Genomic DNA, 72,089 nt, shown 5'->3' on the forward strand with positions numbered 1-72,089 from the left:
CTCCCTATGCAGACTGTGCTGCTTCATAATTAAGTCACCTGACTTCCTCCTATGCTACTGACAGACAGTCAGAAAGGGGCTTCTGTCTCTTGAACATGTTGTTTCTGGGCATTTTGCTGAAACAACTCACATTTCATTGAGACATTCTCATCAGGATAGTTTCATTAATAGAAGTTATACTGATTTTACAATACACTTTGAACAGCAACATGGTCCACAATAAAAAAAAAAGCGGACAGCTAGAGACATAAACATTTATAATATTTTATATATTTGTCTACAAACTACAGTGTTGAAGTGAAACACAAGCCAGTAATTGAATGGTGATAGCAGCACTGACAGCTCAGGAGTCTTATTTTAGTTCTGGAGAATGGTGATTCAGTACTAACTCAGAAGTGATCCTTCACCATCATCACAATATTTGCACATGGTATCTAGTTTCTCATTCTGTCTAATGTGTTCATATTATATTTTACCCAAGAAACACTGAATCTTGTATGTTAGGGAAAATGATATTGTCATATTCATTCTTGGATCAAAAACGTGATTTTTGCTTTCAAAAAAGGGTCAAACTGGTATCATCTTTGCAAAAATGAGTCAAGCTGTAATTTGATCTATGAGGTGCTGAAGTGTTTTCTAGCTGTGAACTGAACTGTAACAATGATACTTCATTTGTCTACTGCTCACCAGCAGATTATTACAGATCTTCACTACTCACCATGCATCCTTGTACTCTATGTACCTGACATAGTAATCTTTCATTATACCCCACTTACTTTGCATGCAGAATGAAATGATGAGGAGGGATTTGTGATCTGATATTTCATCTGAATTCCAACACTGCCTCTGACTCCAAAAATCAAGAGTAACAAATTATGATGTTGATAATTACTGTTATTAATATGACACAAGTTGAATAGGAGCGGCTGCTTCTATTCTGGGCGACAAAGGACAGAATGACATATCGTGAAAAGGCAGCATCATATGTGATTTGGTGTATACAGTGTGTGTTCTGCACACAGAGTGTGTGGAAAGCTATTTTAAACAGCCAGACAGCAGCAGGCCAAGAGATGTGCTGCTCTTCAGGTGCTCAATAATTAACTGCATGCGGCACACAGAGTGGTGTGGTGGAGGAAGTCAGGCAGAAGCTGGGTGTAGGGTGTGTGTACAGCATGAGCGCTCTGTGTGTGTGTGTGTGTGCGTGTGTGTGTGTGTGTTTGCATATGACAACTCAATACTTTTTCTCCCAATTTGGAACTGCCAATTCCTCCATGCACCCCTCATGCACCCCCTCACAAGTCCCTTATGTTCATCGCAATGTCCCTCTGATGAAGACTTAGGTTATATCCCCACCACATACACGATCATGATTTGCACCACCAAGCCCGGTAGCCTTCGTGTCAGCATTAAAGTTTCAGGTCGCATGGGCCTGTTTTACACGGTTGCTGATCCCCGACTGATGCTGAGCTGGAAAGGAGCCATGGGCAACAGCATGTCAGACATCAGACTACTAGTCTCTAGGTGCCATGGTGCCACAAACAAGTGTTGAATTAGACCCACTGGGACTTGAAGCTACATACGCTAACATCACCCTGATGCTGTTAAAATTGCTGTTGTACACCAGGACTCAAAGGTATGCACCACCAGTGCCCAAGACTGCTAATATGCTGCTGGAGGGAAATGTACACATGCATGTAGCTGCTGTTGGGAAAAACTAACCAGGGATGCAAATTGCACAGGACACATTGCTTTCATTAGTTATTGTAGTTAGGACAATGGAGTACAGATCATCAGTGAGGCGAATTCCAGAGAAAACATGCACAAAAACTCATGAGCAATAAAAGAGGCAGTACTTACGGGACCTAACTGCAGGCTTCTGGAGCAGAATTTCAGCCACTTTCAAAACACATTAGAGCAAAACATGTGAGAGCAGTGTCTCTTTAGATGGATAATACATTTGGACCAAAAGGCAGATGATTTACGTCTTTTAACGTCTCTTTTTTCTGGCTTCATTTTGAGGCAGGTTGAAAGCCTATAATGAACAGTACATCCCCCATTATCAACCTTTGTGATCACAGTCATTTCTAATTGTGGCTAAACAAAAATGACAGTGTGTACCTTTTCTTTTTTTCCCCCTTTTTTTAAATGATGATAATTCTAGGTAAAAGAATGCATGAAAAATTAAGAGGAGGACAATGTTGTTATTCATGTTCATCATTATTTAACTTCATCACTTAGATCTTTAATGAAGCTCTAGAATTTATGAAACAAGACAAACTGGTAATTTGTCATCATCTTGACTGAGACAATAAAGAGCAATTAGTGATAGTTGAACTGAAATTTGGATTCTCCTCTCCACAAATTACAATGGTACTGCAGCTATTGTCCACTCCTCAGAAGAAAGATAAAACTGTGCCGAGAGACGTCGACCATGCTCATGCCATATCACAATGTAAATTAGCATTTATGTCAAACTCTAGTCTTAATACCAACTGGGAAACTTTGATTCTGAAGACTGTCTCATGTCTGATGTGGCATTTAATAAGTTTCACATATGGCTGAAAACCAATCAAACGTGGACACCTCACATCAGCTAAAGTCCTGTCTTCAAGGTAATTAAACCCACATTTATGGGATGTGATGACATTTTGTCAATGCACTATATTTTAAACGTTCACACAACTACCTCCAACCAACCACAACTAGCTGTTTCAAGTTATCAGATAATGTGAACTCTTTTTTGTGATCAATTGTTTATTTTATTTTAAGGAAAAATACAAATCGCGAAAGAGAAGAAAAAACATTACAAAAACAAAGATAGATATATATGCCATACATACATTTACATAAGCATATATACACATACAGATAAATAAACCAACTAAAATAAAATAATAATAATAATAATAAATATCAGTTGTACAGCAGTCTGCGGGTTGGATCTGGGATGCCGTATGTTTGACACCCCTCATCTAAACCAGCAGACTGTCTCTTAGACCCCATGCCAACTAGGCTGCTTAAGGAAGTCTTAGCTTCAGCACTTCTTCCCGAGATATGATCAATCTGTCTTTAGTAACAGGATATGTACCACAGTCCTTTAAAGAAGCTGTAGCTCTTTTTAAAAAGCCTACTCTTGATTCAGGTGTCACCAATCAGTTGTGTGACTTTTTAGATAACAGTAGTTTATTTGAGGAATTTAAGTCAGAATTGAAAAGCACAGAGACAGTACTAGTGAAAGTTACAAATGACCTTCTAATTGCATCAGGTAAAGGACATCTCTCTGTACTTGTCCTGTTAGATCTTAGAGCTGCAATTGACAGTGTTGACCATCACATCAAATTAGACATATTGGAATATTTAATTGGCATTAAAGGAACTGCATTAAACTGGTTTTAGTCCTATTTATTAGACTGATTTCAGTTTGTATATGTTAATGATAAATCCCCCATGTACATAAAAGTTAAACACAGAATTACAACGTTTAGTGGTTGGGCCAATACTATTCACTTTATATCTGCTTCCTTTGGGTCATATTATTCGACAAAATGTTCACTGCTATGCAGACGATACTCAGTCATATCTATCAATAAAGCCACATAAATCCAATCAGTTAACTAAACTCCAAGCATGCCTTGAGGACATAAAGACCTGGATGACCTGCAACTTTCTGACACTGAACTTAGATTTTAAAAAAAAGGTTCTCTCTAAAAACAATGTATGTGTACTGACACAAACTAGAAAAGGGGATCATGTTTCTGGCAGACACTTTTACTATATTTAAGGGTAGGCTTAAAACTTTACTGTTTGATAAAACTTATAGTTAGAGATGGCCAGCCTTTCCTTGGAACAGCCCATAGTTATGCTGCCATAGGCCTAGACTGCCGGAGGACTTCCCATGATGCTCTGAGCTCCTCTCTCCTCCTCCCCCTCTCTATCTTTATATAGTTGTGTAGCATTAATGCATTTCATTATCTTACCTTCATCCCTGGAGTTTTTGTGCTGTCTTGTCTCTTGTTCCTGTGAATCCACCAGTGGGATGTTGGCTTCCATCAACTGTGGCTGCAGGGTCACTCGTAGTCCTGCTTGACACCCACGCTTGCTGCTTTTATTGTTATTTTTAGTCATACTTCTATCATTATTATCATTATTATGATTATTATTGTTGTACTTCTCTCTCTCTCTCCTTCCCTCTCTCTCTCCCTCTCTCTTTCCCTCCCTCATGCTCATTTGCTCTCTCTCCTTTCTTCCTCTTTCAACCCAACCAGTCAAGGCAAATGGCCACTTATCTAGAGCCTAGTTCTGCTTTAGGTTTTTTCCCATTAAAAGGGAGTTTTTCCTTGCCGCTGTTGCCAAGTGCTTGTTCCTGGGGGAATGTTGGGTCTCTTTAAATGAAAGTGAACGGTCTAAATTTGCTTTATGTAAAAAGTGCCTATTCCTGTTGTGATTTTGTGCTATATAAAAAAATGAAATTGAATAAATGTACATTGGGCAGAAAAATATATTAAAATGAAATATCTTCTCTCTAGAAATTTAAATTTTGACCCAATAAGTACACAAGGTAAAACAAAAATAGAAAGTATAAACTGTATATGCTGATTTGGCAAAGTGGGTGTCATTTTCAGTTCAACCAAGGTTAGGGGGAAAAAACTCTGGTCAGGCTTTAAAGAAACTAATACTGACTGTTGGTAGAAAAAAAAATGCTGTATCCTTTGTGAAAAGTTGTTCCTGACTTTCTTGGGGCCCTACACAACATTTTGGTAAGGGGCCCTCCTACCTGACCTACATGTAGTGAGCCATGTAAACCATTTGCCATTGCCACACAGTCACACCCCAGTGCTCCCAATACAATTCTCCCTCCTTTAAAAACCTCCTTTGCTCCATTTGTCTAAGAATAAGTAGACTTACATACAGAACAGAATAAGAACAGAATAAACTGGATGGTCAACTAGGTGCCTATAAGGAGTGCTGTCATACCCATATATTGTCTGGACTGGTCACCACAGATGTTGTTGCTGGTAAGTGCGAGTTTCATTTTGTGCATGTGCATATGAATACATGTTGCTGCAGTTTCTATTGTTATTATCATTATTATTAATTCATGTTATTATTAATAATTATAAATAGTTGTATTCGTCAAACGCAGCACTGAGATCCAACAGGACCAGAACTGACACCTTGTCTGAGTCAGTGTTTAACTTTATGTCGTTTAACACTCTAATAAGAGCTGTTTCTGTACTGTGGTGAGGTCGGAAGCCTGATTGAAATTTGTCAAAAATGAGAGAGTTGATTAAAAACCATTTTCTCAACGATCTTGGCTATAAAAGGAAGATTTGAGATAGGTCTGTAGTTGGTTAACATGGAAGCATCCAGCATTCTCTTTTTTAAGATTGGCTTAATGGCAGCTACTTTCAGGGGTTTAGGAAACATGCCTGATTGAAGTGAGCTATTTATTATTTGTTGCAAATCTATTTGGACAGAGTTCATAATAGTTTTTAAAAAGTCTGATGGCATTGTGTCAAGACAGCATGTTGATGCTTTTAGATGCTGAACTGTTTCCTTTATGGTTTTTTGGTCAACTGTATTAAATTCTGACATCGTAGTTGAGTTATTCCTGGGAAGTCTTAGGGATCATTTTATTGTTTTGTTGATTTGTGTTGATATGTAACCTTATGGACTGGATTTTGTCACTGAAAAAGCAAATTCATTGCATTTTTCTGTGGAAAGGAGTTCTGGAGCTGTCTGTTTAGGGGGGGTTGTAAGCTTATCAAACATAGCAAACAGAGTGCGAGTGTTGTTGATGTTCTTATTAATAATTTCAAGGTACTCTTTCTGACACACAAAACATTTTTAAACATTTAAAACAGTACCAGTGCCCTGGGAGGGTATTTGGACATTTGTTGTCATTAGATACCAAAGTCAGAGAGCTAATTTTCAATTTTTAGATGTTGATCTTTATTCTGCTACCTCTTTTAAATAATATATGGTGCATTCCATCTCTTAACAGTGTAATATACAGCATTATGATACAGACAAATTAATAATTACTAATATTAATATTCTTATTCTTTGTTCCAAAGGCACTTTTACCTTCTATTAAGAATCTAACTCTCAAAAGCATGTTGCATTAATGCTTATCTTGATGTTCTTTTATAATATAATTCAGCATTTCATTTCAAGTTCCTGCAAATTCCTTTTTGCAGGAAGGTTTTTTTCTTTTTTTGTGAATGGTGGTGAAATGAGTTCATAATGAGAGTCTAGGCAGCCTAAACCTCCATTAGCCTACTTTCAGTCTCTTTTGATTTGAACCACACATACACATACACATACACATACACACACACCCACACACACACACACACACACACACACACACACACACACACACACACACACACACACACACACACACACACACACACACACAGGAGCACACCCACACAAACACAAGTCTATACATTAATAGAGGAAATGATATCTCTTCATTAAAGAATCATCTTCCTGAATGGACAATCCTGGGCTTTGTGAATAGGTCTCCTCATGACCAAAACCACACCAATGCAATAAAAGAGGAAAAAATGAAACCTCCAAATTGCTACTTCAACCTCCAAGAGCTTTGAAGTGCTGTGTTCATCCCATTTTGACCAAAATAAATGTGTATTTTTATTATAGCATGTGTCGGGAGGTTGCTAATGGATTTGGAATAAAAGACAACATTTTGATTCAGCTGGGTGCTGGTGGCACAGAGACCCTTTTTACTTCAGCTCATTTTAAAGCCAGAGCGCTGCTGCTCGCCTATCATTGGTTGATCAAGTCAAAGATGACGACCCACTCAGTCTTAATGCTTGTCTGCGGTTAGACATGATCTCCATGAACCAAATCAAAAGCCTAGTTCCCCACTGACAAGACATCTTGCTTTGCTGCCTTCAGTTAGGGATCACCGTAACACGTCCATGTGAAAGGCTGAGGGCAGCCGGCCAAGGCTGCGTTCTCCTATCAGGAGTTACTGAGGACACCTTTTTCACAAGCTGAGACAAGTCAAAGCTGCTGAACAAAGCTGAAGAGCCACTATTAGCTGTAATATGTTCTACACTAATTCTGCTAAAATGTGATCATGTTTTATGATAGCTTGAAATAAAATTGTAATCTGTTAAAATCAAAAATGAAAAGATAACCTATTAATTAAACCGGAAAAAGTGATGAACCCCCACACACTATCTGCACTTGCAACTTTAATGCATTTTAATTGTTATAAACTATCTTGATAAAATACAGTCAAAACAGTGGCGAATACAGATTGTGGCTAATGACTGGGCCTGGAAAGTTCTAGATGGGCCGATATTCAGAGAAAAAAAGCTGGTGGACTGGTATTGAATTTTAGTATGCCTAGTAATGAGCCAGTCAGATAAATGTCGTCTATACAGGAAACAACACAATAATAATTAGTTTAAAAGTGCATAACACTTGTTCTAACAGTAGCTACAAACACAAACTGAACAACAAATATGTTACAATTCCTCACAGAAACTGCAATCAGAAGATGTCACAACAGGCCAGAATGAAAAAAACACGTGAGCTCACCTGTGGCTACTGTGCCTACACAAGGCAGAGTCTTCTGGGATTTGAGTTGAAAAGGTTGACTATGTTATTGTATGGCAAAGTGTTAATAAGTACTCTTTGAAAAGACAAAAGCACCAAGTTGTTCAGGTGTGGAGCCCACATGGATGTTGGATCTGGTTTGTTGGGCAGAAAGGTCTTTGACCATATAGCAGGGACTTCTCTTCAGACATGGCCTGGTCCAAACATGCTTCATCCACTAGGTGTGTTTTTTAAAGAGGCTCAAAGGTAACTGTTTAGCCATAGTCCAACATTCATCTAGCTGCTAGCAACATGAAACCGCCTTCTGATGAAGTGCAACGTCAGTCACTTAAGAGAGGGTGCAAGCTGTGAGTCAGTCTTGGTGACTGACAGATTGACAGCTTGCTCACCCTTTTAGATTAATGAAAACTTGCTTTTACGTCACTGAGTTTTCATGAATCTGATTGGACAAGATGTCAATCTGGGTGGGCCTGCACACATCCAGGCTCATCAGTATATCTGCTTCTGAGTCAGAACAAAACACATTCGTTTTAATTAATGTGGAAGTCTTGACTTAAAAGCAAACAGAGAGTAGGGGAGAGCATCAATTTAACATTTTTCACTTTATACCCTTTTACTCATTTTTTTTTTTAGTTTTTATTTATATATGTAATATGTTCAGGCACATGACCTACATGTGTCTGCTATCATGAACCACTTTAAGTTTTTCAAGAGAGAAAAGAAATCATGAGAAGTGGACACTGTCCAGTTACAACCGAAGCACACTGTAACAGTATTAGCTATGGTTGTAACACAGTTAAATAAAACAGCATTAAACACGTTTTTTAATAAATAAAAAATAAAGTTTTAATGACAAATCAACAATGTTTCAGTCAAACAACTGTTTTATGTTGATTTCACACCAACATCGTAATCAGCTTATGTAGAAAACATAATAATATTATTAAAACTTACCGAATGTACCTGTTGGTGCATTCATGCCCCGCCTTGATGGGAAGTACATTGATTAGAGCTACATTTGAGTGGTTAACAGGTCAATTCAACTCACAAAATATTGACTTCTTCCTGTTTAGTTGCAAATTATTTGAAAATGCATATATTTAGTACAAAAGCTCTACTGCACTATGCACTAGCAGGTTATCTGTTTGTTTTGTTGTTTAAAAAAATAAATATATATATAATACCTCCTTAGAAGCCCTGTAAATAATGATATGAATAACTGATGTAAATAGTGTAAAATCCCTCAGACGTTGCTATTCTTTTCTTATGTTTCCAGTGTGCACGTACCATTGCCTGTATAAATGGCAATTAAGTCTCTTGAATATTTAATAATGAGTAGTACTTATAAAACAAGATTATGGATGCCTTGAACAACATACATATTCAGCTTGTATTTCACCCTAAGTTTGAAAATATTTTATGATGCCAAATGTATGTTTGCATAAATACATATTTAAGTAACGTACGTTTCAGACAGAAAACATATGGACTGATGTAAAAGTAGTTGTGTAGTATAAAACAGCTTTATCTGGAAAAATAAATCAATATTTTTGACAAAATGTTGATTGGAAACTATAAACAGGTTAGTTTTGTAAAGAAACTTTTTAGAATTTTTCAGGAATAAAAACTGAAGGAAAACATAATTGATGGAATAAGAATCTTTTCTGTACTTGAAAATCTCACTTAAGAAAATGCAAAATAAGCAATTTGTTACAGGAGCAGGAAAACCTGGATTTCTGATTCGTCAAAAGAAAAAGTGAATTTGCTCATTCACTCAACACACATTCCTATTTCTATTCTAACAATTCTGTGCCAACAGTTGTTGAAGTTACATGACATCACATTTGTTTAGCAGGGGCTTTTGTCGAAAGTAACTTATTGAGTGCCCATTTGCTAACTTTGTGTAATAAGCAGATGTGCATTTGTGGAAAGATTTCACTCCATGTTGATATTGTAAAAATCACCTTAGCACATGCACACATTCAAACATGCACATCCTGCTGCCTACAGAGAGGTGATTAACACCAGCAGCTGACAGAGTCTGTATAAACAATGTTCTCTTCTCTCACACAAAACACTGTTTGCCATTTTGACAGGGAGTATAGGCCTGATAATGAGAGCTATTTACACTGTTCTCAAAACTTCCTATTTTATCTGTTGCGGTTTCTAAAGAGCTCTTGAGCTCTTGCAGTGTTTGTTGAGATGAAAAATGGCAGAGTGCTGTGCCACGTTTGAGGCCTTCCTCAAGGTCTGCACTGATTTTAGTCTCAATTTATCAATCTTGGCATCTTTATACACTATCCAAGCCCCAAATGTCAAATGTTGTTTGAGAAGTTACTTCCTTTGTTAGACCATCATGAATTTCGTACCTTTTAGAGGGGAAGCAAAAGGACACAGCCACCCCCCCCCCAACTCCCCACCCCCAACCTGCTCATTTAAGGGCTTTAATTTATGCCTGTTTCCATGGTAACTATCTCCTTGATCTCTGCTAAAGCAGTCACCTGACAGAGGTCCATTAGTAACTGTAAGGAAATGCATGTGAATCAGTGCATACAGACCAGTAGTCTAAACAGTGTATCTGTCAGATTGTCATTTTGCCACCTTTAAGTGATGTCTTCAAGTTTCCTCAGGCAGAGGCTTAGTGCTCATGAAGAATGGCTTCTCTAGGCTGAGAGAACCCCTGGAGTAAGTGATGAGAAGTCTGTTTAGTGTCAAAACCAGACAGACTCTGAAAGCTAAGTAAAAGTTAGATTGTACACACAGTACTATCCATATAAAGTGATATCAAAGGTTTTCTCTTTTCCCATTGAGAGTCATATCTGACAAGAAGTAGGTTTTCAATGCACAGAAGAACATTTTTTCCCAAACTGAAGTCCCCAAAGCAAATATGTACATTTTCAGTCAGCTTCTATAGGATGTCAACATGAAAAAATGATTCAGAATGTTTTTCTTCAGGTTTGTAGAGCATGCAGCATGCCCTCCCATTTGTCAAGTTGATTAACCTCCAGCTTCCTCTGGAAAGCATGCACTGCAGGCATAATATCACACAGTGTTGTTTCTGCACTGAAGCTGGACATTAACATCACTGAGGTGGGATGATGTGTCCGTCAGAAATCAGCAGTAAAATCTTTTTCCTGGTCTGGATTAAATTGTATTGAGTCCACCTATCAAGTATGTATGCTCCATTCTATTAAACCAAGGATCTGATTAGACTTAACTTTATGATTACCAAGGGCCTTTCTAAGATGGCCCTTGTCCATGATGTCACCAGCCAATCCTGTCTCCTAGAAATTAACCTTCATACACGCCTATGACTAAATTGCCACAGCAAATGTAGTGCTTACTTAAATTTCTCTCAATATATTGACAAATGACACAATATTTTCCTGTAGAAACTACAGTATCATTCATTCTGTTCTGGTAAGGTTAGACTGTGGAGGGACATGGTTAAGGTTTGAGACAGATTGCTTGGTTTAGTACCAAAAAAAGTCTGCGATGACTTGAAGCAACAACATGTTTATTCATATTTAGGTGAAAGGAACATCTTTCACTAGCTTTAATTACAACCTAAACCTGAACACACACACAAGACTCGGGATATGATCCCACGTCTCTGGTGGGAGAGCTCTGCATCTTGAACACCTGCTATCCAAGCTCAACCCTCTCCCAGTGACTGTGAGTGTGACACATAAATTCATACCTGTGAACAGAATCCAGAATATATTAATATGCAGAAATAATCATCAAGTTAATGGGCAGTTTGAGCTACTGAAACCCTCTCTGTTGTAGCCACACTGTCCTTTTGGTACAACAATACATTCTGTTCTGTTTGGTACTAATGTCTAAAGTCATTGGACTAGTATTAATCAGTGGAGCCCCTCAGAGCAGAGTAACATGGACTCCTCACACATTCATTTAATAATTGCATCAGCTGTCCAGTGTCCTGTTGGCACAATCTTCTGTGGCACTTCCACACCCCATTATTTCCACAACATTGCAGAAAAACCACACTAGTGCAGAAAAAGAAAAAAAAAAGACTTGGTATTGTTCCTCTGGTGAGACTGTCATGGATGGTAAACAGCTGTGAGATCACAGTTCACATCCAGTCTCTTTCAAACAATCATTGTTGGTTTCTTTCAACCATGACGCTTTTCTTTACCCTCAGCCAGGCAGTTGCAGTTTCCTAACCCATAAACAATATTGGGCCATATTTGAATAGTTTTGGAAGGCACATAACAATGATGTCCTGCTGATGGGGACGTCAGATCAAAGAACTAATCATTTAGAAAGGAAACGACATATAGCTTTTCTCTTTTAGTTGGGAGGACTTCTCTTCTTCAGACTAGCAGGTAGTTTTCTACATACAATATCATGTAAACATCATTAGTGAAACAAAATGAATCTCAGTCAGTAACATTGTTCACATAATACGTCAAAGCTTGGAAGTGTCTGATTCATGTTGAATCCATCAGACTAGCCTGTGAGGATTGAATCTGCATCAATCTGAAAGCTATAAATCAATTGAGAAATTCACAAATTATGACTTTTAATCCAATCAACTGTGTATGTACAATCCATCTTAAAACATCATTTAAAGCATAAATTTAACTTCATTTGGATTCATTTATTTTTGCGTTAACCTCTCACGCTGTTACCATCATTGTATCATAATTACTGAATTGGTCTAAGAGCCAAATCATGACTTTTGAAGACATCAAAAGAGTTGCTGTTCCACATGTGAGTCCTGTTATAACTGCTCAAATCATGTGTGTTATTTGCTTGTGTATTTTCACTGAGTAATAACTGATCCGTGGTGCATTAGAAGACCAACCAGCCAGACACAATTTATTTCGTCTGCCAGTGTTGAACCAGTGTTAATGATCATCATGTTGACTTATCAGGGCGAGAGGTGATCTTCCAGCTCCCAACCTCCAGTGAAGTTCCCGTCAATGGAATGAATTCAGCCCACTTGGCCAGCCTCTTTCACTGCAGATCATTATTTCACTGCTCCACTTCCTGAAGCAGATCTGAAAATAAACTCAGATCTGAAAAAAAGCCCAATGAAGCCCCAGGTCAGACTGTGTTGTGATAAATAAATCCAGTGTTTATGTGACAGTAAGCCATCAAATTATGATAGTGGTCAATGGTTTATATATATATATATATATATATATATATATATATATATATATATATATATATATATATATATATATATATATATATATATATATATATATATATATATATATATATATATATATATATACACACACATATATACATGTATACACACATATAGACACATATATACACGGTCGCCAAAGTTGGAATAAAATATTTTTTACCTCTTTCCATGAAATGATTGTGACAATGTGATGTATTCTTGATAGATAAAGTGTATATATTCTCAAAATTGTATTGATCAATCTCATTATACCTGGTCAAAGGTGATTACTGATGTGTATGAATAGAAAATAAAAAGAGGAATGTGTCTGAAAACTAAATTATTCCAACTTTATGGGCAACCGTGTATGTGTGTGTGTGTATACATGTATATGTATGTGTGTAGAGATAGATAGATAGATAGATAGATAGATAGATAGATAGATAGATAGATAGATAGATAGATAGATAGATAGATAGATAGATAGATAGATAGATAGATAGATAGATAGATAGATAGATGGGAAATATGGGCTTATTGTTTGTGTCAGTTTGCAGTTTGCCACGCCCAACATGGCAGTATCATCCAGTGTAGACAGGAGGTACTCTTACAGCTACTACCATGAAACATGAGACCAGCACTTAGCATTACAATGTCTCAACGTCTCTTTGATGAGGTTAGTGAGTTACTCTTTAACTGGGAGCACATACACATTCATTCTAATGAACACTCAGTTGCTCTGACCAGTAACTAGAAGTTGTTTGGTTCACCTGACCATGAACACAGTCAGTCGTGTTCATTACACCACTGACAATCAACCATAAATGAAATCCAACCACAACCATACCAAGCACAGCTACAGTGCTGGACAAGTGCTTTGCCCCTGCAACTCATCTGCACCATGAAACAATATGTGTCATTTTGAATTTATATGTGATTGCTGTTTATATTATGTATGTTTTTAAAGGCAAAGAGCTATTCATGGTAATAAAGAAGTCCAACAAAATAATCATGTAGCTGTTTTGTCCTGCACCTTAGCTTGTTTAATGAGCCCCAAAACATTCACAGAAGAAAAGTGCACCACTAACATCAGTTAGCAGGCTACATAGCTAATTAGCTGTAGCTTTTCAATACCACTACTATCAACACACTGTCTGCCCATGACATGTAGCTACAGCACAAATGTGTTTACTTTGTCTGTGGTTCTGCTGCCACTGCTCAACCTGCTGCCTGCTGTCAATCAAACACAGGCACACACCCCTCCTTCTTCCTCTACCACAACTTTTTTCTTCCTTTTAATAATAAAAAAAAACAATTAACAGTGTATTTAAAACATATTGCAAAGTGAAGATTAAATGTGGTTACAGTTGGACATACAAGCCAGTAAATGTGCTGAACCAGTGTAAGCTAAAAGGATGATATCTCTTTATAAGGACAGCCAGACTCCATTGGCTCAGTAGGTCACCCAGGTCCTTCAGTGTGTAAGTCCAGGAGGAAGTGAGCTTCATGTCACACACTAGATCCAGAATCAGCCTATGCCATAAATGTGTCACTTTCGTATTTGTGATTCTAACACTATAATGTGTTTTGGTTGGAGAACACCAAGTTTGAAAAACATGTACAAGCACTCATGAGGCCCACACTGCAGACAAATATCCATACAACATCAATTAGTGCTGGATGAGTATGAGTTAATGAGCAGCTTTGAGTGAAAGAGCACAGCCACACTCCAGAATAATGGCCTCTGCCTGCAGCAACAAATATCAGCTTGTTAGTCACCCTGTCTCAGTTGCTGCTGACAAACAAACACAACTATTGTTGCACAATTGCTAGCATGACAGTGGCATTAGCATTGTAGACTATTGTTACATACAGTACTCTCTAAAAGTTCATAATTAGGACATGTCCCTGTGAAACTACAGCATGTTTCAGTTTGACAGGAATGAGCATCACACAGAGCAATGGACAAACAATAAGTGCTTCTGTAAAATAATATATTATTATATCTACTGACAGCATATACAAACCTGTACATGGTAACATTGATCACACTGACCAGATCAGTATGTTTGATCTCCACTAACATTGTGGATTATAAGAAGATTTTTTTTTTTTGACAATTAATTATACTGCATAATTTTACTGGGGTCAGATATACAGAAAGATATTTTCTATGATCAGAATAGCAAAGTAAGTAATAATTCACAAAGCTGCCATGATGGTACAAGATATCAATTAGTTGTATTGAGGCATTTCCTTCAGAAGATCTTCTATATGTGACGGCTCTTATGCTACAATCATTTCCCAAAGGAAAAAGAGTGATCCAGTTTGTGTTTGTAGTCAGTTTAAATCATGTTACTTAGGTTTAATTTAATCACTGAGTGAACTGGTTACATAGTGTTGCTGTGGTTACCTACTGTCTAATTTACCTTCCTCACTGATTAAGAGTGGTAAAGATACCTGAGTGATGTTTACGGTGTCCCATCTAAGATCTAAACACCTCAGCCAATCAGAAAAGGAGTATATGTGGACATGGTATAATTCAAAATAACAAAGTAGATCAGAGTAAACAAAAAATAAATAACCTACAAATAAATATATCAAGGTAAATAACTTAAATTATAAAAACATTATAAATAGAATAATACATATAAATCAGTTTATTTAAAACTGATTAGTTTTCTGTGAATTCTCTGTCACAAACAACCTGGACTTTCCCAGAAGCATCTTAAGGCTCAGAGGATTTTAGGAATAGGAGCTCTGGTAAATAATGAGAAGTGTTCAATTAAAAAAAACAGAACAACTACAACAAAATTCAAAACAAACAAACAAACAAACAAACAACAAAAAAAGCCACACAGAAAAAACAGCAAATAATTGTTGAATTTTGGAAATGACATTATGTACAGGGATTTTATAAATGACACAGATTTGAATTAAAGAGTAGCCTCAACAATAATCTGAGTTTTACCAAGGAACAAGGAAATAGTAATCAAATATAGAACAACATTTTGAGATCTGACAAAGAGACCACAGGGCAAACTAACCTGATGAAGTCTGGTTTAGGGTTAATTGCATTTATTCCATGGCCAGAATGGATCAAATTAATATTACAATAATTATCAGTGTGATAAATCAGCAATCAGTAAATTCATTTTTGACTTAAGAAGTCAAATGGTATTTGTGTTTTTTTCTAAAATACATCATTTTCAAAAATGATTTGTTCTTGAGTACATAACATTCTAACAAATTCTGGTTACATTTATCTTATTTATTTACATTGGATATAGCAATGATAGGATTGTATTATATTACTTACAGTAATTATGACCCAATGATTGTTTTACTGCATCAGATCTGTGATTCTGCTGCTGTAAGGTGCAATAAACAGAACAAGAGAACTTTAACAGCAATAAAATGTTTTTTGGTCATTGAGAAAAACAACTTCTTTAAGCTTGATCGTGATTTTTCTTTACGACCGGGCGTGTTTCCATCAACCTGGAATTCTCAACACATACAGGAGCCGTAATCGTCCAGCTGACCTGAAAACCGACCAAAATTAGACATGCGTGTTTTTTTTATCGGACAGCGGCGAGACGCAGCTCGACCTTCAAAGGATGTTTGACAGTCTGCACAGCTGATGCTCAAAGGCCATTTATTACACATCGCGTACAAGAGTCAGTTTATAGTTAAAAGAAATAAGATGTTATATTTCTCCTGATTTAAACCTAACTCGTTTCGCCTAAATTGTGATTGTATAAATTGTTTGTTTTTTTCATGCTATCCATGACGCTTTGGAGGCGTTGTTTTGCTTCCATCTGACCAGATTAGAAACTGGATTTAATCCCACTCACCCACTCCTCGATTTTCAATATCACTAATGTATTATTGTCCTATTGGCTGAATCTGACAGATGTCTAAACCTGTGAATCCGACTTCCACTGCTGTAAAGTAGCCACCGCTGTGCTCTCCTTTGGATTATCTAAAAAACTAAACGCGGACAACAGGCTGATAGCCATCACCGGCAGACAGATTCGGGTCACAGTTTACACTTTCCTCCCTCCGCCAGTTGTTAATATCTGAGACTTTAGGCTGTTAAAATATAGATAGTGATAGATAGTCACTACACATTGTGAAAAAGGAAATATTCAAATGAATAATGTGCAGAAGACAAAACAAAAATAAAATTGAATAGCCTAATTGTCATTTCTTTTAAATCCATTTTATAATATATTTTAAAATAAAATCACGATGCCTTTTATTTTAGATTTTTGAGTAGGCCTAATTCTGTTGGATGTAGCCTATTGCTGATTTTGAACAATATCAATTGGACAAACGTTACTGGCCAATAATAATTGACCATAAAACAAACTGTTCTAGCCGATTTCCCCCCATTTTTTCCTTCTTTGGTTTAGTATTTTTGATCGTGAATTTTCCTCTTTTCACTTACTGTGTTGTAATGTTATTTTACTTCACACATGCCAAGCACAGCGGGCCCTGTTTACGTACAAATCAGACCAAAACTGTTCAACAATGTAGCCTACAGGAAATATAAACATAGAAACCATAGGAAAGGCAAATTACAACAAGCTTCAGTCATCTGATCTATGTGCTTGCGGTGTTCTGTCCGTACATAGCTTATTGAGATGAGACCGGGATACCTCAGTGTGCACCGGCTGGAACCACCTCACTTTACAGTCAATCACTGATGAGAAGTCACCGGCGGAGGAACAGGAACAGGCCAGACGCTTTTCAAGACCCGCAAAAACCCAGACAGCTCAAATGAATGAGGAGCTCCTGTTTAACAATATAGAGAAGACACAGTAAATAAACAGATTGTGTAGGCTATGATGAAAATCGCAGCTGCTGTGGTGTCATGCTGGTCACATGGTGGACAGTAAGCGTCACAGTTGTGGATTTGCTGACAGTCTGGAACCAGCAAAAATCCGCGTGTAGAGCTCCACTGACCTCTGCTGGACCATTAGTGACACTGCAACATGAGCAGGGACGCTTGTGCTCTCAGGTGCTGCTGGTAAACTTCAACTTCACAGTACAGAAGTCGTAGTCTATGATTTTCTTGTCTACATATGGCGTCCTTAATCTGTGTTTTGTTTTTTATACAAAATGCATTTCAGTATTTATGTTACAGTTATGTGATTGGCTACTTGAAATTCAAAGTTTTAAAATGAGAAGCTTATATCAAGCCTTTAAAACATGAGTTTCTTTCCTTAAAAAGGAAAACAAAACCTTAAAAGTACCAGTAGGCAGGCGGTAGGTTATAAGGTTGAACACCACTGTGATTAGTTGTTTTGGTTTTGGTCTCTGGCCTGTAGCCAGACAACTCAGATCCTTTACTAAACTAAAAGTGCAGCAATGTAAAAAAAAAAGAAGAAAAAAAGATTGAGCTTAATCTAGTTAACGTATTACAATAAAAGTATTATGAGCTTGATGTAGTATGGAGTATTACAGTAAAAGTACTGCAGTATTATGAGCGATGTAGTATGCAGTATTACAGTAAAAGTACTGCAGTATTATGAGCGATGTAGTATGCAGTATTACAGTAAAAGTACTGCAGTATTATGAGTGATGTAGTATGCAGTATTTCAGTAAAAGTACTGCTGTATTATGAGTGATGTAGTATGCAGTATTACAGTAAAAGTACTGCAGTATTATGAGTGATGTAGTATGCAGTATTACAGTAAAAGTACTGCAGTATTATGAGTGATGTAGTATGCAGTATTACAGTAAAAGTACTGCAGTATTATAGTGATGTAGTATGCAGTATTACAGTAAAAGTAGTGGTTTGGTCCTCTGACTGATATATTATTATATATGACACCATTAGATTATTAATAGTGAAGCATCAGTGTTAGAGCAGCATGTAAACAGTAGTTTACACTACTATATATACAGTTAGCTAGAAAAAAACTAAGTTCTGATACACAAATGTGTTTTCAGTTATTGGACTTTTTCTCTAATCTTTGACTTTTGCTGAAATATTGGATCATTTGAACATTTATTGAAATGAAAGCATGTGAGAAGTTTAGAGGGAAAAATCACTATTTGGTGGAGCTGTTAACAACTCATAGACATCTGAAATGTGAGCCGACTACACACTGCTGTTTGTAAGATGTCAAAGTACAAAAAGGTTGGAAACCCATGGTTTCATCTTTAACAATGTGTTGTTTTTTAAAAGCTTGTTATATTATCCATTGTGTCAAATCTTCATCTGAAAAGTAACTAAAGTTAGAAATACTCGAGTCAAGTACAAACACCTCAAAATTGTACTTAAGTACAATGTACTTGAGTAAATGAACTTTTCACCACTATTGAATGTCAGGGCAGTATGTAACAGAGGAAAGGGGTTTCACCACACGTTTTCAAAATCAAATGAGTGTAACCACCATTGTGAAATAAATGCACTTAATTACTTTTCTCCATTGTGCAGATATCACAGGTTACGACTGATGTCTTTACTAGTGCTTTATATGTTGCTATTTCCTTGGTTACTCAAGGGGGTTGCTGAAGGACACGTGGTTAACACTGAAAGTGAAACTTAAAAACAGACGAGTCTTCCCTGAGACAGAAGAACTATTGTGGAGTCGTAGACGGGGTCTGCAGTATGGAGGTGGGTTTCACAGGCTATTCAAAATACTTTCATCAAATTAAAGGTGACTATGTAGGAATGAACTCGGTGTAGGAAATGCTTTAGCGGTTTATAGTTGATCTCCTATGTTGTTGTTGTGTTCCTGAAAAAAGAGCAAACAGCTGGGTTTTTCGTACTTCGGTGTTTGATTTAGTCACAACAGCAAACTACTACCAACGACATGTTGGATTTTCGACGGGAAGAAATGCGATATTTGGGCGTTTTTCCTTGAAGCACATTCACATTCACACAATGTAAATGCATAGAGATACTGCCTGGTTCATAGTACAGTCGTCGGTTGTGCGGAAACCATAAATGTGCTTTGACACAGCTGTTGTTGATTTTCAATAAGTGATACATTAATACAAGAAGCTGAACACTTCTAATCTGCAGCGTCTTGTTGGAATTGTCCGGTCCGCCAAGTGGCAGTACGTCTGTAGCCTGTAGATGGCGTTGTTCAGTCATTTACAAACTTACTGGACAACAGAAAAGTCCTGTTGCTATTTCTGCCTATTTGCTGAGGTCTTACCTGCTCAGAGTTAATACGTCTAAAGAAACGAATACTCCAATATTACAGGGGACATCACAGGGTATCATAATACTGAGTTTTATTCATTTTTGTTGTAGCATTTTGGCAACAATATAGCATGCGTTTGACTTTACCTTTGTAACTTCCCATTACTTATCATGTCATTTTCCAGAACTTAGTGTAACCTCCTCATATGAATCCATACATATAAAATACTTACCAGTTCCTACTGGTATTTTGTAGGTACAATGGAGGAAAACAAGACACTGAGGAACAAAAGAGTAACAATTGGAGATTTAAAGTGTAACTTCCCAGAATTTATAATGTAGCCTAACTTCTCGTATGAATCAGTACATATGTGCATGTGTAATACAATCAAATTTTTTTCCCTTGTTTTTACTGCTCATGGAAGTTAAAACATGAATTTGTGTGTGGCAGGCAAGTTTCACCCACATTCCATGGAATGTGTGTGAAAAAAAAAAAGCAACATCACCTGTCTTTTTGTTGTTGTTGTTGTTGTTGTTGTTGTTGTTGTATGACGTAATGCTAGAAAAAACAGAGCCAGTGTACACACAGTTTTTTGTTGTTATAAATTTTGTGCAACTGAAATTTAAACGTACATAGTTCCTGATATTGTGACTCAGCTAGTTTATTTTCCTTTCATTTAAGTTCACATTCCAGTTCTTTGATCTTGTTTAGGCTCTCTCTTTTCCTCTGAGCAGAATGTGCTATCAGTTTGCTTTGGAGGTCTCAGACTGTCGTAATTTCCTATTTATTAAAGGGCTTGCAATTACAAGGAAGTCAATTATAGAATGTGATTTGTGACAATGAGAGAAAAATGTGTATTCCCTCTCATATATCTACAAGAGCCATACTCTGTTTCCCTATCTTTAGTCATCAATGGGCCCTTAAGCCTTCTCTTTTCCAGAATTGGATCAACTTGATTAAAGTTCCCTGCCAGTATTATTTGCCTGTCCATGTCCCCTAAAACCTTACTTACCTCATGAAAGAAGTGTGGGTCTTCTTTATTAGGTGCATAAATGTTCCATAATACCACCTGTAGGCCTTCTATTAATGCTTAGACACATCATCTGTCCCACTGTATTTAAGCTCCACCCAACTCATTTTAAATCTCGCCACCCAACCTTCAATTACGTGGGTTCAAGATTCAAGAACTTTATTTGCCATTTGTGCTTACACACATAGGAATTTTTGTGCGGTTTGTTCAGAGTCAAGACAAACATTTAAAAAGACACACAAGAAGGACACATTCATAAAACACATACACATACTAAAAAAGTGCATAAAAACCCTGTGTACGGGAAAAATTAGGAAGACAATATAAATAAATATAATAAATTAAATATGGTATGATATAATGTGAGGTAGTTCATCTTGTTTTGGCCGAGAGTCTTACTGTGGCAGGGAAGAAGCTGTTAAAGAAACGTGTGTGTATGAATACTTGTTAGTTTTCAAGTATGATTATACAGTCTAATACATTTCTTGGTTATAATTGTTCATATGTCCATCAATATCCATATCTATTACACTAAGTGTTTAGATATATCTGATCATAATGTCTATGCCTTGCTAATTTACCATTCGTTACAACCATGCACCCACTCAGAATATGAACCTATAACCTGAAAAAACGAACAAATCTCCAATACAGAAAAAAGAAAAGAACTAAAACAAAACAAAACTCAAACCACACAATGTGTGACAGTCCTCCATCTGTCATGTATAGCTTTAGAATGGAATACAAAAACAAAAACCTTATCTGGTCCATGGGTTGCAGCTCTTCCCGCTTGTAATCCTCTCTCAGTGGCAGCTTTACTATGACTGTCTCCACTCCATGTGTGTCTCTCTACATAGAATTGTATCAATTGTTAGAAACGTGTTCAGTGTGGCTATAAGTGCAACATTTCAAAATTTGGTTGCAATCGAATTTAGCATTGAACAGTTATGGCCAGTTAAGTGCATCAGGCCATGCCTTCAGAATGATGGTACGCAATACAGACAAACTGTAAGTGATATGCTCAAACAAACTCATCATTTTGTGTTATTTTGACAAAATATCATCACACCTCATTTCAGAATTGGAAAAAGTCATATCATTACATACATTATCAGATGGACAAAAAACTCCGTCCTAAAAGTACTAAGCTACTTTTATGACAGTTATCGGGGATAGAAGCTCTAACTATGTGGTGAAACCTTTTTAATGGAAATTCAGAAAAGCAAGCAAGACCTGTGTAACATTTAGATAAAGGTACTGTGTGTGTGTGTGTATGTAAGAGCTAACAGCTTTCATGTCCTGTTGCAGTTTTTTCAAGACATGACTGTCAGCATTGATGGCGCTGTTTGCAAAGATCCTGGAAGATTAATGAAGATTCTTGAACCTTACAGTCCTGAGAAAAATGGTTCCTTCTACAACGTGAGAGGAACATATGAGGAAATGAAAAATCTTGAAGTCACACTGTCAGCATTGAGGCCATTTTCCAATTCTGCCACACATGAACCAGCCAATCAGCTGGGTGAACAGGCTCCAATGCCTGTTAAACCAGTGGATGTATCCTGGATTGCTATGTCCTACATTGAGCAGCAATGCGCAAAAGAGCTTAGCAAAATTCTAGGGAACAATTTTTACATTGAAAAACAGCCTGACATGAAAACAGTGAAAAACAACCCCACTAGCACAGTACATTTGATTGTCAGACAACACCATGACTCCACATACCATGTTCCTGCTGACTGTGTCAGACAACGATTCATCACTTTTTACCAGAGGACTGTCTCTGACCTGGAGGTCACATCTCTCTCTGTGGGTTCACATGACCACAAAGAGCTGCAGAAGAGATTTCCACAGCTCCTTTTTGAACCCAGCCACAAGAAATATGAAGTAACAGTGACCGGCCCTTTTGTGCACATTGCTAGATTAAAAGAGTTTATTTTACAAAATACACTAAGCTCGAGGAAGACTCAATTGCACAGAGGTCCAGCTGTCTCTCCAAAGAGTTGTAACTCAGGCACCTTACCCACACATAGCAAAGATCCTGAAGATGAATCATGTCCAATCTGTATGGAACCAATTGTCACAACAGAGAAAAAGACTCTGCGGTGCAAGCACTCATTCTGCACACAATGCCTGAAAACAGCTTTTGAGTATAAGCCAGTCTGCCCGACATGTGGAGAGATATACAGCCCTTTGAGAGGGACACAACCAGATGGAGGCAGAATGGATGTCACCCAGAAGTCTTCATCTTTGCCTGGATATGAGAGATATGGAACAATAATCATCCATTATACTATTCCAAGTGGCATCCAAAAGGTAAGACTACAGATAAAACACTGTACACTTTGAGCACCAGATTTCACCTTTGACCTTAGAAACTGCAGTTTGACAAAATAACTCAAGGTCTATACCAAGCTCTTTCAGGCTTTCAACTACATCTCACATTCTTCATCACTTAATGAAGTTGTCTCAGTTGTCTTCACTACAGCACTCTGGTCATTTGATGACAGGTGACCATCAGGGATCAACAGAGCGTACCAGAAGAATCATTGTGGCATGCCTTTTACATGGCCTTCAAGAGACAAGCACTTGCCACAAACTATTCAGCATCATAAGATGTCTGCTGGTACACCTTAAAGAAAGACTTTGTACATATATGCATGTTCATAACAAAAGACTGCAGAAAGGTAAAGTAATAGCAGAGTCAGAAATTAAAAGAGAGATTGTTACACAGAGTAGTGCATCTTTGTCCGAATGTGACTCAAATGAACACAAAGAAGCCCTCATAGTTCTACAAAAGTTTGTTAAAACCACTAAACCTTTTGTTCACTTCACATATTTTAACCAATCTGTGTGTCTGCCTGCCTGAAAAAAGTAGGCTCCTTAGTACAGTTACAATAAGCAAATCACATGTTCAAAATAAGGTTGGGAGTAGAGAAGTCTGGTCTTTGTATGCTGCATGTATACACAGATTTACAGTGACCTGGTAACTACAGTGCATGTTGTGCACTGAGTAGATCAAGAAGGACATTCACATCCAGCATCACAGAGCACCTTTTTACAGGTTACCATGTACAACCACCTATTATCACATGAAAGAGGAAGTGTGACGAACTTTTTGGCCATGTGATGACAACTGAGTCAACTCAAACGTGATACTGGAGTGTCCTGTCCAATTATTCTAGGCTAATTATTAAACTGTTTCCATTATAAATAGCTATAATATCGCTAAATCAAATCTGGACAATCATCATTTAAAACACATTATTTCAAAAAGGAAACCACTCTCAGTATAGCACAACTACTGCTCTCATGTGTGTCTAAAATAGCAGCTTTTCAACAAGGAAAACCAAACTTAAAATCACCAAATGCTCAGAATGTATTATTATTATTATTATTATTATTATTATAAACTATATCTATCTAATATTTATTGATGGCTAAAAGTGCTGGCTAAAATGAGCTAAAAACAGAGACATGCAACAGGTAATATAGCATTAGTTTTAAAGGATAGGTTCACAATTTTTCATGTGAACTCAAAGACGTTTTTTCTCGCTGTAACCATTCCTAGTGGTCATACTGCAGATTCAAAGATCTCTTTCAAATTGCTTTCAATGTACATAGTCATTTTGAGCAAAAATGCATTTAAAAAGTTTAACTGTAGCTTCAGCAATATGATTTAGTCATATCAAGTCGATACCACATTGTAACATAATGAGGGACTTTGGTAACACTGAAGCTATCTACTTGATCTGACTCATTTGGACAGCTGAAGCATCATATCACTGTATTCCCTAAGGACCATAGGCCATGGATGAAAGTCCTCTATCCTCTACAGTCTGTAGAGGGTTATGTGCAACCAGTGTTGAGGAGACTTAAACTACATGTAGTTGAACTACATAGCTTAACTACAATTAGCTGTAACTTGCTGGTAGTTAAACTACTTTCATATGTTGTACTGCGTCAAGTATTTCAACTACTGTTTGGGTCATTTTTTGTAGTTTAACTCAATTTACAAACTACAATTTTGGCCAATAACATGAAATATTTGTTATTAAAAAAAGACCTATATAATATAAATGTTATTTTACCATTATTGTGTTCCAGAACTCTCTTTGAAAAAATGCATGAATCATGTCATGACAAGCCAACGTTGTTCAAGACACACCGATCTAGAATATGTCTGCCTCTTTGTATTATTTATTAAATTTTTTGTTGACTGATTTACATTTCTGATTTACATGTGGGTATTGGGGTAGGCTTTTCATTTTCTCTTTATATTACCCAACATGTCTATGGATTACCCAACATGTCTATAGAATACCCAACATGTCTATAGATTACCCAACATGTCTTTATATTACCCAACATGTCTATAGATTACCCAACATGTCTATGGATTACCCAACATGTCTATAGAATACCCAACATATCTATAGATTACCCAACATGTCTATATATTACCCAACATGTCTATGGATTACCCAACATGTCTATAGAATACCCAACATATCTATAGATTACCCAACATGTCTATATATTACCCAACATGTCTATAGATTACCCAACATGTCTATAGATTACCCATCATGTCTTTATATTACCCAACATGTCTATAGATTACCCAACATGTCTATAGATTACATGTCTATGGTGAACCTACAGTATGTTGACCAGCTTTTTTTCTTTAAAAAAATAAAACTGAGTTGAGAGGCATATTTCTGCTGGCATGTGAATTTTTTGTAGGCTATTATATTTAGTTTCATATACACCACATGTTGATTTATTTAACGCTGAGTTAAATGAGTATAATGAGTATAAGTAGTTAAAGCTTCTTTTTTTAGCTGTAGTATAAAATACATTTCTCCAGGGGTAGAAATGTAGTTTGTTCAAACTACTGCCGGGGTGAACTACATGTAGTTTTACAAGCTATGCTTGCAAAGTAGCTTCCCCAACACTTTGTGCAACACATCCACATAATGAAACAACATTAACATCTATCTGCAGATGGAGCATCCCAACCCTGGTCAGCCATATGAAGGGGCATCTCGTACAGCCTACCTGCCAGACTCCTCAGAGGGCGGGAGGGTCCTGAAACTACTGAGACAAGCCTTTGATCAGAGACTCATCTTCACTGTTGGTCACTCCACCACTAGTGGCAGGAACAATGTTGTCACATGGAATGATATTCACCACAAAACTGGGACACATGGAGGACCAACTCAGTAAGGATTATTTATTTGATAAAATGACATCATTTCTAAATCAAGGCCTTTATGATAATGCTTCTATTCAAGTCACAGACTGCCACAAATGTATTTCCCTCACTAACAATAAATTAGAAAATACAAGGCCCACATTTCCATGCACACTAAAAGTATACCTGTATGGATTTTAATCCTGTCTATGAAACTGTCCACACGAAGTTACTGAATTTCTGTCATTGTTTTTGCAGCTATGGATACCCGGATCCTGATTATCTTAACCGAGTTCAAGATGAGCTGAAAGCCAAGGGAATCAAATGAGTCACATTAAGGCTTGAACTTTGCTACGGTGACATTTTAAATAACACAATTATCTCAAAAAGTATGTTTGTATGTATACAAACACCATCACACTTTCAAAAGTGCACACACAATTAAATGTAAGGCATTATGCTATAATGGACTACAAACAGGAGGGATAATGTCCTTTTAATGTAATTTGATGTACTATAATAAGTCCACCATACAAAGATCCTTATTGATAATGTTCTTTATTGTTCCTTAATGGGTATTCTGCTAGGGTTTTTGTTTGTTAAATTGTGTTATTATTTATGTTCAGATAATGTGTCAGTAATTAAACTAGATATAAAATAATATAAAATATATCTTATACAATAAATTCTTTGGTCTGTTGAAGCTTTACTAAACTTCCTGACTATCCTGGACTATCTTATTTGTATAGAGAATTTCACAAATAGCTTGTGTTTCCAGTGTTAAAGTATTTGTATTTGGTCTAAGCACAGAAGCACTGGTAAAATGAGATGTTGTTTGGTGTGAAGGATTTAAGTATTACTAAACCTTCTGGTTGAAGCAGCTACCAACAGGCCACAACACAGACTGAATGCTTTGATGGCAAAAAAAAGAAAGGATCTTCTTCTCTTGTCACCACTGTGCATTTAGCTTGGTGTTGGTTTCAGTAAGGACGTACTCACACTAGGCAATCGTACCGTGCCCAAGCACGTTTGCCCCCTAAAGTCCGGATTATTTGGCTAGTGTGAGTGGAAGTGTACCGTGCTTGAGTACGGTACACTTCCCTGGTACGGTACGGTTGGAAGAGGTGTGCTTAGGCACGGTACACTTGGTCACACATGCGCACTAGGGATTCATATTTTTCCCGAAAATAAGACATTTTAAATGCCGGGAAAAGAAGCTAATTTTCCAGGGAATCCCGGGAAATCGACGTTTTTTAAAAGGCAACACTAGCTGAGCCCTGGTCATTTCAAGCAACACTAAATGCAACGTGGAGGCATTATGCATATATGGGTTCCCAATCCAACCATTATTTGTGTATTATTGTATCATTATTAAGACAAAAGAACTCAATTTATGTCCATCGACATTATAATGAAAAGGCTATAGGCTTAATATTAGTTTGCATCCAGCGTGCTGCGTTGACTTCATTACATCTGCTGCACCGCTGCTACCACAATTATGAAATGGTAAGTTTATTATCTGTGACTGTGACCTTCATAAAAGTAATATTTTACAAATCTGCATTATATAAACTAACGAAATTCGTTAAAGTCATTCGGTGACTTCTAAGTCATTAAACTAAGTCTTACTTTTACTGGAGTAAAGAGTTGAATCAGTACGTCTGCTTTTACACTAGTATCTAGTACTGTATACTACACAGGCATGACTCAGAATAACAAGCTTGCACTTTTTAATCAGTGCGTTGTGTTAACTGATCGGCTGTGTTGTGTTTTACCGGCACACAGCACGCTAACACACACCTGTGCATGTTTTATGAGAGTAAACTGTCTATATGTTTTTGTGTAACGTGTCGGAGGCAACCGTGCTTGAGTACACTTGGGTTTGAGGTAATGTGAGTGCTGGCCAGCGGGGGACAGGGGAGGGGGGACATCCGTGCTTCAGCACGGTACGGAACAACTGGCCCTAGTGTGAGTTCGCCCTTAATGTAGGTTAACAAATAATACACACAGATAGAAACCAAAATACCCCAGGGATTTGGGTAGATATTGAGTCTCGGTATCATCAACACTACACCACTCTAATCTAACTCTGTCTGCCTTTTGACCTCACACTATAACGATGGATGTAATAAGGTGTGACGTCACCTGTTGCTTTGAACTGGAACCATGTTGAAGACAACCAGCTCTTCCATTTGGAGTCAGAACTCCAAATAAGGATTTTTGGGTGTTTACTTTTAATCTTCAAACACCCCCGTTACGTCAGACAGTAGTCGTGTGACAATAGTTGGACTCAGTGCAAGGCAACAACAGTTCTTTGTGGGAGTATAATGCTCTTTTATATGATTTTCTGATAGCACTCCTAGAACCGGAGAATCACATCCTGGGAATTTGAGATGAACTATTTTAGGCTTTTTGGATGGTATGAATAAGCTAGTGAAATGTGTTTCAGTCAGTAAATATTGTTGAAAAATAATTACTCTCTTCACTTATTAAAATGTCCAAGAAACACGTACGGTCTTACAATTTTGACATTGTCAATTTGAAGTTATGGTGTCGAGTAGGGAGTGGAGTTCCTCCTGAACTCATCATGAATATGTTGTCTACATATAATTGGTACAATTGTAACTGTACTCTGATGTATATAAGGATAGACTTCCCTATTGAACACACTAAAACACAAAGTGCCCCACATAGACAGACTGCAGAGGGCACCATTGTAGCTCCCATAGCCAGCCACCCTTTAAATGTGTTAATATCTGATCTCTTCATGATTGATTAAGGTGCTGTGAAGAACAAGATTAGACTGAGACCAGATGAGACTCTATACCTTCATTTTCACGTGTCTGCGTGTCAATTTACTTGGCTCATGAGGTTAAATCTTTTGAATGTGTTAAACATTTTGCTTCATTCTTTATAATTGATTTGTCTGACAAAGTTTATATTAATAAACATTTAAATATTTATGTACTATTGTTTATATGAGAAAATCCACAAATTGACTATCTTCAGAATGAAAACAAATGTGTTCAATATGTCAAAGTCAATTATAAAGTCAAAATACAAATAGCATAAACATTGGTTTGACAATTCAATCTTAAGTAGCTTTGGCTGCAAATACAGCCTTGCATTTGTGTTGATGGGCCTCAAGCTTTCTACACCTGGGCACTACGTATTTTCTCCATTTTTTTGCAAAACACCCTGACGCTGCCAGGTACCAGCAGTCATTTAATCACTTGTTCCTATTATCCAAATAAAGGTAAAATGTGCTTTGTGTTTACTACTGAAAAAAAAGAAAGCTATTTACATATGTCATGCTATCCTCATGGCTTCACTAACACTAGGGATGACAAAATGTTTTTAGGGCCCAAGCACCTAGCGGTGCAAAGGCTGAAGGAAATATCATCATTATCATTATTACCATTATTAGGGTCCGCGGACCTAGAAGTGTTAAGGCCCTATTGAAACTTAAGGAATTCTTCTTCTTCTTCTTCAAATGTTGCACGTCATATTTTATGGGTCGCAGACATGGGTGTGGCAATATCTTTCAGAGGCGCCCACTATAAAGTTTCAAATTGAAAACCCCCACCTTTTAAATTTGACGTACATTAATGAACTTTGGTAGGCGTATATTATGTCAAGACGCACAAAAAAGCGTCAAAGAGCAATACCCTAAATCAAACAGTAAGTTTGCTATTTTTGCAGATTTTACCATTTATGGTATTGTACTTTAATGAAGTCCTCTGAGAGATTTAACTTAACCAACTTCAAATTAGGTCTGTATCAGCTAAAGACCTTTGTAATGTAAAGTTGTTATGATGATGCAGCAAACTCTGAAGTTTTGCCATGAGACAAAAAAACATACATCCTCCAGTTCGTCTCAAATGTTTTATGCTCCTGACCACATCTCGATGTCAATATTGAGTCAATGATATAGTGCCACCTACTGGCAATAGGAAGTCACATGTGCTGTACTTTAATGACCTGTGCCTGGCAGGATTAACATATCCACCTCAAATAAGTAAGAAAAGCCTTAATGATGCCATATTGTGAAGCTTGTGAGTTTTCATGAAACAAGCCACGTTATCAGATCTTTCCTAAATGTCACATATTCTGGAGATATGTACAGGGCAACACTGAATCATAGTCATAGTGCTACCTTCTAGGCCACATTGGTAAATGGACTGTACTTATATAGCGCCTTTCTAGTCTTTTCGACCACTCAAAGCACTTTACACTACAACTCATTCAGATATTTGGGGTTAAGTGGACAAGGACACATCGACATGTGTCCCGGAGGAGCCGGGAATCGAACCGCCAATCTTCAATCCAAATTGAAGGACGACCACTCTACCTCCTGAGCCACAGCCACCCCATTGACATTACTACTTGCAACTTAACTACACCAACCTAAAATGTGGTTAGCTACATTGTAAGACCTTGATGAACTAAATAGTGAAGTCATGAAAGCATTGTTTGCCATGAAACAGGAATCTATTTTTGAGGGCCAGGAATATTCGCAAACTCACGCAACTTGGCACATGCATCAAATTTCTTTTATAGATCATCTAAAGATCTTTGTGATAAAAAGTTATCAAAACCTTGAGTTTCATTGAAGACCACTACTGTAGCCATACAGCCAATTTTGAAGTTTCACCATGAAACAGGGCATTGCAACTAGGGCTAAACGACTTTGATAATTTAATTGAGATATGATTTACTATATGATAAAATGTACATAATGATTCTCATTGAAGAACGTTTTAAAATGATATATTGAGATGACTGTGATTTTTGTTGGGATCTGTACCAACTAAATATGTTTCCTTAAAATCGGTAGAATATGATGTGTAAGCCTGGACATCTCTGCAGCATGACAATACTTATAAACGTAAATACTGTCAATAATACATTTCACCTCTGACAAATATTGTGCCTACTTGGCACCTGGGCCATATTGCTATCTTGATAAATTATTCAGCCTTATTTGCAACTTCAATGTAGATTGTTCAATCTGTACTACATTGCTGATGCTTGATAAGAGTCCCGGCCTGAACACATCTGCATGACAATATTGAGTCATTGTTAGAGCGCCACCTACTGGCAACAGGAAATCAGGCTTATATTATAGACATGAAATTGACATGGTTTGTTCTACACATAATATACAGCAACACAAAGTATTATAAGTGGGTGTTCTCTAGGGCTACATACTGGACACAGGAAGTGACATTTCTTGCAAACATCTGGTAAGAAATGAAGACATCTACATGCCTGCAATAAAAGCCCTTCAGCTGCACCACACCCAGATGTGCACAAAGGTGCGGGAGTTCGATCATCGCTGCTTGCAGTTTTTAGTTTTCCTTTGTAATTATGAATTTGGGGCTTAATTTTGTTAATATTCACACAGACTGTTAAATCTATACAGATCAACTGCTGGATGCTCTACATATAAGCGTAGCCTATGTTGTAACACACTGATTATATCAACTCCATTGAACATTTTTTGGACCTTCTAAATACCACTGTGTGGACCAGTGATGATTAAGGTGTGTCTTATTTAAGTACTTATTTTAGTAATTGTATTATATTCTCTCTGTAGGGATGTATTTGAACAAAACCTCACTGCATCCACTGGGATTCAATGTATGTGACTAAACGGGTTAGGGGGAAATCCGTCACATTATATGCTGAGGTAAGTGTGGTTTCTTTCAGCGTGAAATGATTTTTTATTTGAGTGTGGCCTGATATTTGTATTACACAATAAAAAATAATGTGTCCAACTGTAAAATAAGTCATTAAGCCATTAAAACTCAGAAAAAGACTAAAAATGTAAGTCAGTTGTATGCTTAGGCACTTCAAAGCTCTTGGTTTATTTTCTAGGGTCAAAGAAAGTACACAGACTAGAGATCCCTTTATTTAGGTAACATATATAATCTCTCAAATCCACTCCACAATTTGAGGTGATTTTCTGATGCATAAACCTTTTGGTCACTTATCTTTCCCCACAATCACTGACTAATCACTCCCAGCCATTTGCTACATACAATATTAGAAGGAGGCTATCTGTTATAAAGTCTTTCACAAGATCCACGAGGATGAGTAGCAAGTTTGTGTTAAAACATAAAATTAATAAAACTGAGGCAATATGAAATTTAGAGCAAGATATGGTTGATGGTGAAAGGCTTTGAATGTTTTACAGCACAATGTCCAACGTTCTGAAGGACAGAGCTGAACAATAGATTTGAGAAAGCGGATAACAATTTCAACAAAATGTCCTTTGTGCCTGACTATCAAGCAGTTGCACATCTATATACATCAACATCTGGAATGTGAGCCCATCTTTTGATTTTTCTGCTTAGACTTTGGTCTGTTACATCATCCATCAGATCTTTCCAAATATTTGCTGAATACAACCCGTCTGCACATTGCATCACTGACAGTTTAGTAAATGTAGTTGCTTGCCATCAAGGTCAGAACAAAACAAATTTCAATACAGTGGTATGTCTTTTACCTATCTTAGCACAAATACTGGGGGGGGGGGGGGGGGGGGGGGGGCATCTAGCCTAGCTCAATTATGGTGAACAAAATACACCGTCCAACAGCTCTGAAGCTGTCTGTTCTAAGACAGCAACACATCTGGTCAACCAGCTGACTCAAGGATTCAATTGGCTGACATTAGAATGGTGTTCTCTGGGGTTCACTATGAGAGCACTTTTGAGATCCTGTGTGGATTCACTGTGCAACCAGGAAAAAGCTCCATATTTCATTAAAAACATTTCTGCTGTATGTTTAAATGCAGAAAATACATGAAATGAATGTAGTAATGTAAATGAGACCATTTTGGAAATTGCTGCACTTTTTATTTTTTCCACATTTGAGGGAGTTGTGGTAACAGTTTGTCTGATCCAGTTTATTTATTTATTTTTTTAAACAACTCCTGGACCTCTGTTTGTACTTGGGACAGAAATAGAATTCACATTTATCTTCAGATTTACCTGTTTCACTAAACGTTGAGTGAATGACTTGAATGTGTTCTGTCATTTGTGTGTGCTACCAAGGTTTGGTTTACAAACTCATAAACTGAGAAGATCTTCATGAATGCATGTATACTGTGTTAAACCGTCTGGGTTATTTACACCAGTAGGTGAAAACTATATGTATTTGAATTCTGTTAATACAAAATTAACTGGCATTGATTTGGTCTGCTTTCCTGAGCTTGTTCCTGCCACAAAAATATTTCAGTTTGATTCTCAACAGCCACTCAGACAAAGAGCTGTTTTACCCCACTGCCAGTCTAATAAACAGTAAATGACATGTTTTAATCAAGGAGATACATGCAAAAATGGAAAATCATAGCATTTGATCCAGACTAAGATACTTTACTTTCAACAGTTACCATTCAGAATGTACCCTGGCTTTAATTAGACCTGTACACATGTTGACATTGTATCTAGATGAGATACGATCCTCCACCAGAACTAATCTGCCATTATGATTTTTTTAAAAACACATTTCTGGCCACAAATCACTATGACTCGTTTTCAATTATTTCTGTCAGAGAGGTTCATTAATATTTTGTATATTAATTGTTTAATTTCTTCCATCATACTTTACATATGTAAGTGTTTGCAGAATTTAGCAATTTGTGTTATTCCAACACTATCTGTACACCATGCCCTAAACAAGTCTGTCTAATGACTCATCAGACTGTGGCTTTTCATTTCTTAGGTGTTTCCAAAACATTGAATAGGGCTGAGGTCTACATAACCGAAAGTAGTAAGAGTCAGCACTCCATATTCCAAGGATTCACCTAGGAGGGAAGGCCTGTATGATGTCTCATGAAGCTCCCATGCATGTCCATACTTAGACCTAGTCCTGTTGACAAAATGAATAGTCTTCCACACATTAGGTCAGGCCAGAAGGGATGGAATGTTTGACAGAGTGGTGGCTCAGTGGTTTGCCTCACAGCAAGAAAATCCTTGTTCAAATTCGGCAGGCTGGTGTCTTTCTTTGTGAGATTTGGATTTTCTCAAAGTGCCATGTCAAGATGCGCCATTACTGGCGCGTACCCCACCTTTTGCCCAATGTGAGCTGGGATTCCCCTGCCCCCTGCACTGGATAAGCAGGTATGTATGTATGTATGTATGTATGTGTGTATGTATGTATGTATATATGTGTGTATGTATGTGTGTATGTATGTATGGGATGGAATAACAGGCATCAACTTAGTTGAAATCTAGTTCTATTAGTTCAGTGGACTCAACCTTTTGGGTATAACCACTTTAGATGTCTCCCAGTGCTTGATATGAAAGCCAAAGAAAGCTGTGACACCACATACATCATGTCCATACACTTCAATCAATTTGGAAGAAGACAGACTTGTCAGGATCCTCAGCTATTCTTTCATTCCTTTACAGCATCACTGCCCTGTACATGGATGTGTACATGTGTCAGGATGGTACCTACAGTAACCTGCACCATGCATACCTCCAAGAGACCCAAGATATACCCAAAAGAAAAAGGACATGTATCAACACCTTGATTCTGGCCTTACCCATATCATTACCTACCATTTCATTCAAAGTTTCATGAGACTTATTATTTTTTAGCAAAAGTGAACACATAAATGACACATGAGGGGGGGGTTCAAGGAACGATCAAGGGCAGCTATCTGGAAGGAAAAGAAAAAGTAGGGAAAGAGTGGGACGAGAAAGAGTGCAGCCAATTCCAAAGTCCAGGCACGGACTGCAAAGTCAAGTTACCATGTCGAAGTCAGTGCCCTAACGTACAATGCCACTTGAATGCCGCAACTACTTGATTTCCTTTTCGTGTTAGACTCATTTCGTGAAGGCAGCTACCACAGCCCACAACAACTCGTTGGTATTGGTTTTCATGCACTCCCCCTCAGGCTCCAGTTCAAGCAGCTGCCGCACTCTCTTCATGGCCAGGTCATATTGGTCATCCAGCAGCGGGGCAAAGGCATTTTCCAGGACGTCGGAGGAATGGGCTAAGAAGATGAGTGCAAGCAGCCGCTTGTCCATTCGATGAGGGTCATTCACCCACTTGTCCAGTACACCCTCTTGGACTTTCTTGATGAGGCGCTGCTTTATGTTGTTGTTGGTCAAAGGATGTGTGGTCATATCAAAAAGCAGAAAGTTCTGCTTCTCAGTAGTGAGGACACCTTTTTCCACCAAGTTTTTGGCCAGCCGCTCACGGACGTTCCGCAGTTGATAATGAAGCTTCAGGGGGTTCCATGTCTCTCCTACAGACAACCAAATAAAAAGAAAAGACAGTTAATGCTGTCACAAAAAGGAGATGTGTACATCTACATGCATAATGAGGTGCTGTGACAAAGACACCAGAAAGAACAATCAGTACCACTATGTCAGTAAGTGCATCTACAGTGGTAGACGTACTGTAGCATGTCCACTGAGTGGTATAACAAACTCACTAAAGCTGCAATGAAAATACCAGTTTCCTGACATGATAAAGTCTCAGTGGATTATTGCTTTTTGGGAGTTGCGTGTTCGCCCATTTTCCATCTCCCATTACACCTCTGTATGTCTACTTGTCAACTTTCATTCAACGACTGTAAACTACAATAAAAAAGTGTGAAGTTGCATTGTCACATGCAAAAACTGCTTCTCAAACACAGCTGTCTTTCTTACTGTCTATATTACTTACACACACACACACACACACACACACACACACACACACACACACACACACACACACACACACACACACAGTATGTTAACCTTTTTAAGATCTCAACATAGAAAGTGCTATACCCTTTCCACAGCAAAACAATTTTAGAAATAATCTGTTTAACAATAATGTAGTATGATCATATCAGGATGCCACTTAGTACATAATACTATAGCATTACTTTAATGTCCTAATGCACATACAAACTGTCCACCCCAGTCTAAAGCTGAACACATCATGTTAAAGTAAAGAGAGTCTGAGTCTAGACCGAGCACTTTTTAATTCTGCTATTTCAGAGTTTAATATTGTATGATACCTTATGCAGACCTGCCAAATCACTGACCTAGATTGGTCAGATATGAAACACTGCTGTTTGTAAAATGAATTACTATATGTAATTTGCATACATACGCATTACATATTCCATCATATGCATACAAATGATGCATCAGTGAGGGATGTACTGATTCTCCATTATTGATACTGTTAACATATACATAAACAAACATATAAGCAGATCTAATTACTGTTAGTTGTTTGTCCATAAACACGTCTTCAAACATCATCAGTTTCCAGTTTCAGTTTAACAATCTGCGACACATGAAAAGTAGAACTTGACATTACTTTGCCAGCTGGTTAACAATCAAGCTAGCTTCCAAATTATGTCATTATTAAATATTTTCCCAAGGTTGGCAGGTCTGCATTAACATTAACAGAAATGTCTACAAACGATTTGCAGTCTCTTGAAATGACCTTACGCATATGTCAATCATGATCATCCCAGCTTGATATTTGATGAAAGCAATGGGATTGGTCAAATGTATTTGTAAAATTCTTCTTCTTTTGCTTTTCAGTAGGTTAAAAGCTGCTCACAAAAGGTAATTAGTTTAGTTTTTAAAGTTGTTTAAAGTTTAAAGTTTAATTACAAGAGAGCTGAATATAGCTTTTGCATGTGCATGCTATAGACAGTCTGGAGGCTGCACTGCCCTCACAGCTTAGTTCTGCCCTTTTCATTCCGTCTACATCATAGGCCTGGGCTTTGATAAAAGGAACTGATATGTTCAGAGGCATATAATTCCAATGGATGGGACAATTTGGAACTTGTTCTCAACTGGAGGCAATTCTCAAATCCCATCACTAGTGTGAATCAGTGCAGGTCTGAACTCACCACTGAGCAGTTCTATCCAACTCTGCACAGTCTCTGGTGGTTGAGTGTCTTTGATGTGTTTTAGGGCTTCATCCAGGAGCATGTCGCCTGTTGGAGCATCTGACTTACAAATCACCTGCAGATGAAATACAGAATGATGACAGCCAATTACACAGTGTAGTTCTGAAAGGACAGTAGCTGAAATAGACATAAAATGATGCTTTTATTTGAATGAATCGAGGCTGTGCTCAATCACTGACTGACGTTCCCAGTCACATCAGACACTGAAACTGCTGGCAGCTTTGGTAAACTGTGTGCTTTGCAGTCCACACACTCTTAAACCACTCAGCTAGGCCTGTAACTAACATTCATTTCCATTATTGATTAATTGGTCAGTTACTTTTTCTGATTAAAACACTAACAACAGGCTGAGCAGGCAGCTAGCAGAAGTGTTTCTGCTGTGGAGTTATGACAGCAGCTGCTCGCTAACAGCTAACATTATATGAAAATAAGGAAAAGTATAAAAGGTCTCCTTTAAAGTGGTAGTAAAGCACCAGCAGGGTGGGATATATGACAATAAAATAACTTCTCTGAACTTTTGGTGTCATAAATCAGAAACATGTCCTACCTTCCTGGCCAGAAGACCTTTCCTCCTCATGCCACAGGCCTCCAACTGAAGGCGTCCTCGCAAGGCAAGTTCGATCAGCATGCACCCTCGCAACCCTGATGAAATGCAGTCATTCCAAAACGAGGTATAGCCCTATATCAGGGAAAAGACATCAGAATCCTGGTTTGTTGAAAAGTTAGCACACAAGAACAACAGTTCTGTACCTGAATCCAGAAGCTATGCCTCAGTACATATACAGAGTTAGTAACAGTAAGTAATCTGAAGGGTTTTTTTGACTAAATGCAGATTCAGCATTATACTGTACATACCTACAGGACAGCAACCTTGAATGCAGTTAATATTAGCATCTTCATTTTTGTGCTAATGAAGCTGCTCACCACAGTACTGCACTCAGTAACTACTTAAAGAAGATCCAGTAGTACTGTGATTAAGCCACGTTATGATGTACAGCCTTGGGTCTTCTCTCCAGAGTAGTATTGGTGGTAAGAATGAAAATTCTAAGTAAAGGGGTTTTGTTTTATTTTATAAAGGGGGGGGGACTTGAATTGTGAAAGTGAAGTCTGTAAATCATCGGAGGAATTTTTCTGAGTGGCACAACCCCCGGAAAATGAATTTTCTCAAGGAATTTCATCCATTCTGTCTGATCACATTTCGGGAAAAAAGTCCCACAATGGAATCATTTTATCTCCACCCAAGTTAGCCAGAGGGCTAATCAGGAAATTAGCTAAATCGGCCAGCGGAAGTCTCAAGTGAACATGCTCCATGGGGGGATTGGGCCCTACAGTGGCATTTTTGGTTTCATAGACCACTGAGCAAAATTCATAAGAGGAAGGGGGTCCCACCTTCAACACTTTATCCAGCTCTCTTTATACATCCATGTTCTGATGTAGCAGCCTCTCTCTGTCTCGCTCCACACAACACTCTCTGATTGGTAACATGTCATGAATAATAGCCTATAAACAATGAAGGCTGTGCATGCTGCTGTGCCACAGATGGCTCCAGAGAAGCATCTACAGACTGGAGCAGTTACACTGAGCAAGCCGAGCTGCGCTTTGAAGCTAATGCGGCAGAGTGTGCAAAAGCTGCAATAAACATCACAATCCTCTATGCTGAAATTTTAAAAGTATCATAATCTTATGATCTGTTTCTATGACGACAATCAGGTTTCCCCAATTACACCACTGAAAATACCTGAATAATGCACTTTGCTGCAGCATATAACACAAATCAAGCTAATGTCAAATCTCTGGTAGCTAACCTGAATGTGATAATGAATGTTAACAAGTTAACTTGTTGAGCCACAATTTAGCCAACTGACTTGAGATTTTAAACGTAATGGAACTGTATCTAAGGTCTGTGTTAATCTGGACTGCTTCCATGGTGTATAGGTGTCAGAGCTAAATAGTCACTTCCAGGGGTCGACAATATAAATGGCCCGGTGGCCCGGACGTACTTTCAAAACCGCCAGGGCCACCAGAACGCTCTAAGCACTGGCCCGGTGGGGCCAGTGAAAAATATGCCTTGAAAAAAATTTTTTGGTTAATAAAAACAACAAAAAATTCACATGGTGTTGTCTTTTGCAATGATATCTGTGAAACTGTCTCGGTTATTACCGCGAACACGAGTGTGTGTGTGTGACTCCGTCGATCAAAGACAGCCAGCTGTCCCTGGGACGTAAACACACCACCTGCACAGCTCGCACTTTCCCGCGTACAGGTACCGCTCCGCTCGCAAACTGCTGCAGACTGTTGACAGGGAGTTTCTCACTGTTCCCGACATCAATAATGTTAGTTGAAAGAGAGTGAGAGGGATTATGAACAAAAGAAAAGGGCAAGAAAGTTCCAGCCTCAGTGGCGCGACCGCTGGAATTGGCTTGGATATGATGAGGAAAAAAATGAAGTCTATTGTGAACTATGCCGGTCAATGCCCACGTATGCAGACAAGTAAGTTACAGAAAAGTTGTATGAACAATTAGCTATTATTTTTTATTAGCCTATTATTAACTCATGAGTGCCGCAAAAACAATAACAGAAGCCCCGTGCCGTTCACAGCCTCTTGCCGCGCTATGTGATGGGCTCTCGGCCGAAGCAGGTCAGAAACACCGCCTCTAACTTCATGAACTCAGCTCAAACAGAACCGGTGCTTCAGCACAGTGACGCTTTGATAAACACCGGATCCGCGCTGGTATCCTCCTGTATTTCATCCGGCCGCTATCGGAGCTTCATTTAAAAACAACAACAACAACAAAAAAAACAACAACAAAAAAACCACTCGTTGCGATGAAGCGGAGAACAGCGGAGTTTCCTCTGCTGCGGCTGACATGTGGTCAAGACGCTACAGACCTGTCACAGTCACAGGTGCATTTCATTTTCATAGGACTTCAACCTCAGAGCTCTCTGTCTTCAGACTGTCCTGACGTGTCCCCTGTACATCACACAGGGACAACATGCTTGGTTACTGAGTTTTATTGTTTTCATAGGTAGGCTACAGTTAAATACAGTTTATCACCATAGTGGCAGGAAAGATCATTTCATCTATAGCTATGTATCAAATATTGTGTTGGTCAAGAACATTTAAAAAATTAAAATTAACACAGTGTTGCTGAATGAATGAATGAATGTAGCCTATTTCGAATATAATAAAAATAAAAAGCTGAATACAAACAAAGAACAGTGTCCTAAAGGGAGTAGGTAGAATAACAAACTAATACCCTACCCCTTTATTACTTATCTTGATATCCCAATTTATTTATAACAGCTTGCAAAAAGCGAGTTATGATAAAACTTCCTGATCGTGAGTTGTCATGAGTTTTTGATCGTCATCTATTTCAGTTCTGTTGGTCGTAGAGGCCCGGAGGGCCAGTGGCAAATTTGCCTTATTGTCTACCCCTGCACTTCTATTGCTATTGTGCACCTTCAGCTACAGTAATCATTGGTAAGAAGTAGCTTAGTTTTTATAATGACAGGTTCCCTGCCAGTGTTGGGCAATGTCAGACACAGTCAATAATAGCGATGGACAAAGAGGGTAACGATGCTAACATAACGACTGTCTTCAACTCAAGTACTTCACATGGGTTGGGTAAATGTCTCTCCTCTGCCGCACTGGAGCACCTTATTCCCTGCTATCACACATCAAAAACAACTGCTCTGCTGTAATAAATGAAGTATAATTAGGATGTAGAGCTGTCATCCACCAATTGGAAGGATTGGTGGTTCGATTCCCGGCTCCTCCAGTCCACATGTCGATGTGTCCTTGGACAAGATACTGAACCCGAAATTGCTCCCGTTGCTATGCCAACGGTGTGTGAATGTGGTGTGTGAATGCAAGTCGTCCTCCTGATGAGCAGGTTGGCACCCTGTGTCGTAGCCCCTGTGTATGAATGTGTGTGAATGGGTGAATGTTACATGTAGTGTAAAAGAACTTTGAGTGGTCATAACGACTTGAAAAGTGCTATATAAGTACAGTCCATTTACCATAATTGTGCCTTCTAAATTTTGACACCAAGATTTTAAATTTTTACTGCAAATGTATATATCTGTTCTTAATATGGGTTATTGGTCTCCTTGATTACTAATAATCACTATGGACCCTGAAAAAAACATATTGGTCAACCCCTAATTTTTGTGACACTGTCATAACTGTCCTGAATCATGATATATTTCATAGGTATAGACAGGGCTTGAAATTAGCACTCGCCATTTGCGACCCAAATTCCTCAATTGGCGAGACAGATTTTTAGAAGACTGAATAGTGAACACTCAGAAGAACTGGAGAGAATGGACCAATGCAATGTCTCTGTTTGACCAGCATGGGGCACACTGTACAATTCCTTAAATGGTTTAGCGGGTGTCTTAAGACAGGCTAGGTTGTTGTAGCCTTAAATCCCGGGAAAATAAGCCAATTTTCCCGGGAATCCTGGGAAATCGACAATCGAAGACAACATTAGCTGAGACAACATTAGCATGTGCGACCAGCTGTTCGAAAAAGAAAGAATCTCCACGACTCTGAAAGTCTCCCTGTGGTTCAACCTTCAACAACAGACACACATTAGGTCTAGGCATGGGCCGGTTACCGGTTTCCAAGGTATACCACGGTATGAAAAAGTCACGGTTTCAAAACCCCTAAAACTTTCCGTCATACCGTTCCTGCAGTATCGTCAGAGAGAAAGTGGAGGTCCCGGCCTCAGGTCGCGTGCAGCTGCAGCGTAAAGTACCCCTCCCCCCGCACACCTCCAGTTGCTGTTACAAGCAGGTAGCTCTGCATGCTGTATGATGGCTGAAGGAAGCGAGCCCCACAAACTTTCCCCCCCGTCAAAACGGACCAAGTCGGCTACGGCTTGGAGGAAGAAGGTTGTTTTATTCACTAAAAATAATTCATTTATGTCGTGACTTGAGTTGCAGGTTTAGCCTCAGTTAAAGGACTGCATTAAGGACTGCACTTATTTTTTTAATATTTATTTTTATTTAGAAAGAATTCAGTTATTTTTTTTATTATTACTTATTTTAAATACATATTTACTAATGTTCCATCATGTTCTATATATTGTTTAAAAATAAAGGACTGTTCAATGGAAAAGTTTTCTTTTTTTGTTTTTAAATACAGACATTTCAAAATAACACATTCTAAAGCTGTAATCATAATCCGTGAAACCGTGATATTTTTGCCTAAGGTTATCATACCGTCAGAATCTCATACCGACCCATGCCTAATTAGGCCCATATCGTGGTCTAAACCAATCAGAGATATTCAAGAGCAGGACCCCCCTCTGATTGGCCGTGGTCCAGATAATCCTGTGTGTAATGCGTGTGCTTCAGTCAGACAGAGAGTGGATGTAGAGTGCATATAGCTGCGGATGACAAGATGAAAAGAACGATTTACAACTTTTTCATGAAGAATGTTAAGTTAAGGCCTGATCCGTCCGAAAATCATAACGATTATACTATTTTCATTTATTTTGAGATGTTTTAAGTTTAAATTTCAGCTCAGTGAAGCACTTTAAGCACCAACACTTTTCAGTGAAGTGACCTTTCTTGTGGAATTGTTCAATAAAGAATTTTATGTTGACCAGATTGTTAGTTAATCATTTACAAGTCAATATTGCCTATATGGACAGCTATTTAAAAATACGTGAACCTGTAAAACTGCGGTGTTGAACGCGATATGGTTGAAAATTTGGGTTTACCTAACTTTTGTGCTGGTGCACCTAAGAAAAAAAGTTATGTTCACCAGTGCAACCAGTGAAAAAAGTTAGTTTAGAGCCCTGAGTACTGCATGACTCAGAATAACAAGCTTGCACTTTTTAATCATAGTGCGTTGTGTTAATTGATCAGCTGTGTTGTGTTTTACCGGCACACAGCACGCTAACACACACCTGTGCATGTTTTATGAGAGTAAACTGTCTGCCTATGTTGTTGTGCAACGTATGTGTCGCAGGGCAACTGTGCTTGAGTACACTTGGGTTTGAGGTAATGTGAGGGGGGACATCCGTGCTTCAACAACTTGCCCTAAAGTGAGTGCACCCTAAGACACTTACGCGCTAATAAAAAGGCTGCATGTTTTTAAATTCACTTGTTCGTTCTCATTTGAACATTTTTATCCAGCCCAAAATAAACACATCATTTATACAATACACCTGCTGCATTATAGAATATACAGACAGGACAAGATCAAAGTGTTACTTTGAAGGCGTAATACTGTTTATTCCTCCAGAAATGTTACATTTACAATTAAGTAGGCGACTACTGAAATTAAATTTTACAAGAACACATCATGCAATCTCATTTTCCACCAATGTTATAGTAGTACACTATTGAATGATAATTGTAGCCTATAGAAAAACAGGATGGCTGCAATATGGTACTACGATGACTGCTATATACTAGTGATATACTAGCCACTTGGCTAGTAGATGAAAAAGTTCATTTCAAGCCCTGGGTGTAGAGAAGAAATGCACCAGCCCTCTGTTGAGACTTGCAGACACAGATGTAGGTTATAATTTAAGATCATTTGTCACATCTTGGTTAGACACAGATTATTTTCATTCAAAGGTAATCTATGTCTCCATACCATCAAGGCAATGTTTTGGATACATTTTATATTTGACTCAATATACAGCAGGTTGTAGATATTAGTGCTCGACCAATACATTGAGGAGACAGTTTTCTCTGCATGGCCTCCACTTAATGAACTAGATTTGACATTTATTTGTGAAACTGTCAGTAAGACAGTTTTAGTGAGTAAATAAAAAACAATAAAACTAGTGTCAATAATTAAACACCCCAATTGACGAATGCGATGTGTGTGTGTGTGTGTGTGTGTGTGTGTGTGTGTGTGTGTGTGTCTAATCAGAACACGAGATGAACACACACAGGCAGGCACACACACACACACACACACACACAAGAGAGAGGGACACAGAGTGGGCTGGCCATAAATATAGCCACAACTCATATTTTAGTGTGGTAGTAGTTACAGATGCTGTATTGGAAACACATGCCTGGTTTTCACTGCAGAATTTATTAAATGAGTTAACAATATCCTCATCACATAAAAAAACTAAATTGGTAATAATAGATTATTAGGCAGAAAAACTCTAGCACATGACAATGAAAGCTGATGTTGTTATTTGTCTTGTTTCTGCAGCAGTTTTCACTCTCAGTCACTGTATCAGTTCACTGCATTGACTTTGTTGACATACTATGTATAGTATTTGATAAATGTTTTTCTGTAGCTCATGTTGTATAAATGGAAATAAAATAGTACTGGTAAATGGATAAACTGGAAACATGACTATTACTCATCACTGTACCTTAATCAGAATTTATATTCATATTAATATTGTTAATCACAGTAACTTAATCCAAACTTACTTTAGCACAAGACCTATTACGTAATTAGTATTTCTCTATAAAGGGAACTAGGGCTGCAGCTATCTATTATTCTATCAATTAATCCAATAAATTATTTTGCCTTATTAAATAGTGAAAGTAAAGATGAGAAAAAGGACAAGAAAGAACAATCAAGTGGGTTTTATTCTTAAACTAAACCCACTTATTACATTTAACTTCAGTACCTTCTGAAACAAATAAATGAAAATAATAATGCAGTAAAGTCAAATGACTTTGAAACAAGACATATTTAAGATTTATAACTTAGACAAAGGTTATTTGGTCTGAATATTCAATTGTTTTAATCAAAACTAAACCCATTTATTGCATTTAACTTCAATGCCCTCTGAAACAAATACATGGACCTACTAACTTTTAGTGTGACTGATTTTAATTTTTGCATCATTATGCTACCATACTATTAAATGCACTAGATTGCCCCGCTCCTCCTACCTCAGGTTTTCAGTGTAGAGACCTGAGATCAACCTCCCTGCTCCTCTCCTCATCTCCTACTGCTGACTGAGATCTTCTCAGCAGGTAGAAACTGATAGTTCACTAACTAGAACAACAACCTTAATGATCTGACGTTATAAAAAGAAGACATGACGGGCAAATAAACGATAGAAAACCGATCAGTTTGGGTGTGTGTGTGTGCTCGCGCACGTGCCCCTTGTTGTCCCCGACTACACCGCGTTCCAAATTATTATGCATATGATATTTTTCTCTGATTTTCCTAAATAGTCAATGAGAATGACAGTCAGTATAATTTAAGTCATCAACCGTTAGAGTATAATTTGAATTTTATTGAACAAACGTCCCAATGATAACAGTATTTTTTTCAAAAATAAAAAACTCAAAATGCACTGTTCCAAATTATTATGCACAACGCAGTTTCAAAACATTTTATAGGTTGTAAAGAACTGAAAATGGTCATTTGTTGAATTTGCAGCATTAGGAGGTCATATTTACTTAAATCAAAATCTATTCCAATAAAAAAAACATCTTAACAGGCCAAGTTACATGTTAACATAGGACCCCTTCTGTGATATCACCTTCACAATTCTTGCATCCATTGAACTTGTGAGTTTCTGGACAGTTTCTACTGAAATGTCTTTGCAGGATGTCAGAATAGCCTCCCAGAGCTGCTGTTTTGATGTGAACTGCCTCCCACCCTCATAGATCTTTTGCTTAAGGATGCTCCAAAGGTTTTCAATAGGGTTGAGGTCTGGGGAGGATGGGGGCCACACCATGAGTTTCTCTCCTTTTATGCCCATAGCAGCCAGTGACACAGAGGTATTCTTTAGAGCATGAGATGGTGCATTGTCATTGATGAAGATGATTTTGCTACGGAAGGCATGGTTCTTCTTTTTGTACCATGGAAGAAAGTGGTCAATCAGAAACTCTATGTACTTGGCCGAGGTCATTTTCACACTTTCGGGGACCCTAAAGGGACCTACCAGCACTCTCCCCATGATTCCGGCCCAAAACATGACTCCCCCATCTCCTTGTTGACGTCGCAGCCTTGTTGGGACATGGTGGCCATTCACCAACCATCCACTACTCCATCCATCTGGACCATCCAGGGTTGCACGGCACTCATCAGTAAACAAGACTGTTTGTAAAATTAGTCTTCATGTATTTCTGGGCCCACTGCAACCGTTTCTGCTTGTGAGTATTGGTTAAGTAGGTTTAATAGTAGGTTTATGCACAACTGCAGGCCTCTGGAGGATCCTACACCTTGAGGTTCGCGGGACTCCAGAGGCACCAGCAGCTTCAAATACCTGTTTGCTGCTTCGTAATGGCATTTTAGCAGCTGCTCTCTTGATCCGATGAATTTGTCTGGCAGAAATCTTCCTCATTATGCCTTTATCTGCACGAACCAGTCTGTGCTCTGAATCAGCCACAAACCTCTTCACAGTACGATGATCACGCTTAAGTTGTCGTGAAATATCTAATGTTTTCATACCTTTTCCAAGGCATTGTACTATTTGATGCTTTTCGGCAGCAGAGAGATCCTTTTTCTTTCCCATATTGCTTGAAACCTGTACTCTGCTTAATAATGTGGAACGTCCTTCTTAAGTAGTTTTCCTTTAATTGGGCTCACCCGGCAAACTAATTATCACAGGTGTCTGAGATTGATTTCAGTGATCCAAAGAGCCCTGAGACACAATACCATCCATGAGTTTAATTGAAAAATGAAAAATGAAATGTTTATGACACTTAAATCCAATTTGCATAATAATTTGGAACGCCGCACACACTTTGTAGTTTTCACTCTCTAGTAAACTGCTCCACGACATAGCGAGTGACACGATGTGCGTCAGTAACAACCATCCGTGTAAAACACAAGCAGAGCAGGTCAAATAAACGAGTGAAATGAATTAAACGAAGCTTCAATTCATGAAAAAATCAGTGTTTCCCTTACATTCATCTCCACATTGCACTCTTTCTCCCTGTTATTCACACACACACACACACACACACACACACACACACACACACACACACACACACACACACACACACACACACACACACACACACACACACACACACACACACACACACACACACACACACACACACACACACACACACACACACACACACACACACACACACACTGGAGCGGGCAAGCAAGAGCGTGCACTAGAGAGTGACTGCACACGTGCGTGTGTGTGTGTGTGACTATCAATGCAGTGCATGTGAGAGCACAGTGTCCTGATAGATCTGTGTTGCTGCTTATTAGACCAATCGCACCAAAGTCTTCTAAAGTGTAGGAGCAGTTCACACTACATAAAACTAGAAAGTGTGTGCTACATCCTGCCGAGGGCAGCACGAATTGCGCGTGCGCACGTGCACACAAAAACAATCGTTTTCTATCGCTTTTGTGTAATATCAATGATATAATGTCACCGTGTGGATCATTAACCTTGTTGCAGTGTGCTCCCTGGTTATAGTTAGTGAACTATCAGCTTCTACCTGCTCAGATCTCACAGTCAGCAGCAGGAGATGAGGAGAGCAGCAGCTAGTAGCTATGTATGGAAGCCTAATGATGGTAAAAGTAAAACCGGTAACTACAAAAATAAACCATTATTATTATTTATCTTTTATTTACAGAAATAGCATACATGTGTATGTTATTTTGTTAAAGCTATCAGACATTAACATTTAGTTGTTTTATTTAAATTATAATTTAATATTACTTTAACAACTCAGGGACGTCCAAGCAGCAACATGTTGTTTGAGCACTTTTTTGCAATGTCAATTTGAAATAATGTTTTGTTTTTGAATGAAGGGGTGGAAATTAAAAAAATATTATTTTATCCGATTCATCGATTAATCAAAAAAATAATTGACGGATTAATCGATTATCAAAGTAATCGTTAGTTGCAGCCCTATTATTTTTCAAAATGTTCTTCCAGACCCCCTAGTGTTGCTGCTACAACGGAAACGCCCCCTCCCCCTGGTCAGAGCCCCTGCTCCTCAAAAGGTCTCCGTACGACCCTGTACCACACATTGCTACCTGGTCTGTGGGAAACACTGAAAATGCCTCGATCATTTTTTGTGATTGAATTATTCGAGTAATCGTTTCAGCCCTAAATGGAACTCTTGTTTACTACCCAATTATAATTAACAACAATAGTGGTAATAACAATACTACTACTAATAATGACAATAATAATTCCAGTGAAGTTTACTGATGCTATTAGTTTTGATAATAAAACAAGTGTATTTTTCAACTGCACAATGGTCTGCATAGGATTGGGAATCGAGAACCTGTTCAAAGTGGTCCAATCCATCAGAACCAGTATGCCTCCGAGCTCATCAACTCCTCTTATCAATGTCAAAGTGTGTGGTGTCCAACCTGTGGAGCTCATTTGTGAGGGCAGTAAAGCTTCCCGACTGTCTGCAGCTGTGAAGTTATCTTCAGCTATGTTGTATTTCATCTTCAAAAAAGGCAGCGGTTATAAGCATGTTTTCATTTAATGACTAAATAATTATCTTTGTGAGACAAATGTGAAGTTTACCGTGAACGTTCTATATCGTCACCCAGAGGCTGATGTCACAGTGGAGCAGTGAACTCCAACAGTAACAAATGAGACCAGCTGACCAACACACACGTGCTCCTGCTCAAAGTGTTGGAAAATGATGTCTTTAGTGAAGCTAACAGTGCAGCAGAGAGGCTGCTCTCCACTGCTGGATATATAACTTCCACTGCTGCAGTTAAGTTGTGGCTGTGGACCATTTATCTTCTCTACCAGTTATGTTTCATATATTCATCAGCATGTGTCATTAAAAAACAATGGACATAATAAAACAGTTGTATTATCCCTGAAAACCTGCACAGGCCAACTTTTTTTCCACAAAAAGCTGATCAGGAATCGATAAGGTAATCAATGAAGAACCGGACCTATAAGCAGAATTAATGGCATTGGTTTCTATCAAATCTTATCAATTCCCATCCCTATTCCTGCATAGTATACAGAGTTTCCACAAAGTATCTTTACAATTAAAAAAAATGTATTACAAAAGCAATTGATGAGATATATTAATCAGATTTGTTCTATGTACTCAGTGGTTATCAAAGTTTTTAATCACATTGCATTTGTGTATTGTGTATGGAACAAAGATACGGGACATCAATGACCTGAAGCTAAACATCACTGATGCCATTAATGAGGCTCTGCTACAGCCAACATGGCAAGAAATCCAGTACTGTCTTGATGTGCTTCATGCAACTAATGGTGCCCATATAGAGGTGTATTAAATGATTACATTTCCACAGATTTGTCTATTCATTTGCTTTTGTAATACATTTGTTAAGTTGTAAAGAGACTTTTTGGACACCCTGTATATCTTATTCAGAACTGAATAACTAAATGTAAGGGGTCCTGATAAAAATGTTTGATATATACTGATCATAATGTTTAATTCCATATCAAAATTGTAGCCAAACTTCCATTTGGCTTTAATGTTTTTGTTGTTGATGATGATCACAGTGAAGGAATCCTTCTTTCCTCATATATGTGATCCCATGTGTTAAAAAAAACTGGACTGAAAGAAAACAATACTTCTTTATGAGATTGATGTGCGTCTCTCTCAGCAAGCTTCTCTTGAGTCAGTGATAAGATCACAGTACAGAATGATCCTTTAACAGCAGATTGAAAGTTTCGATTTGTGGCAGGATTCAGCTATTGTTGAAGCTTGCGTTTATACCTTCAGATTCACCCATCTGTTAGAATTACCCCGACCACTGACAAAATGGTTTTCTGTTTACCTTCCTGTCTGTTTCCTCACTGATGCAAATATAAGCACACACGTCAGAAGAAACACTATCAAAATATTGTGTTTACTAACCGCCACAGTTAATTACATGTAAACCATCGATCCACAACAGCATAGAGTCAAGCAGGATTGATCAAAAGAGGAAAATATTCTCCAGTTTGCCTGGCATTTTAACAACCATGGACGCCAGCTAACATGAAAGCTATGTCGATTAGCACATTGTAGCTAACGTCAGCTTGGATAACTTCCCATCGTCTAACATTAAACTTTATCTTCATTTTGTGGTATAAGAGAACATTTCTATCAGATTTTACCTCTCGGTCTTTGAGTCCTAACAACAGTACTTCTTCCATCAAAGTGAGACGCGTTTCTTTGGAGTCTCCGGTATCATCCTCGTCCTGCTCGTCTCCCCGCCGGGGCTCGTCGTCCTCCTCCCCGGACGGACGGTCTTTGTCGGCGGCGTTGCGGGCGGCTTCAGTCCGCCTCTGCACAAGGCCCGAACTCCGCTGAGTCAAGGAAGTCATGCCGGCTAGTTAGCTAAACAACGACGAAAACAACACGCCTCGGACTCCGCTGCCCGAGATGTTTGACCCAATTACTTGATGAGAAACATCCAGCAGTTACGAGTGTTTTGACTTTTGACTACTGCGGTCCGAGTACCGTTGTCATCTGGAGTACTGTTCCCCTTCCTTGCCTCTGTCCGCAGCAATATAATGTCTGTCTAATATGGCGCCGTGTGGTGTGTGTGGTACCGACCTTATCCAGCAGGTAGAGGCCGAGATAACCTGAATACCCAGCTCAGACAGGCTGCAAGGAACTTTAAATTAGGTTTAACTCTACATCAGATAATCTCATAAACCAAATACTGTCACACTATAACCAAAGCCATGTTGTCATTTGTCATTTGCATCATTTGTCTCATTCATCGCCGCACTTGTAGCCTATATTGAGGCTCTTTAGCCTCTTTTATAGATAAAGTCCTCCTTCTCATTACCCTCCTTGTCATCATCAAATAGACAATTACTTCAACAATAGAATAATCTCAATCTTATAATTACACAATAGATCATTACAAATGACCCAATAATACAATAGCACTGACATAAATGAAAGCATAGACCAGCATAGAGTGTGCTTTGGCCACTTTAAGTAAATAAACATGACTATGTACATTATGGACGTAGGAAGCATTTTAAATGTGGGTGGGATAATGTAATGGGTGGTCTGGGGGTCCTACCCCAGACATTTTTTAACAGAGTAGATGTCATTTCCTGTATTCTGGAGCCTTTTAACAGGTGTTTTGACACCTCCCAGCTTTGACCTATGGATTCATTTAATAATTAGAGTAATATACAGGCAAGATAGTAATTCGCAAATTCTTATTTTTTTGAGTGGTCTAGGGAAATAAATACAAATAAATAACAACTAAGGGTCCATTGTTGATTTACAGTTTGAAAGTGAGCATAGCATGAGATGGTTCACCAGGGAATATTAAGATATTAAGTTATCAAATGTTCAAATATGTGATGCTCTTCTGACTTTATTGATCATACAGGACACCTTGACTGAAATGTTTCACACTGACAAATTATTCTAAACTGTCAAATCTTAAAACTGATCATTTTAAAAGATTGATTAAAAGGTTGATTATTGAGTATAGGGTTGATGAGTGATGTCTGCGGAGTTTGCATGATGATGTCCACAGTTAAAAATCACAGTGGATGATATAGTCACTTAATGTTGGCTAATGTGTCAGTCATCTGACAGTATGGAAATATGACAGCTAGAACATTCCTTAATTGAAGCTAGGTTAATCCAAAAATTAAGTCGTGCTAGTGTTTGATTAGAACATGATTCCTTTGGTAGAATACCATCAAAATGCCTTTCCAACTATCTCATGTCAAAAGAAAAAAAAGGCAAGAAAGAAATCGCAAGGCAAGAAAGAAAAAAGTTGCATGGTGCACCTGCTTAATTTCACTGTATTTGTTGGAAGAACAACAAAAAATAAGGATGTATTCTAATGTTCCACAAAGGTTTGTGCTCTGTTCAATCTTTCACTTTGTTTAGCATATCTACAAAAATGATTGAATCTCCTTTATCCTACATGGTGAGTGATACAATCATGAACCCACTCCAGCATTCCCTCACATGTGAAATAGTAGGATTTAATTTAGATATGTGTGATGTGATCATAGATCAATTATTATGAAAAGTAGCTTCTTTTCACATGATTGTTCAATTATTCTATCTCTAATACAACAGACACAAAAGATACTTTTTTCTGTATCAGACCATTCTGGTGCCATGGTGGTGCAGAGTGGCTCATTCCAAGAGGAGGGGGACAAAAGTCTCCTATTTGGCTGAGGTAATATGGAGCAGGTGGGGCCATCCACTGTGTAAAAGGCATAGGCCTAGCGGGGGTCTGACTGCTAGTGGGCCCGCAGAAAGTGACCGAGAGACAGATGTTTAATACAATTTTAAGGCAAAATAATGGTGCACACTTGTACAGTATATAATTCATCTTGCAGATAGCTAGTCCGGAATATAAAGTATGGTTCCCAGGTCTAAAACTGGAAAGAGAACTCTTTTATCATTCAAATTTGAACTAGCTCTGAACTTTTTAATTTTCTTATTATTGAGTATATTAACCATTTTTTAACTGAACATACATGACGCTTCAAATTAATTTAATAACACAAAAAAAGTTTGACATTTTGACATTTGAGAGAATATTCTTATTCACAAATTGGTTGACACATGATTTTAAGTTCTTTATAAAAATAAATAAACGAAACAAAACATTGATATTATACACTTAGTACGGTTAGCTAAAAGGTCTTGGCATGAAGGCTGACATAAATTGCTTACCTCAGCAGCAGCCAGCAGTTGTCAGCTCGGAGCCTGCTCCTGTTGCACAGCATCATACAGGAGGAAGTTGGGAGGCGGAGTTCAGGGCTCTGATACAGCCGCGTAACAAAATCTGTATATGTACACTCCGCCCTCCGTTTGCAGGACAGACGGCCGAATGAAAGCCCATCAATCCCTTGAAGCATAATATCCATACCCGGGGATACAGCGAAACACGGAATTAATGAGCTCAATCCAAGTTTTTTTTGGCTTCTGTGAGGTTTTCTCCTGCGGTGGATATCTGATGAATGGCGTTTTAACGTCTGAAGCCACTTTTTTCCAGCTGAGGCTAAATGCAGTTTTGCACTACTTTCTTGGACGGATTAAACATCACATCGGGTAGGATATCGTTTGTGAAATTGAAGTTTTGGAAAAACCAGCTAACCCAGTAGCTAGTATGTTTTTTACTATTGTAAAATGATGGGATTTCATATGTTTTGAACTGGAATTGGGAGCCATCGAACTGAATTGCCCAAAGGTACAGTACTCTACATTATATTTACATGTATTATCTGACCCTTTCTGATAGAATCGGACTATATTGAAATGCAGGATAACTGCATCTTATTATTTTCCTGTTAGAATAGGCTATAATCTATCCGGATGAAAATGAGTTGTTGTCATCGGGAGACAGACATGGATAAAGTTAGGATAAAGTGACGACGCAAAAACAAATAAACAGAAAAATAAGATTACATTTGCAGGGAAATCCACTTTGTAAAGTGTCAGTGTTTGTCAGTCAGAACACAAAGAGTTGCTGCTTCTATTCAGCTTTAGAAGTGCTGACTTCTCTGTCAGGACACGCGTTTCCTAACACGTTTTCTAGCCAGACATTTTTAGCTGTCTGGGTTAAAATTATAACCCGCGGATGTATTGTTGTTGTATACTGGCTGAATACACATATTGTAAGAAAAGGCTATTGTTACCATGATGAAAACAGAGTTAACCAGCTGTGTGAAGGAAAAGAAGTTTTCGAGTATATTTGTCCTGTCAGGACTTTCTTCTCGCTACCACATCTTGCTTAAAATGCCAACTACTGTATCAAATATAAAACCACCAATGTGACTTCAAATCTTTTAGAAATAGTCAGTTGTGTTAATAAATACACATTGCAGTTATGACGTGACCGCATAAATGAAGACAGATAACCAGGTAGAGAGAGCGGCACCAACAACACACACAATAGTAAATGAAAAAGAATGAACGATCACTAATTTGACTACTTTAACATTAAAAAGCACGTCAGATATATGTGTCCTTCCTCCTGTTTGATGCCTGTGTTTTTCTGTGTGTTCCTGTTTGATTTTCCATCTCTGTCATGTTTAAAATGAGGTGACTGGATTGCTTTTTGATTGGTTTACCTTCTGCATTCCTGCTGAGGAAATCTCTGTAAACCCATTCAGTGTTTTTCTCAGGCTCTTTTGGCTAAAGCTTCTAAATGACCTCACTATGAAATAATGTGATAGCTTTCACATCTAGAGGCTGCCATCCAGGCTGAAATGATCATGCAGCCAACATCCTTCAGGGAGCAGACTGAAGTGATGAGGCAGCAGTAATTATGGATATATTTTGTTTATGAGTGCATTTAAACCTTCATACGTTTGTGTTTCTCTGTCCCAGATGTTTCTTGTTTCTTGTGGGCTTCAATAGGTAACCTCTTTTCTTAATATTAGGACTGAGACCAGTCATTATTATATTGATAATTATCCAGGGAAACACTGTGTTTTGTGTTTGTGGTGAAAATCTTTTTGCATACTGCTCTGATGCTGCTTAAGGAAAATGGCACAATAGATGTCGAAGGGTCAGTATGACAATAGATTTTCTTACTCTCTTCTATCATGTATCATTTGTGCTATCATGCAGACACTTTTGGTTACATTTGTCAGTGTTTGGGATATGCTCAAAATCATTTAAAAAAAGTATTCAAGAAATTCAGTTCCCAATTGAATAGAAAAGTGGTGTTATAATAGTAAAAGTGATCATCTTTTCTTCTTAAGGGCAACCCAACAGGGTTTTCCCTGGATCTTTTTTAGATCAAGCCTGCAGAATATGTGTGGTTGTGTCGCATACAGTTTGTGCCAGCGCCTTAAAAGCCTCAATTCGATACTATTCCAATACCTTTCAGAATCGCTTCTCCATTCAAAACCCATTCTCAATTCACTGAATAGAAAAGGGGGCGCTATTTTCAGTTTTCTTGCTCCAGTATGCTCTATGCCAAACTGGTGTCCCTCGTCGACTGAAATACAATATGAAACATAACTGAACACGAATGGTCTGCAGCCTTTTCATTTAAAAAAGTTAACAGTGTTAATTAATGTATGAATCAATTTGAAAGCATCGTATAGCCCCTTCCTGTTTGAGAATAATAAAGTGAGTGGGAGGTGGAGTGCTCCACTGTTTTATTATTAATATAATGTCTGCAGTAGAGCAGAGCAACCTACCTGCTGCACTCAGCTCCAAGAAAAGACATTGCTGTGCAGCTCTCTGAGCAGACTGAGCACCAACTTGTTTTCTTGACCTCAAAGTTGGTTTAACTAGTTTAATGCTGCAATGTGTTGGTCAGTTGGTGTTGTTTGTTACTGCTGTATTTGGTGTACAGTTTAAAGTATACTTCATGTTGGTCTAGCAAAGATAATTATTTAGTCATTAATTCAAAACATTCTTGCAACACTAACATTTAAAACACCAACCCAACCCCCCAGTCCTATATAAACTATTTCACTGCACTGTACTTGTCCTTATGTCCTAATGCCATCTAGTTGTTTTTGTTTGTTTGTCTTTGTGACGCTATTTTGCACCAATTGACCCATGTCACTTAGACACTGCACAATAAATAATAATAAATACATAAATAGAAATGTTTGAAACTGCTGCTTGTTTTGAAGATGAAGTTGAAGATAACTCTAGCATGTGGACTTTTGCCATTTTCATTTTGGCGAAGGCCAGTAATACAACGGACACCTGCCTTTGATTAAGATAGGCAGGGAAAACCCTTTCCATTCATCATTTATCTGTCTCATATAACAGATGCTTCCATTTTATCAAATGTATCAATCCACATTGACTAAATACCTGGTTTGAAAACCATGTGTGCATGTGTGCATGTGTCTGTATGGCCTTCTTCTGGCGCTTTGTTTTAGTCCAAATCCTAAGTCCTAAAAAATATCTTCCACTACAAATAGTTGGCCGTTGATACCTGTGTTTCACCGTTTCATACTGTGTCAATGACGTTTTTTTGTGTCCATGAGGTTTAGTCAAATTTAAAGGGGTAACATGTGAAAATAAACCATAAAAACTTTGTACCAAATAATTCAACTTGTTTAAAAACAGTAAATTGTCAATAAAACACCATATCAACTAGTTTGGCATGATCTTACATTATAACTTTATATTAAATAAAGGTAATGGAATACAATTGTTCTAAATGTGGGGAATCATTTCAATCAACCATCTACATTTTTTAAATGAAGTCATTATTAGTATAAGTACACTTGAATAATATGAAATAAAATAAAAAATATTTAATATTTATCATTCTCTTCTGGTTACACCATTTGACATTTTCAGGAGCATTCAGTCTTACTTTTGGTAAAAAATGGTGCAAATGTCATTTCAAATGATATAAAACCAACAAAAATACTAAATGTACATTTTAAAAAACCTGATGCTGCTTTTAAAACTAGTTTTAATATATTTTTACCAACCCTTATTTGTTCCTGACCCGTTTATCAATTTCAATGAGGCTACATAACCTGTACAGCAGGGATGTCACACTCGGTCACAGAAGGGGCCAAAAATAAAAACTGGGGCCAAGTTGAGGGCCAAAAAAGGTCATTATTGAAAAACAGACTTTAATTATGTATTATGGCAAGCCATTTATAGAGAAATATAAATGTAACTGTCTTATAAAATTCAGAACAAACCATTCTATTAAACAAACATGAGAGATCAAATTTGAAATAAAATACACATCCGAGGAATTCATTTTTGATGTCTTCCTCTCTATCAGCAGTTTTTCACTGAGTCATTTTATCACATGCTATCAAAACAGCCAAAAAATAGTTTTCTTCATTGAAAATCTAAAATCACTCTGTTCTTGATGATTAATCTGTGGAAAATGTGCAAATATTTCAAACATACAGCTGTTAACTACATTGTGATTTCAAGAGAAAAAAAAGCACAAAAAAAATCACACAGTGGTCTGATGCCCATTAGCCCAAACCAGATGCTTGGCATCTTTTCTTACACGTTCATCAGTGTTTGGGGTCAGGTTCAGTGCTGTGGAAATTCTCAGGATAGAAAGAAGACGTGAATCAGTGAGACGACTCCTGTGTGATGTTTTGTCCATCTTCATCACAGAGAAAAGTTAATCACACAGCTATGTGCTGCCAAACATGAAGAGCATATGAGCAGCTTGTCTCTCCCTTTTCTTTCCATAAACTGACAGATTTCCTCACACAACTAGAAACATCTGTTCAGCACTTTCCCTCAACTTAGACGCCCACCTGTCCTGAAAGCCCCTGTTTTCAGAGTTTGGCCATTTCTTTTAGGTCTTAAATTTGAGACTCAAAGTGGCTGTATGAGCACGGGACTCTGAGCATATTAAAGTCCGTGTAAAGTAAGAATAAATATGTGTTCTGAGTTTGACATACCACAGAAAAGTGTGTTGTTAACCACCCTGCCAAATGTGAATGATTAAAACAATCGCCAAATATTTGAAATTAGGCTTCAAAGTTGTGTAAAAATCAGCCTCTGTCTCTGCTCCCAAACGCTGTGGGAGTGCCCGCCAAGTTCGATGAAACCCCGCCCCCTACCAAGTGTCACCTGTCAATCAAAGTCACCACCTCTACCAGAAACATGGACGCTACGTCTGAGAGCTTTCTGCTGCTAACTCAGCTGCTAACTCGGTGGCTAACTCTGCTGCTAACTCAGCTAACTGTAGACTGTAGTAGTAGCAGTGTGCGCTGAATGTATTTATACCACTACAGCAGCAGGGGCGGGTTTATGCCAATTTTCAGAGCCGCCCACTAAATCCTGAACACAGAAATCATGAAACACAGTTTGTGAAGCCTAGCTCCACAATTCAAATCTAAATGGTTGAAATGCTTTTTACACCTTTTTTAGAAATACATTTATGACCTATTTAATGTGTTTAGAATTCACTTTACACGTACTTTAATGAAGAGGGGAGAGGTGAGCTGGGACTTGCAGGCCTTGATTGATGAGCCAGTGCAATCTGGGATTTGTAGTATCAGTGGTGTATTCGCTATATACTGGCAGGCCAGTTCTGATAGACACATGATATTATCTCGTGGGCTGAATACAGTTACACCGCAGGCCGGGTTTGGCACACGGGCCTTGAGTTTGACATGTGTGCTCTATAGCCTACCACTAATGCTGCATTTAAGCTCAATTATTTACAGTGTTTACAACTCCACAGTCAACAGAACAGCAAACAGGGGTGGTGGTGGATTTAAATTATCTCCAAAAGATGTCCACTAATTTGAAAAGATGATGCCAATGTAGGTCTTATCCTTGGAACTATAAAAGCATAACCATAGCCAAAATAATGTCTGTTAATACAACTGATGTTATCATGATGTGTTGGAGATTAAATTAAAGGGCTTCCAGACTAATTCTTTCCACCATCGTCCCAAAGTGAATGTAAACTGTCCCAAAATCATACTGTGGTTTCTCACAAGAGTTTGCCTGGGGCCCCCAAATCACAAAATCTGCTCCTGTTGATGTATGAGGGTTTTCTTTAACAATTGAGAGATGCTGCTTTCAGTATGCCCTAACTGTAAACTCTTCCATGGTGAAGTGTACCTTTCCAATTGAGTTTTACATATTTATACAGCCTTCTATGTATGCTGCCTCCTGTGGTCTGTTTCTGCTCCTGATGACCCATGCAAGGTCCCGCACTAAACTGTTTGTGACTGAGGAGATAGGAATAGATGGGCCAGTACTGCAGGAACATTTCAGTTCTTATGCTGAGTAGCCAGCCAGTGATAGTAATAGCTGGGATGACGGGACGCTGTTAGTCCTGAGCCCTCAGGCAGATATGGCTGAATGAGATAGCTGCTGGAACAGTGGAAGGGTGCAAGCAGTTACCATCTTCTTTACATTGGCCTACTTGTGTTTCCCCCCTTTTCCCCATAGATTAACTTAGAGACTACACAGTGCAAGGATAATTCCAAGAGAATTTCTAAATAGTTTGATCGGGCGATTGTGGCTCAGGAGGTAGAACGAGTCGTCCACTGAATGGAAGATCAGGGTTGGATTCCCAGCTTCTGCAGTCCTGTCAGTCCCTGTCATATCTGTATGAATGTTTGTGAAAAGGTGAATGTGGCATGTAGTGCTTTGAGTGGTCAAAAAGACTAGAAAAGTTTTATATAAAGTACAGTGCACTTAGCATTTACCATTTACCATGTGCATATAGCTCTATAGAATCACAATCATCTGAAAGCATGGCAGCTGAAATAAAAAAACAAAACAACCAGTGTCAACCAGTTCAAGAAGTTCATATTCTGCTTCTATGAATTGCATTTACATGCTAATGTTAGAGGTGGTTGCTCTGCCAGATGACTGGACTGTGTGTGTGTGTGTGTGTGTGTGTGTGTGTGTGTGTGTGTGTGTGTGTGTGTGTGTGTGTGTGTGTGTGTGTGTGTGTGTGTGTGTGTGTGTGTGTGTGTGTGTGTGTCTTTTCATTAGAAACATTACAATATTTATCTTAATTGAATTTTTGAAATTGACTGCCGCCTTGATATTCTCTATGCAGGAATGCATAGAGAATTTCAAATGTCCAGTGAAGCTCGTGCTCTCAGTCAGCGTGGGGTAAACTATTTGGTCGGCCGTTTTCAGTCGCAGAAAAAACCCTGTAATGACCCAAATTCCAAATTTACAGTCTTTTTGAACTCAGGTTGTTTCCTATTGTGTATCCAGAGAGAGTTAAAACACTGTCAAATGAGTTTTATCTTGCAGTCAATTTCAATGCAGACTAAATATGAACTTGAGACTAACTCAAAACATGTTGCTAAAATAAAAATAAAAGACAAATATAAATGAATAACACGTTATTAATAAAACAATTGACTTTAGGCTTACATTGCCACCATTAAACTTAAAATAAATCATCTTGACGTGTGTTTTTCATCTCTTGACACCAAAAAGAAGTACATATTACATGGCAATGGGAGTGTGACAAATATACAGATATCTGTTGTGTATCCAGAGGGAACAAAATGCTGTCATGAGTTTTATAATCTAACATGTGAGAAAGACAAATTTAAGCATGCAACACACAAGAAGATAAAAATGGTGAATGCCAGTGAACTAATGGAAAAATGTAAGTTTGCTCACTGTCTCTTAAAATCTCTCTGACACAGTTCACCTAACAATATCTTTATATGAATATATATATATATGAGAGAGAGAGAGAGAGAGAGAGAGAGAGAGAGAGAGAGAGAGAGAGAGAGAGAGAGAGAGAGAGAGAGAGAGAGAGAGAGAGAGAGAGAGAGAGAGAGAGAGAGAGAGAGAGAGAGAGAGAGAGAGAGAGAGAGAGAGAGAGAGAGAGAGAGAGAGAGAGAGAGAGAGAGAGAGAGAGAGAGAGAGAGAGAGAATCCATGGGCTGTTTGTGGGTATCACATGCATACTACAAAAACACTGAAGTGGTTACATTAGCATGGATACAGTTAAGTCAAAACTGTGTGCTGCAGTTCTGAATGACACAGTATGAGCCTGCTCTACTCCCTCTGCACACAGCTCACATAAACCGCTGACAGCAGCTCACCACGGCCTGAAACAATAAATATGCTTAATCCCTGGCATATTCCAGTGCTCCTGTCCAGCCTCAAAGCCCTGAATCGGTTTCACCCTCAAACCATGCCCTGTTACCAATGGTAGAATGTTACAAGTAATTGTAATTGTACTACAATTTTGAAGTACTTGTACTCTGCTTGAGTATTTCTACTTTTTGAAACTTTATACTTTCACCCCTGTAGCGACTACTTTTCCAAAAGGCCGCTGAGAGACATAGTAGGCTCTTATCTGTGACACGTCCACAAAATCATACTGAAGTCCAGATGACGTTTTTACTGCAGTTTATTTGAATAAAAACATCAAAAAGGACTGACAAGCAGCTGTTCCACAAACATATAAAACCCCTGATGTGATCCGACTGTAAGAATAAAGTGATGAAAGAAGATGGTGATGATGATGACAATGGTGACGGTCAACAGAAAATATCGGAGCTCTACTAACTCCCTTTGTCCAAATCTCCCTCCGCCAACCAAGTGAACAGGTAAAATAAGGATAAACCACAACCATGTGTCAATCAATGCATGTGACGCAATACGTGCAGCCTAAGCAAATATAAACATAAACAAAACATATTTTGGTTCCTACAATACCAGCCCCTAATTATTATGTCTCAAACAATAATAATTACACAATTATAAAGGATTATCACACACAAGCATATTCCAACATTATGGAGAGTCTATTTTGTAGATCTTTCTTCATAACGACACCGGAAGTTAGTGAGCACACAGTCTTGGAAAAGAGTGATCTACCATCACTCTGAATCTGAAGTAAAGTCTGCAGTCTGTGTACTGTAGTGTGTGCAAGGTGCAAGGGGCAAAGTCCAGAAAACAACTCCAATATAGTCAGTTTGGGCATGTCAAAGTTCCTCTGCCTCCAGTAGAAGGCATACTTTGGTGATTGGCCTGTTCAGAAAGCCGGTCTTGGTCTTTACCCGAACATGACGAACAAGTCCTTTTTGGTCCAGTATGGTCTCTTCAATCTTTCCAGTTATCCAGGAGTTCCGAGGCGCTGAATCATCCACAATGATCACAATGTCTCCTGGTGTAAAGTTGTTGATATTAGACCATTTCTGTTGTTCCTGCAGTTGTGGAAGATATTCTTTAATCCATCTTCTCCAAAACAGATCAGACATATATTGAATTTGTCTCCACCTGTGGCGAGCATATATGTCTTCCTTCTCAAACTGTCCGGGTGGAAGTGAAGGCATACTTTTAAGAAGCAGAAGGTGGTTTGGGGTAAGTGCTTCAAGGTCATTTGGGTCTGTGGAAGCCTTGGTGATAAGACGACTATTTAGGATTGCTTCAGTTTCACGTAAAACTGTGTGAAGACCCTCCTCATCAAGACTTTGCACATTTAAGGTGGAGTTAAGAACCTTTCGCAATGATACAATTATTCTTTCCCATACACCTCCATGGTGTGAGCCAGCAGGGGGATTGAAAATCCAGTTGATTCCCTTTTGAAGCAGTATATTATGAATCTGACTTTGATTCCAGCTTTCAATTGCTTCTTTTAATTCACGCTGAGCTCCTACAAAATTGGTGCCATTGTCAGATCGTATTTCTTTTACTTGACCACGTCTGGCTGTAAAGCGCCGGAGGGCATTGATGAAAGAGTCTGTGTCAAGCGATGATGCCACTTCGACAGCTCTTATAGCTAAGCATGTAAAAATGACACCATAGCGCTTCACAATACTCCTTACACGCTTCACTCCGAAGGGTCCAAAATAATCCTCTCCAACATTTGTAAAAGGAGGTTCATCAGGAGAGACTATATCCAGGGGCAAGTCTGCCATCTGCTGTTGTCCAGGTGTAGCATTCATGCGCCGACAATTTTTCTGATTAACACAGTGGTGCCAGGAATCCAGTATTTTTGGCGTAGTCTGGATAACATATGGTTGCGACCACCATGACCCACCTCTTCATGAACATGATGAAGAATTAGATCAGAAATGTGGAAATCTTTAGCCAATGAGTTTATGAATGTTGCTAGTCCGTTTAACATTATTCCTTTCCTTAGACTTGAGATTTCATCTGTATATCTCTTTTTCTGACAAAAGCAAATTCAGCAGCAGCCAGTTCTTCTAATTTGCGATTTCCAGTCTCCTCTTTTTGCAGGTCTCTCTGAGGGATGTTACTTGGATGGAGTTGAGCAAGAACACCACTTGCATGTTTCCTCTTTCTACTAAGATCCAGAAGCAGTCTTTTCACTCTGAGCATCCATGCTACTGCCCTTTTCAAACAAGTCCAGGATGAGAAGTAATGGATGAAGCGTGTTATTGGATCCACCTTTTCAGACATTATCTGAGTAGCATTTACAGTTATGCTCCTGATTTCAGAGTCTTTTAATGAGATTTCTTCCAATCCATCAGGATTTTGAGGCCACTCTTCCTGAGGCAGAAGAAGAAACTGAGGCCCAGACAACCATGTTTGTTTTTTAAGAAAATATTTTGCTTTCAAACCCCAGGAAGCCATGTCTGCTGGATTGTTAGCTGTGTTCACATATCTCCACTGTAGTACGTGTGAGACTTTGTGAATTTCAGCAACTCTGTTGGCCACAAACGTGCGGAATCTTGTGGTCTTGTTGTTGATGTATTTGAGCACAGAGGTGCTATCAGTCCAAAATATGGAAACTGCTAATTCCATCTGCAGCTCTTTTCTCCACATTGTGTCCATTCTGCTTGCCATTGTAGCAGCAGTCAACTCCATTCGATGGATAGTGGCTGGCTTTAATGGAGCCAATCTTGCTTTTCCCATCACAAATCCACAATGTGCCTGGCCATGGTTGTTATGCAGTAATAGGTAACTGACAGTTCCATAACCATCCTCACATGCGTCAGCAAAATGATGCAATTGGGCAGATGTCACTGTTCCAAAGTCTGAAGGTTTGAAGCATCTGTCAACCTTGAACTCTTCCAGGTTATGAAGATCTTGGATCCAAGACCTCCATTCCTGTATGATGGAGTCAGATGCTGTAGCATCCCAACCAATCTTTTTTCTGCACACATCTTGCAGGATTTTCTTGGCAGTCAGGACTACTGGTGCCAATATTCCAAGGGGATCATATATGGAGCTCACTGTTGAAAGAATCCTCCTTCTTGTGAGAGGTCCGTCTCTCAAGATTATTTTAAACTTGAAAACATCAGACTGTACACACCATTGTACACCCTCTCCACAGGGAGGTTGTCACAGTCCAAATCCAGATTTTTCATTTCCTTTGCTCTCTCTGTTTCAGGTATGGCAGATAACACATGACGGCTGTTACTCTTATTAAGCAGAAAGCCTCCCTTGAAACAAAGTGCTCGTAGCTCATGATAAGGAGCTATTGCGTCCTCTTCTGAAACTCCTGCAGAGAGGCAGGCATCCACGTAAAAGTTGTTCATAATGGTGTTCACAGCTTGAGGGCTGAATTCCTTCATATTATCCTCAGCACATCTCCTAAGGGCGAAGTTTGCCCAACTTGGAGATGAAGTTGCTCCAAAAAGATGCACCGTCATTCTGTATTCCACCATGTTCTGACTGTACTCTCCATTAGGCCACCTTTGGCACTTTCACTTGGTGAAACATTGCCTCAATATCCGCAGCGATGACAACAGGTTCCTCACGGAATCTAGTCAAGACTCCCATTAATGTACTGGTCATGTCTGGCCCCTGTAAGAGCTGAGAATTCAGTGAAACTCCCTGTAAAGGTTGCTCCACAGTCAAACACCACTCTTAGTTTCTTCTTTTGTGGATGCAAACCCCATTATGTGGTAGATACCATTTTCTGCCATCACTGCATTCCAAGATACAATCTGGCACTTTCTCTGCGTAACCTTTGGATATCATGTCAGACATGAAGCTGGTGTAGTCTGAATGAAAGGAAGGATCTCTCTTGAATCTTCTCTTTAAATTTAGTGTACGTTGTTCAGCGACACTTCTGTTGTCAGGCATGCATATTTCCCTTTCCTTTTAAAGGTAATTCAATGCAATAATGGCCATCCACTAGCATGGCAGATTTTGAGACCAAATCCAAGAATAACTGGTCTTCTTTTGAATTTTCTTTGTCATCACTGAGACACTCAGTTCAGGAAATCATTCCTGAACTGTTGATCCCATAGCTCATCAAGTTTTACTACTGACATCTTGTTGACATTTATTGTTGACTGTTCCTGAGGATCATAATTTTTTCCTCCAAAAGGGCCATTAACTGTCCACCCAAGCATGGTTTTGACAGCATAGGGTCCACCTCCCACACTCCGGATAACATCCAGTGGTTCCAGAGCCTTAGGTACATCTGAGCCAATCAGCAACTCTATCCCAGAGTCAATGTCAGGTAAATGAACATTCTTCAGATAGAGCCACTGTTTGATATCGTTTCGATGTGGGATGTTTCCTTTGTGCACAGGCATAGTCTTCTGAGTGTATATGCCTGGAAGATCACAAAAATTGCTGCTCTCCAGTCCAGCAACTTCTAGGCCTGAAACAATGATGGTTTCAACTAACTTCTTTTGACCCATGGTTCTTAATAGAATACTTGACCTTCTTCCCTGGAGATTAAGTTTAGTCATTAGGCCCACTGTACAAAACGATGCAGTGCTACCTGGGTCAAGAAAGGCATAAGTATACACTTTACCATTCCCCTTTTATGCCTTCACCTGCACAGGCACGATTGAAAGTTTACAGTTATCTTCACCGGCCCCAGTAAGACCACTGGTTTGCACAGAAGCTACAGCACTCCTTTTAGCTGTGTCCTTTATTTCTGCTTGCTGTTTGTCCATTTCCCTTTTTCTTTGGTGGATATGCAACATCCTGGGATGCTTTAAACCACATGTTGAAGCTGAGTCGCTTTCTGCAGTCTTTGCTGAGGTGCCCTTTACACAGACGGCCAAAACATATTCCTTTTTCTCTTAAGAAAGCGATTTTCTCATTATGTGCCCTTTTTTCCAATTGTGGACACATATGCAAAGCATGCCCACCTCCACAGAACAAACAGTTCTTCAAACCAAGCCAGCTTTCCTTTTCCTTGATGCCTTATCAGTTTGTTCTCTGTCTGCAAGTGTCACAGTGGTAGCAAAGATACTTCCTTTTATTCTTGGTTGAGGCTGTGACTTTGACCTCCTTACATCTTTGCTCACTGTGTCTTTGATATCTCCAAATACTGGATCTGTTACAATCTTCACTTGCCTTTCTAGGAAATTCACCATATCCTTAAAGGTAGCTCTTTGACTGTGTTTTCCTGGAAATCACAGACCATAGTTCTCCATCTATCCCTCAGCCGATAGGGCAATTTCTTTATGATGATGAGCATGTTAGAAGGCATATCAAGCTCCTTCATGTGGTTGACATCTTCCATAGCGTTACAACATCCTCTTAGAAAGAGAGTGAATGTTTGTAGAGCCTTTGTCTCATCAGATTTTATTGATGACCATGAAAGAGCCTTTTCCATATAGGCTGTATCAATTTCATGCTCATTGCCAAAATGCTCCTGCAGTAAAGACTTGGCCTTCCTGAATCCTCTATCCGAGTCCATGTGAAGGCAGCTCCTCACAATTTCCCTTGGCTGTCCTCTTGTGTATTGTTCCAAATAGTATAGACAGTCTCTGGAGTTTTCATTCTTGCTTTCAATACTGTGTTTAAAGGATTTACTGAACGTTTGGTACTGAAGCTGATATAAGAAATTAATGATTTACCCTTAATAAAGGACACTGGATTCGAAATATCAAAGTTTAAGTTGAATTTATTTAGCTTGTACAAGCGGAGCGTTTACCAATGCAAGAGACAGAGTTACAAAAGAAAAGGCTCCCAGTCTAGTGTTGTTAGTCTAGGTTTTATGCTGTTCTATACCTGGGCTGCTTCAGTCGCCTCCCATAACTGACAGATATTTCCATAGACAGGATCACAACGGTCTCTCAACAGTTGGCATACATATTGCCTTAATCAGTAGACAAACAGAAGTTCAAAAAGTGACTCCCCCATCTCACATAGAGTTTCTGCCAGTCTCAGCAAACCGTTGAGACAGAAAGTATTCAAACAGTTATGTAAAACAGGAACATACACACACATTGTATGAATTGAAACATCTTAAGTACAGTATAATCCTAATTTTTATAACAGAAGTGGATCACCATCAAAAACCTGAATTTCCTTCTTTGGCATAGAAGAAAGACATTGTTGCTGAATTAACAACGCAGTGATTTCATTTTGTTTTTCCATAACTGAGAGTATGTTGTTCTGTTCACCGTTATTTGAAGCAGGAAAGGTAGTTGGAGATGTCACATGTGCATGTTCACCTGCATTTCTGATGCTTGGCTGGAATGTCATAGGAACTGTGGTGATAGATTGTCTTTGAGTTGTTATTACAGGTGTATTACTGGTTTGTGGATTGGTAATACCTTGCTTTGGCTGGATTTGTCCTTGTGTATGCATGTCTTGTAACTTTGGCACAAAAGATCCTGCTTTAACATCAAGTGTTTTCTTTTTTAGTTGTCCTTTCTCAAAATATGATGTCATACCATCAGACATTTTAGATAGATGGCTCCGTATAATGGATCCTCTTGAAGCTCCAAGCACCTGCAATTTGTCCATAGTAGCAGCAATATCTGCCTCCAGCTCCAGCTGCTCTTTTTTCCTCCTTAACAACTCCTCCTGTTCCTCCAAAGCATGTTTGTCTTTCAGCAGTTTTAGTTTTACAACAAGAGCAGCTACTTCAGCCTCAGCTTTAATGCGTGCAGATGAAGTGCTTGACCCTTTGGAGCTTGATCTAGAACAACTTTGTTTACTCCTCCTGCAGCTTGCAACATTTGACACACTGTCACCTGGTTGTATTACTTCTTGTATGTCAGATGTTGCCATAACGTTTGACTGGGGGGAGGGAATGTCATGTTGAGTCTCAGTTTGGGGAATTTTCCCCGTTGATTCAACAGGTGCTTTCTCAGGTGAGATGGGAGAAATGTCTGTATCTTTAGCAGTTGGTGAATCTGCAGTCACATGACCTGCTTTCAGAGAGTGTCTTTCAGTCTCAAAAAGCCATTGTTTCACATCTTCCATGAAACCTGTGTTGCATTTTGTTATGCGTGTAAACCAGTCGCTCTGGGTTTCCTGTTCCTCTTTGGGAAGCAATACAATAACTGATTCATTCATACAGTTGAATCAATTTCTCCAAGTTGAATTGCACATCCTTTGCATTTTCATCCTTTTTCATGAGTTCTTTTATTTCATGTGTGAGCCCTTTAAGTTTTTTCACAGTTGATTGACGTTCCTTTTGAAGAGTTTCAATTTTGCAAGCCAACGCCTTGGCTGTAAGCTTGACCGTCCTCTTCTCCTCCATTTCATCAATCACTTCATCAGACCCACTCATTGTGACATTTTCCAACGTGCACGCTCATCAGAGATACAGTAACACAGCAACACATAAACGCCACTCCACAAGTAGATCTCATTCATTATCGCCCAACAGCGCAACCTTGTCCACAATGCAATCATTAAACTCAAAGCATGGCAGCCACAGTGACAGTGTCACAAACAGTCCAAACCAGCACAAAACCTCTGCCGATCTCGGCAAATCAAGCGAATGCAACACAGGCCAAAACCAACAGTCCCCAATGGACAGGCGGCAGCACATCCAAACTGTGTACAAACTTTCAACAAACACACAGAAGGAATCCACAAACATACCGCTTCTGATGGCTGTGATGCGCCGCTGTCAGTAGGTGAGGTTTTTTCCGCTGCAGTCAACTGTGGCCTCTTCTCTCTATGCTGGTGAGGCGAAACAGCAGATCAGCTGATCATCAAATGTCCATAAAGTCCAAAACTCTGAGATCCAAGGTGTCCGTAGATGCGGCTATTTTCTGTTGACTAAATGTCACGACTACTTTTCCAAAAGGCTGCTGAGAGACTTAGGAGGCTCTTAACTGTGACACGTCCACAAAATCATACTGAAGTCCAGATGACGTTTTTACTGCAGTTTATTTGAATAAAAACATAAAAAAGGACTGACAAGCAGCTGTTCCACAAACATATAAAAACCCTGATGTGATCCGACTGTAAGAATAAAGTGATGAAAGAAGATGGTGATGATGATGACAATGGTGACGGTCAACAGAAAATATCGGAGCTCTACTAACTCCCTTTGTCCAAATGTGCCGCCAATTAGGGCTGTAATCTCCCAGTCGACTAGTCGATTTATTGGTCGATACGTTCCGGCTCGACCAAAATTCTGATTGGTCGATTTTTTGCTGTGTTAATTTCATCAGGTGGAAAGCACCAATTGCTAATGGCAGTGTTTTCAGAGCACCCCTGTTTCACAGGTAACAGTCTGTCTTCAGAACACCCCCCCCCTGTTTTCACTTTTTCTGGATTAGCCCAACCCACTGGAGACAGATTGAAGAAAGTACTAGAATACCTTGGTCTGGTGGTTTGCTGAATATTTATTTAATTGTGAGCGTTTAATTTACAGTCAGTCCTCCTCTACCATGTCAAAGATATCGGCAGTGTGGCAGCATTTTACAAAAATAGATAACGGACGCCCGCAAATGAGACGTATTCTCCCGGAATCTGGAGTGAACGAGCAAGAGCGCGCACCAGAGAGTGACAGCGTGTTTGTGTGATTATAAATGCAGCGCGTGTGAGAGCAAAGCGTCCTTATAAACTCTGTGTTGCCGCTGATTAGACCGATTGCACCCCCCCGCCCCCGCCCCTAGACAGACACCTAGTGTAACCCCCCCCCCCCCCCCCCCCCGGAATGGACCTCCCTGAAATTACTTTCTGCAGGTTGGGATGTCTGAACATGGCATATCACCTAAAATGGTAAGCTAACTTGTCTGCGTTATGTTACGCCGTCTGTTTTGAGTAGGCTATATGATGTTCAGCCTCTCCAGCGGCTGAAATGATAGTGTCTGTCAGTTATTATAACATACAGTATGACAAAAACAATTGTCTAAATTATGTTGCATATTCCTCAACAGTTCTTGTGCTGATAGATGATGAGAATGTCCACATTTTCTGGAGAGAGGGATGCTCTTTGAGATGTCACAATGTCCCCTGCTGTAGAAAACACTCTCTCACATGCCACACTTGTTAACGTTTAGCCAGCTTGGACAAATTTGGGAATCCACAGAATTTACTTTAGCTATTTTGTATAGCTGAATCTCATCTTTCACAACATCAAGCCATGGTTTGGTTGCTGATGATGCAGTGTGGGCTGTGCCGAAAATATCACCAAACATTTCACTGAGCGCTATACTCTTTGCTTTGGAGGGGGCTCCACTGGTTGCTGTAGTTTCTGGATCCTCTGCAGGGTTTTGGCTGGTCCCTTCTCCTGAGGCCTGAGTCTGAAAAAGACAAGGTCACACAAAACAGTTGTTTAAGGTAATGTAAAGACAAATATGACACTTAAGTGTGACAACAACAAACAAATGTTATTGTGATTATTCATGAAATATTAAAATGTATATAACTACTTTCAAGAATAGTAAGTCAACATTATGTTGTAAATTTGTCACATACATGTGTGGGATGCTCTTGCAAGATTTTCTCCTCCAGACAATTGAAGATCTTATTCCAAGAGATGTCATCCAGGTGGGGTAAAGTCTTAAATCTAGGGTCCAAGGCAGTGCTCTCATTCAGGAACTGTCGCAGTCTTGGGTCTGAATACCTCTCTTCAAAGTTTGCAGTTATAGCAGATTTAACATTCTTCACAATCTGTGAATCTGTGTCACTCTGTTTCATAGATGTCAGGATGGTGTGTTGTAGGGGCATGACAATAGACATAGTAGGCTGCTGTTCAGAACTCATCAAGGTTGTGACTGTTTTCAGGGGCTTCAGTGTCTGACACACATCTTCCAGAACAGTCACATCTTGATCAGAGAGGGTGATAAGGTCTTTGGCACTCTTTTTTATGTATTTTTCTGTGAGTGCAGAATAGACAGCAGCTTGTTGCTCTACGAAGTGTGTGAGTATGTCATAGCTTTTAATGACATCTTGAACCAGCTTGTGAGGAGGAAGCTGAAGCATCTCTTGTTTGGACGTTAAGACAGCTGCTGCAGTTGTGCTCCTGTGGAAAAAAAGTGACCACCCTCCTGACTCTGCCCAAAAGATGGGACATCTGGTTTACTTCCAAACCCTTCCGGGAAGCCAGATTCACTGTGTGCGCAAAACATCCAATATGTGGTGACAATCCAGCTGCACGTGAGGTATTGACAATGTTTTTTGCATTATCTGTTGTCACAGGGATGGTGGCATTATGTCTGTCTAATTTCCATTCCACTACTACTTCCCTCAATACCTCTGCCAAATTTTCACTTGTGTGAGCTTCATAGATGGGACTTGTTTAAGGACTGGATTTTCAATTTCCCAATCATCATTAATGTAATATGCTGTGACAGTCATGTAGCTCTGTGTTGCTCTGGAAGTCCAGGAATCTGTTGTTAAGGCCACTAAATCTGCGCTGCTCAGACCTCCAGTAACCTTTTCCTTCACATCATTGTACATGGAGCGCAACACCTTTGTGGTAAGATGTGACCTGCTAAGCATTTCATAGCGTGGTTCCAGTATGCTAAAAAATGCTTAAATCCGAGGTTTTCTACCACAGAATAAGGTCGCATGTCTGATGCTATAAATACCCCTACAGCGCTAGTTATTGCTTTAGCGCAAGTTTAATTTTGTGGGAGTTTAGCTCTAAATGAGGGCAAAAAAATGGTGCTGGGTCCATAGAGCTATCCTTGGACCCAGCACCACAACTGCGGGCGGGAGCTCACCTCAGAGGCGTGGGAGGCAACATCCTGGGGAACCACGTCTGCCCCATAGTCAGCGAACTCAGTGGCTGATGCCGCCACGGAGAGTGCATCGTCCTCCGGATCGAATATGGCCGCAAGAGGAGCAGGAGCACCCACCTCTCCTGCACCAGTCCCAGACTGGAGGGCTAGGAAGAGGGACTTGATTAAGCTCCTCAGTCAACTGGTCCACCTTGGAGGCCAGTTTAGACTCCTTGGCCCTCTTCCCGGAGGAGGCGCCAGCAGTCTCAGCATCCCAACGTGTAGATCGGCTAGGCTGAGCTGGAGGCTAAAATGTCAGGAGAGGTAGCGAGTACAATGCCTTCACCAACCGTTATTTCACAAAAGAAAAAATACTCAAAGGAAACTTATCACTACGCTTGGTACTCAGCCAGCAGTAGAGACCAATCGATGATGATCCGAAAGGGTTTGCACGGCAAACCGCAACAAACCTCCCGTCTCAGCTCGTCGCAGCCCTTGGAGAGTTTGCAGCTCGCAGCTCCGACAAGTTTGTCGAAAGGCTACTGGCGACGAAGCAGCAGTGAAGTACACGCTTAGTTTAGCTAGAGCTCACTGACATACGTCTACCTGCGAAGCGAGAAGATGAAAAGGAACAGATCCACTGATGTCACCGGAAGATATAGGTTTGCCGGTCATCAGGGGTCGCAGGTGACTTTGTTGGTATAAACACTCAACCTGTGCACACGTGAGATGGAGACGTTCAGTGCTAAAACACTGCCTCTGGCGGTCAGTAAGGATGAAATAGAACACCAATGGTGCATCTGGAGAAATTTGGTGGACA

The 72,089-nt window shown here is 38.9% G+C and overlaps 2 protein-coding genes across 2 annotated transcripts; one reads left to right on the forward strand and one right to left on the reverse strand.

Moving 5' to 3' along the window:
• The first annotated feature begins 19,341 nt into the window (after positions 1 to 19,341).
• si:dkey-3h3.3 (uncharacterized protein LOC100144568 homolog) lies at positions 19,342 to 27,191 on the forward strand. The gene is made up of 4 exons (XM_062417954.1): positions 19,342 to 19,391; positions 22,265 to 23,269; positions 25,961 to 26,178; positions 26,409 to 27,191. Exons 1-4 carry the CDS (start codon positions 19,386 to 19,388, stop codon positions 26,476 to 26,478), a joined length of 1,299 nt encoding a protein of 432 aa, XP_062273938.1. The 5' UTR covers positions 19,342 to 19,385; the 3' UTR covers positions 26,479 to 27,191.
• Positions 27,192 to 31,984: 4,793 nt separating this feature from the next.
• golph3a (golgi phosphoprotein 3a) lies at positions 31,985 to 50,537 on the reverse strand. Its single transcript, XM_062418001.1, has 4 exons — positions 50,127 to 50,537; positions 37,637 to 37,768; positions 37,030 to 37,144; positions 31,985 to 35,412 (listed from the first exon to the last, which is right to left on the reverse strand). The coding sequence occupies exons 1-4, from the start codon at positions 50,334 to 50,336 to the stop codon at positions 34,988 to 34,990; spliced, it is 882 nt and encodes a 293-aa protein (XP_062273985.1). The 5' UTR covers positions 50,337 to 50,537; the 3' UTR covers positions 31,985 to 34,987.
• Positions 50,538 to 72,089: the final 21,552 nt, after the last annotated feature.

The sequence above is a fragment of the Scomber scombrus genome, chromosome 4 (genome assembly GCF_963691925.1).
Source record: "Scomber scombrus chromosome 4, fScoSco1.1, whole genome shotgun sequence".
NCBI classification, from domain to species: domain Eukaryota; kingdom Metazoa; phylum Chordata; class Actinopteri; order Scombriformes; family Scombridae; genus Scomber; species Scomber scombrus.

What these genes read in the sequence shown, in the direction of transcription:
- si:dkey-3h3.3 (XM_062417954.1), top strand. An exon ending in TTCCAAGTGGCATCCAAAAG is followed by an intron (nt 23,270 to 25,960) that starts GTAAGACTACAG and finishes ATCTATCTGCAG; the next exon opens with ATGGAGCATCCCAACCCTGG. An exon ending in ACACATGGAGGACCAACTCA is followed by an intron (nt 26,179 to 26,408) that starts GTAAGGATTATT and finishes TTGTTTTTGCAG; the next exon opens with CTATGGATACCCGGATCCTG.
- golph3a (XM_062418001.1), bottom strand. Translation starts at nt 50,336, where the DNA reads ATGACTTCCTTGACTCAGCGGAGTTCGGGCCTTGTGCAGAGGCGGACT. An exon ending in AAGGTCTTCTGGCCAGGAAG is followed by an intron (nt 37,145 to 37,636) that starts GTAGGACATGTT and finishes TTTCATCTGCAG; the next exon opens with GTGATTTGTAAGTCAGATGC. An exon ending in TTGGATAGAACTGCTCAGTG is followed by an intron (nt 35,413 to 37,029) that starts GTGAGTTCAGAC and finishes GGTTGTCTGTAG; the next exon opens with GAGAGACATGGAACCCCCTG.